The 72,089-nt window shown below is 39.2% G+C and overlaps 2 protein-coding genes across 4 annotated transcripts; one reads left to right on the forward strand and one right to left on the reverse strand.

The window, feature by feature from the left end:
- Positions 1-3,535: 3,535 nt before the first annotated feature.
- On the reverse strand, positions 3,536-5,579 carry LOC108148525. Its single transcript, XM_017275566.2, has 2 exons — positions 5,099-5,579; positions 3,536-5,020 (listed from the first exon to the last, which is right to left on the reverse strand). The coding sequence occupies exon 2, from the start codon at positions 5,002-5,004 to the stop codon at positions 4,477-4,479; it is 528 nt and encodes a 175-aa protein (XP_017131055.1). The 5' UTR covers positions 5,005-5,020; positions 5,099-5,579; the 3' UTR covers positions 3,536-4,476.
- A 6,257-nt stretch (positions 5,580-11,836) lies between these two features.
- LOC108137685 (protein gustavus) lies at positions 11,837-36,219 on the forward strand. 3 transcript variants are annotated; one of them, XM_041707192.1, is made up of 3 exons: positions 11,837-11,950; positions 29,889-30,778; positions 35,359-36,219. In XM_041707192.1, coding segments are annotated over exons 1-3 (1,032 nt in total). In that variant the 5' UTR covers positions 11,837-11,948; the 3' UTR covers positions 35,499-36,219. The 3 variants fall into 3 exon arrangements, with proteins under 3 accessions (XP_041563126.1, XP_041563127.1, XP_017115043.1); XM_041707193.1 differs by lacking the exon at positions 11,837-11,950 and adding an exon at positions 12,008-12,064; XM_017259554.2 differs by lacking the exon at positions 11,837-11,950 and adding an exon at positions 29,323-29,552.
- Positions 36,220-72,089: the final 35,870 nt, after the last annotated feature.

Here is a 72,089-nt window from a genome sequence, read left to right on the forward strand (position 1 = left end):
CTTGAGTTTACCGCTAGCATAATCTCCGGCCACTTCTCGTCCCAATTCCTCTGGTTCTGTCCCTGGCACCAATTCTGTCCACTTTGAGAACCTATCTATCAGCACTAGCAGCATCTGGTTGCCATGTTTCGACCTGGGCAATGGTCCGACAAAGTCTGCCCATGGTTCTTCGGGTATTTGCGTCAGCATTTTCCCAGCTGCCTGCATCTGGTTAGGCTTGTATATGAGGCATGTCTCGCATTTCCGTACTCGGGCGTCCCTATGCATTCCTGGCCCGTAATATCGAGCCGCCAGCCTTGCAATCGTTTTCCGACTTCCCACGTGTCCAGCGGCTGGTGAGTCGTGATTCTCCTTCAGGACTGTTTCCCTCAGCCCCCGTGGGACACAGAGCTTCCATGCTGCCACGTCTTCGCTGGCTGCTCTGTGCGGGATATGCCTGTATAACGCGCCTTCCTCCATGATGTAGTCCGGAAACTTCTGTGGCTGTGTGTTAATCTTCTCACACATATCCTTGATCCAGCTGCATGTTCCCTGCGTGTCCTCCGGAGTTTCCTTGGCTAGCCTAAAGGCTTCTGGTAGAGGCTGTCTTGACAGTGCATCAGCGACCACGTTGAGCAGCCCCTTCCTGTACGATATTTCAAAACCATACTGCTGCAGCTCCAGGGCCCATCTCGCTATTTTCCTGAGGGACTTTCGATGCTGTTCAACCATTTAAGCGCCATATGGTCAGTCACCACTTTGAAGTGGTATCCTTCCAAGTAGATTTGAGCTTCCGGATTGCCCACACGATTGCCAGGCGCCATTCAGGATCCGGCTTGAGTATGAAATGACCTTTTCGCCGTTTTCAGTTTCCTGCGTCAGGACTGCCCCTATACCATAATCGCTTGCGTCCGTCTGCAGTACGAATGGTTTATCGAAATCTGGGCATGCCAGCACAGGATCGGCCACTAGCCTTGTCTTCACCTCCTCGAATGCTTACTGGTGCTCTGCAGTCCATGACCATTATCACGATGCTACGCCCAAGTATTGGCGCAGTTCCCGGATGGTTGTGGGTGGTTCCAGCTGGGCTATGGCTGCTACTTTTTCGGGATCAGTGCCGATTCCTTGGTCCGTAACGCGGTGTCCCAGGTAAAGCAGTTCGCTTCTGAAGAAATTACATTTTTCGGGATTTATCCTGAGGTTTGCCTGTTTAAGGCGTCGGAAAACGTCTCTCAGGTTCCTTCTGTGTTCTTTCTGTGTGCGTCCGATCACTATGATGTCGTCTTGGTATGCAAACGCGTGCGGTGACATCTCCGGTCCAATAACCTGGTCCAGTGCTCTTTGGAAAGTCGCCGAGGCGGAGTGTAAGCCAAATGGCATTACTTTCCACTGGAAAAGCCCCTTTCCTGGCACTGTGAATGCCGTGAATGGCCTGCTATTTTCTTCCAGACTGCTTATGTATCTCGCCTCCCTCAACTGGTCCAATATGTAATTTATCCTTGTCATCGGATAAGCATCTTTGATGGATTTGACATTGATCTGTCTAAGTCGACACAAAGCCTCCACTTGAACCTTTGGATTTTTCGGATAGTATCTCTGTTTGATTGGTTTGTCGTGACATTATGAAGTCCCACTCATTGTTCGAAATTCCGCGAGCTCCTGCTCTAGGAATTTTTCAACGTCGCATTCCTCAGAGGTGGCTTGCACCACTGTCACGGACAATTTTTCCTCTAACCACCCGATATGCCTTCTTCTTTCTGGGATCACCACTGTATGTCCGGCACACCTTATTTCGGCGCCGACTCCTGTGAGGAAATTCCACTCCTGGTAGGATCAGCAGGCTCATGGGCAATCGCTTATTGCCGAATTCGATCTCCACCTCGAGCTGCGTGTTTATCCCGCTGCACCTGCCATCTGCCAACCTAACTTGCCTTCTCGTCCTTGTAATCTTTCCATAAGCAGCCAGTATATCCGCCAGCTCCTCGCTTATAAAGCTCGCTGTTGCTCCGGTGTCGATTGTGACTTTGTGTGAGGTTCTGCCAATCTGTACCGCTGCGGACAACTGCTGCTTTTCTTCGATTAATTTGCCAGTTAGTTTGGAGAGTGTAGTGAACGCATCTAGTTCTTCTGTATTAAAAGCAAACTTCTTGTCCTTTCTGGTTAAATCGTAAAGTGGCTTTGCAATTATAGAAAAATCTTTAATAAATCTTCTGAAATAAGAGCATAATCCTATAAAGCTTGAGACGTCGCTGACTTTTGAGGGCACTGGAAAAGACCTTATTGCTTCTAAACCCGTTTCGTTCGCTTTAGTCCCATCTCTTTTGCCTGTATATCGCAAGTAATCAATGAATGATTGCAAGAATTCACATTTATCAAAACTAAGTTTTAATTTGTTTTCAACTATACGTTTCAAAACTTCTTTTAAAATTTCGAAATGCTCATACAAACTCTCCGTCGCTATCATAATGTCATCAATATAGATCACAACTTATCCCGGTCGTACCATATCGGCAAATATCTTGTTAATAAATCTTAAGAATGTTGGTGGTGCATTCGTCAAGCCAAACGGCATTCTTAGAACTTTAAACTGCCCTAGTGGGGTGGTAAAAGACGTATTCTTAACAGAATTATCATCCATGAACACATGATGAAATCCGTTTTTCAAATCAAGTTTCGAAAAGAATTTTTTATTCGCTAACCTTTCCAACAAGTCGTCAATTAACGGAATCGGGTAATTATCTTTAAGAGTAACTTTATTAAGGCGACGATAATCGACACACGTTTTAAGTTCTCCTGTCTTTTCTTTACGAGAACAATTAGCGACACATATTCAGGTTCACTTGGCCGTATATACCCACTGGCTAAATTCTCGCCTAATATTTGTTGAACTTCGGACTTTTCTGCGTAAGACAATCTTCGAGGGTGACACCGAAATGGTTTATTACTTTCAATTCTGATCTTCATAGTACACTTTATTTTAGGTTCCATCGGACGATCAGCGTCTTCATAAAAAGTTTTAAACAAACATTTAAAATTATTTCTAGTTTCTTGACTCACCTCCTTTCCTATCGTATAAGTTGCTTTGCCAACGTAAATAACATTTATATTAAGCATGCCTCTATCGAATGAATCACATTGTAACTTTCTTCATTCGCAACGATATTGTCTGGTCTGGTATCAGCTTCGTCATCTATAGCTTCTCGGCCTCAACATTAATATTCGATATAATTTCTAAACATTTCGCTACCTCGGGCTTGTTCGATTTCTCTACTCCTTTCTCTACATCTACCTGTTTCTCTACATTGAAATCTACTTTGTAATTGTTTCCAAGATTGCTCTTTACTTTTGTCTCTACATCTACATGTTTCTCTACATTGAAATCTACTTTGTTTGATAAATCACTTTCGCATTTTTCCACTAAATGTATTCCCACTGGCTTAACAGATAATTGGTTAACATCGTTAACTATTTGTTCGAGCTTAAAATTACTTAGGTTTAAAAAATCGCGTCCTACTACCATAGAGTACCTTACAGATTCATCAGTTACAACCAGTAATTCAATCAATACGTTTTTGAACTTTTAATTAGACAAACTGTTTTTCCAATTACATTTAGTTTACTTTTGTTTATTCCGAAGAAGGTATTATTCAACTTATTCATATCAATGCTTACTTTACTGGGAACTACTGACTTCTTTAGAAATGAGACGGGGCTTCCCGAATCTATGAGGCACTCTATGGAATAAAATTTATTTGAATTATGTATCGTATTTTTAAATTGAACTCTAAAATGTCTTACATATTCGTTGCCAGTTTCTTTCTTCTTGTACAATAAACACTCTCTAGCCAAGTGTCCAATTTCTCCACAGGCATAGCAAGCTCCATCAACCCGTACTGACTTGCGGCATTCCTTCGCCAGATGGCCAAGACTGTGGCAGTTAAAGCATTTGATGACCCTCTGTTCCGGGTTCGCAGCATTTGATAAAGACTTTCCTTGCATCCTATTTTGATGTACCGGAGCTCTGGGTTTCTCTACATCTTGAAAGGCTTCCAATACATCAGCAGGCACTGCAAAACGTAGTAGTTTCGCTTAGTTTTTAAGTTGTACATTTTGTATGTACATCTATCAAGTACTGCACTAGTTCGTGAACACTCATAGCGATGTCTTCTGCCAGAGTAAGTTTGTCAAAGTAGTAGTTGGCAAACTTCTCACCGAATTTCCACTGGCGGTTTTCAAACTTGCGTCTCATTTGCAGGACGTTATCCTTGGTTCCAAAAATAATTTTTAGTTATGCCAGAATCAAGTCGATACTCCCAGACAACAGTGATGGGCAAGATAACAGCCAAAAATTAGCCTTGCCCATTCAGCGTGAGCAAATTAATAGACGCATGACGTCATCACTGAACACATCAAGAACTTTTTTTACCACCAGCAACCATTCGTTTATGTTGCCATCGCCGTTGAATTCTGGGAGTAGCTCTTTCACGGTGTTCCAGTTCATTTCGGGCTTGGAAAGACGGTCCACACTTTCGAAACGTAAATTTTGCATCGCCTGTTCCATTCCCGCAGCGTTGCCACCCGATTCGGCCCGTATATTGCTAGCTGGACTACGTTGACCGCCAAAGGCTGAAGTACTCGGTTGAACGCCGGTTCCTGGAAGTTGAACGCCACCACGATCAACTGTCTCGACAAGTTTAAGTTCGTTGCCGAAAACGTCTTCTTCTTCTTCCTCGCTTGTTCTTCGTTGTTGTTGTTGGCTGCATTGGCGAAATCCATCTCGCCGACTTGTTCTTCGTTGTTGTTGTTGGTTGCATTGGCGACATCCATCTCAACACCAATTTCGCCTCCACCTTTCGTAGACTCCACCTTTTCGTAGTACAACTCCGGAGCAATTTCAGACGGTAGTACAGCACTTAACTGCGCAATTAGTGCGGCTTTGTTTCCCTTTGCGGACAAGCCAAGTTTTTCACAGAAACTTTTGATTTCCATTAATTTGAGTTCGCGGAGATTTATGCGTGAAGCCATGTTAACAGATATTTTCCTATTCCAATATAACTTGGTTAGGTTCAGTTCCCATTTCTGAATTATAGTGTTCTTTGTTCTGCTTTAATTTAATTACCTTTTATTCAGCTTTTTCTTTTGATCGCACCGGTCAAGCTTTTTCGAATGCCTCGCTCTCTTCTTCGTGCGACTTCTTTTTTTAGGGATTCAAAACACATCGATACTTTTACAAACCAGGGATGACACACACAAAATATATCCAGGGCTTCACACACATTAAAATATAACTTAACTAAATAACTTAAAATTACTTTGACCATGTTTAGTAGTAGTTGCTTACTCAGTTCTTATTTCTACAAACTAAATATTGGATTTGGACAATGTGTTGAAATTCTTTGGCTTCGTCCAGTAGGTTGTCGAATGTCGAATGTTTTGTAAAATGTATACTTAAATGGTGGTATTAAAAATTCGTTGGGATTTACATTAATACGGTTTTGAATATCAGATATTTTTTCGCGTTTATCGGACTTATTTCGATACTTTGTGTTCCTCCAACGAAGTGGAAACAATTATTATATCGTTAAATAAACTAAACAATCTTTGTAGATTAAATCTTCCAAAAGGTGGTTCATACATCTTTGAACAGTTGCGGGGGCATTCTTAAGACCGAATGCCATTCGAGTGTACTCGTAATTGCCATGTTTCGTAGAAAATACGGTTTTTGCAATTGATCTGCTGTCCATTTGGATTTTATGAAATCCTTTAGCTAAATCTATGGTTGTGAAATATTGGAATTTTCCTAATTTGTAAAGGATCTCATCCATTCTAGGAATTGGAAGTTTATCATTGATAGAGATTTCGTTTAAATTCCTATAATCTACAACCAACCTAAACCTTTTTATGCTAGAATCGTCGGTCTTCTTTGGAACGACCCAAATAGGTGAACAGTAAGGAGATTTCGACTTACGTATTATTCCCTGTTCTATCATTTCTTTGATTTGCCTATTTACTTCTTCATCAACGCTTTGGGATTATTTATATGGCTTACGATAAACTGGGTCTTCATGCTGAGTACTTGTAAAAGTCAAATTCTCACCTTCTCTGTACTGAATGTCACCATATTCAAATAAAACCTTCTTTAAACTTTCAATCTCCTCGCTACTCGGGTGTTCAAGCCTAAATTCGTTATTTTCGCGTAAATCATTATTAATCGCGAAGTTTACCGATTGATCTTCTGTAGAAGGTCTCTTCCATATCTTCGTCGTTATATCGGAATTTGTATGTGCTTAATTGTTTTGTTTAAATTAGTCAATTTTAGCCTTAGCAGCTTCTAGGTAATTTCGACCTAACAGGGTATCATAATTATCGGAAAAGTTATGCAAATAAAATGTTTGTTCTGACGGACATGTTACACTTGGTTTTACTATGATACTTTTATGTATTTTTACTGAACCTCTAATAGTATACACTTTTAAAACTTCTTTTATCTCTTTTAGTTTAGCAAAATTTGTATACCATTCCTTTATAAAATTTATTATGAAAGGCAATTTTTACATAGGGATTGTGTCTTCGGTCTCCGAGGCAGTTTGATGAAAATGGAAAAGGATGGACGTAATCCTATTTTGGCCACTTTGACTTTCCCTTTGTCTTTTTACTGGGGCACCACTAAACCTATTTGCATTAGCCTGATCGTTCGAATTTTGATGATTTTTTTTAGTTTTGTAGTCTAGCTTGATTTAACCCGTTCCTAAATGTTTGGTTATTTCCTTGCAAGTGTGGGCGAATGGGACGTTGTTGATATTGGTTTTGATTATTCTGAGAAGTCGTTGCATTGGGAGTAGAATTTTAACTAAAATTATAATCATAGTACGAACTTAAATTTCTTTGATTATCATAATATCTTTGATTGTTACCGGATATCTTGCCTTATTCCTCTGATTTTTATGGTTATTTCTATTTTGTGCGTATTCTTCTTCGGGTTTGCATCATAGAATCCTAACTCCAAAGCTGCTTGTTTTAATTTTTGAATATTGGTTATGTCTTTTCTTGCTAGTGACATATACATGCGATCGGGAAGTTTTCGATCAATGGTAATATGAACTGTTCTATCCAACATTCTTGTATAATTTATTTTGTCTGGTGGATCAGATTCTAATTCTATTTTGTTGAACACATTCCTGTATTGTTTTTCTAATTCTTTTATAAACTTATTAAGACTTCCTCTGAATTGTATTTCAGCCAGCTTCTTGATGATTGTATCATACGGCCCGTGATCTTTGAAGGCGACGGCTAAAGCTGTCTTCATTGTTACCCAGTTATTAGTTTCAGATTGTGCGACGGTTTCTGCTTCTGTATCGACAACCAATTTTCTGATTGCTCCGATAATAACGTGTGCCTGTCTTAATCCTTGGGTTGGGTAAAGTTGTAGTAAATATGAGCTTAAAATGTACATGTCAGTGAATTCCAGAAATGACTATTTTTTGCTACAATAAATGTTATATTGTTCGCTAAAGTAAATGTATTTTAAATATTCTTTTAACATAAGTTAAATTTTTGTTTATTAATCATATTAACCATATTCTGCCGAAGGCATATGCAATGTTCGGATTTGTTAAAATAAACACTTGGAACCCTTTAGGCGTTGTTCATATTGATAGAATTGATAGGCTGCAGAAAAAATACTTAAAATTTGCACTTCAGCCGTTACAGTTTTCGAAACCTTTTCCAGTTTACTCTAGCCAATGTTGCCTACTGCATACCTGCAGTCTTGTAGATAGGCGTTCGATAGCGAGCCTGCTTTTTTCAATGATTTAATAATTGGTAACATTGATAGTCCCTTCCTATTAAACTCTAATAAATTTAATGTCCCAGCCAGGATTCTCTGTGCCGTCGTCCCATTTAAGGAAAGTGCTGCGAGGACCAATTATGCGCGAAATGAGCCAATTTTAAGAGCGTTGAGACTGTTTAACTCCTTTCCAGCGAGTATTCGATTGGGTTGGGGATCCTCGAGAGACGTCCTTATACATTTGCCAAAAAAAATATATTTTTTAATTAATATTTAGTTTTAGAGTTAAGTTAGCTGATAAGCCAGATAAGGATAAGGATTAATCCATTGGCGAATAAATAAATAAATAAATGTCTCTATACTATGTTATCTGTGTTTTCTTCGCAAACTTGATAACTGCCCACTGTGCTAATAGGGCCCGCGCGTAACAAGCTCGTGCTTGGTTTAGTTGGGCCACTTCTTTGTACTGTTTATAGTGCACCAACGCTTAACAATATTACAGGTATAATTTGTCCTGCCTTGACCTATGTTGCTACTGTGCAGGCGTTTAAGTACGAAAACCCAACATTTTAAAACCTTACCATTTTGGCGGTTCGGTAAGGCTTGCTGGTATCAAATGGTAAAAGACAGAATCTAAACACGGTTGAGCAGGAAACTTTAGGTTTCACAGAAGATGTAGATTTCAAAGAAGATGTTGGTTTAACAGAAGAAAATCCTGTGCCCGTAGGAATACATACAATATACCCTGTAGTTCCCTTCGTAAAACAAAAACAAATCGCATGGGCTTCATCTAGCGCAGTTCAAAACAAAGCCGGGCTAATAAAATTCTGTCGGCACTTCTGCCACTGCCAAAGCTCGAACTTCTTTGTTGTTGTTTATTTCGAAGTAATTCGGAGCAGCGGCCGAAAATGAGAGAGAGGGTTGGAGGGAGAGAAAACGCAGAAAAAAATCAGTGTCAAGAACAAAAAATACTGTATAGACTTATGAATACCCTTTTTAAAAAACGCTGGAATATTTATCAAATTTTAAGATTGTATTTAAATGATTTTTATTGAATTATAGCCTGAGTGGACTTTTTAAATGTGCCTGACTCCATTGGCGCATTAGCATTTAGTTTCTAAAAAGGGCAAGGATCCCCGTGTATGTGAGAGTTATTTTATGCCAGAGATCCATCAGTAATGCATTGTGGTACTGCGAGCAGAATTTGCAGCGTGTGCTCTAGGTTTTAGTCATTTTTATACAAAATAGATTTTATATTCAAAAGACATCAAAAATTGCGCCAACCTTGCTTATAGAAAACAGCTGTTGTAGTGGTGGCACGAACAAAATATCGTTAAACATCGGTATATTCCGGTATTTTTTCTAAAAACGTTCGGGGCGAATGGTTTTTAGTCGCATTTAAAAATCGCATTTATTTAAATGCGGCATTTAGCCTTATGTGATTCCCTGTGTAAATAAATGCGCATTTGGCTAAATGCGTTTTAATGCGGCAATGGAATCAGGCTATTAAAGTAATAACATTTTGTAAGTTATTGTAAACTTGCTAAAGGCAACGCCAAAACGTTCATGTATGAATATCTGCTGGTTTTAATTACAAGGAATTGTTATGATCGGATATAACCTGGCCTGTGCCAGGCAGAATTTTCGGTTTCGTCTCCCTTCTCCCCATTTCCTTTGCATTTGAATTCGGCTGCAGCTTAAGTAGGTAATTATTTTAAAAAGTGAAAACCAAAATGATGTGATTTTTAATAATTCAGGTAAGTGCAGTTAATTATTTCTAATTTAAAATAAATAAATTCATTTTCACGCTAGAACTGCAGTGTCTCAGCGCTGCAAAATCGCATTAGCTGCATAATGATGAAATCTTTGTTAAGCCGAGGAATTCCCCAGGAACTTGTGAGGTTTTTGACTAGGATTTCCGGTACGATTCGTCCCAATTTTTTTAAGGAGTTCCCCAGGAGTTTCTAGGGAATACTTAATGATTACCGAGAGAGTTCCAGGGGATTTACGGAGAGAATTCCTAGAGATTTCCGGAAGAATTCCTGGAGCATTCCTGCCGAATTCTTTGGGAATTGCCTTCAACTTGTGTACGAAATCCCCGAGGGATTTCGTGGGGAATACAAGGGGAAAATCTCACGGATTTCATTTCAAAGTTTCCTAGGAATTCCTTTTGGAATCCTTCCGGAGTTTGAATTTTGGGCCACAGTCGTATGATTCATACAAATTTCGTTTCGTTTTGTAAGGTGAACTCCGAGGGAATTGTTGTGGAATTCCCGTTGACTCCCGGAGGATTCCTTATCGGGTACTGGAAGTACTTCGGATTGGGATACCTGAGCGACGTGGCTGTGGCGCTTGAAGAACTAGTTGCTGGGATGCTACTGGTGCTTCGTTGAAACCAGGTGCAAGTTGAAAAACGCTCCGGGCGACCATAGAGCAATTCTGAGTAAGGGGAACTAATTATAAGAAATCTATGTGTATCCTTTCCCAGGCACTTGTCGCTTTTGGCCAGCTCTGGAATTCTTTTATTGGGGCTATGTTTTCAACCTTTCATACGCTCCAACTCTTGGCATTCTCTGTTGTCTGACTAGGGGGTCTATGGTTGCAGTTACAGCATTTTGAATTTACCACATGTTTATGCAATAAAATATTGGTTTTATTCCTGTTAAGGAAGGAACTTCTAATAGCTGACGCAAAAATTCTCCGCTGTCTTGCTGTTCCATGTTATTCAAAATTATTGACTTTAAATCAGCAATATTAAAATGTGCTCCATCATGAAAGGTTTTGTATAATTTAAAAAACGGTACTTTTAAAATAATAATAATAAACTTGTACTTACGCAACTTTTATTTCTTAGACATTGAAAGAGCAGAGTTCGCATAACATGCATTTATAGTAAGTAAAATTACTATATTTTTATTTTGCCAATTGCAAAATTTTTTTGTAATGCGGAAGGCTTAATGATATCAGTTTTCTGACATTGGAAAATATTTTAACAAACAATTTTTATACCCTCGCAGAGGTTATTTTTATTTCAGTCAAAGGTTTGCAATGGAGTGAAGGAGACCCTATAAAGTAAATCAGCATCGATCTAGCCATGTCCGTCTGTCAGCCTTTCCGTTAAACCGTCCGTCCGTCCGTTTCAATGCAAACTATTCTCTCAGTTTTAAAGCTATCTGCAAATATTTGCATGTAGTAAACAATTCATATATCATATATTCATAAATCATATAGCTCCCATAGGAACAATCGGAGAAAAAACGAAACAAAATTATAACTCTGCTGTTTTGTAATTTTGTTTTTAATTATTTCTTTAACTATTATTATTTCAGAATTACCTTTAACAGCTTCCTTTCACAAAGATCTATTCACCATCCGTTGAACGGATTTATAAGGTTTTGCCGTTCCAATAATTTCCCAGTTAGTCCCCTCTTAAAATTTGACGGACTTTAACGAACTAGTTTATGCGATTGCTAGCCGATATTTTTTAGGTGAAACCCTCTCCCAAAGCAGACCATTCCAGAAAAACCGTTTCCACAGAGCTGATCTGAACAGATGTGGCTCATCAAAACATAAGAAAAAATGGTTGGCCTGTTGACTTTGTTTATGTTTTTTTTCACGATGTTATCTGTGTTAATCGGAATTTCACATAATTAAAATCTTCCAACCGTTTTCAACGTATGGTCTGTGTGGAAAGAGAGCATTATAATTGAATAAAATTGGACTCCCATTTCATATAGCTCCCATGGTAAAAATGGGAATATAAAAACCAATTATTTAAAAAAAATTTCAACTTGTTTTTTGTAACTTTTTTTTTGATTAGGCGACAGTAATTGTTTAATACATTTAGATTGGTTTTCGGGCCCTAAATCATCGATTTGATACGCACAAAAAATTCAACAGAAGGACAAAAGTTTTCATTTTCTTTTAAACGGTGTATTGGATTGAGATGACCAAGATGTCGTTGGACGCGTATTTAATGCCAATTTACTATCCCTGACATAAATTGTAGATTTGTGGAGTTTTGGTATTATGGAGCAAATGAATGAGAACAGGTTATTAGACAAATATCGTTACATGTCGCGACATTGCCGATGTACGCTGCAATGTACCAAATTTCCACTGTGGTAATTTGCTTTATGTGTTGTTTTGTTTTTATTCTAGAAATATCAACAAGAAAGAAGTAATGTAAGTTAACTTATTTGAGTTTTAAAATGTGTCTTATAATAGTGTTTATAAAAACAGCTTTAATTATTTTCGTAAGGCTAAAGAAAATTCTTAAACTGACAAATACCTACATATGTACGTATAGCAAAATATCAAAGTATTAATATCGTATACATACACCCGTAGGGTGTCTATTTTTTGTATCGTTAGCATTATAGTTGTTCTTCTGTTTAAATTCTTTAAAGATAATTTAAATTGTTTTATGCGATAATTTTCGTACAAACGTAACCATGTATACATATGTATACTTATATATGTATAAGTACATACTTATGTACATATGTAAATATGTACATATGTTCAGCTTATTAAAAGAAGAGTTGTTCAAAATTAAATTCATAATGGAATAAATTAAACTATTTTAAGGTCATTAGCTATCTAATATTTAGTCCAATATAAAAGATAATTTTACACCCTTGCAGAGAATACAACAAAATGGTCAGATACATATGTACAGTGCCGCACTAAAGTGATGGCACAGTTGCAAACGTCAACTTCAAATGTTATTCCCAGGCGTGTTCAGCATTTTTATGATATATCTTTTTTTCATATATTTAAATTAAACATTTGTTTATTCAAAGGCACATTTGTTTAGGTATTTTTTTGTAACGTACTTAAAACTATTTAATCTTAAACAAAAAACGAACTTATTTCGTGAAACAAAAGTCTTGGCACACTTCACCAAAAATCCGGGCCGGATCGGACGACTATAGCACATAGCTCCCATAAGAACAATCGAAAAATAAATTAAAAACAATTATGACTTTGCTGTTTTTTGTTTTTTTTAGTTCTTCCACATATAGAATGGTTAAATTTTTCAGAATTACGGTTTAAATTTCATCAAACTCGGACGACTATATCATATAGCTCCCAAAGAAATAATAAAAATATATAAAAAAAACTATCAAATAATTGAGCTGCAAATCATCATAGGTTCAATGTTTTTAAACATATACGCAAGAAAATCATAATTTTATTGTTTTAAAAAATTTTATTCTTGCAATAGCTGCAAGGTTATATGAACTTCGGCTTGCCGAAGTTTGTTTTCTTTCTTGTTTGCTTTATAACATCTTCAAGACGCCTAGGCATGGAATGAGCAAACTTTTTTTGTAGTCTAATCTGAAATATTTCGCCATTCCTCCAATAAGGCCTTCTTAAGGTCATTTTTTGATGAAATGTCGTGTTTTCTCATCCGCCGATCCAGTTCATCCCAAAGGTGCTTGATCGGATTCAGGTCAGCTGACTGTGGTGGATATGGCAACATACGCACATTTTTGGCAGTATACTTCGAATCATTGTCTTGCATAAATGTGAAGCAATTCGGCATATTCAGCTTTAGGCCATTTTTTTAGGTTTTCCTTTAGAATGTTGAGGTAGTATGCCTTGTCCATGATTTCCTCGATGAAGACAAACTCTCCAACACCTGCCGATGACATGCATCCCCACACCATGACTCCTCCGCCGCCGTGTTTTACTGTACGTGCCACACTTGCTGACGGCCATCGGATCGAAATATATTAAATTTACTTTCATCAGAGAAGATGACCAGATCCCAATATACAATTGGCTTAGTCAAGTGCTCTTTGGCATAGGCTAAACGCTTTATTTGATTGACCTCAGAGATCAATGGCTTTCTTCTAGCAGTACGGAAATGGTAATTGGCCTTGCGAAGGGTCCTTCTAACTGTTATGGGATGAATTTCCTTCCCAGACTCAGTTTTAACCTCAGCGGCAATTTGAGAAAAAGATATTTTCGGGTCTAGCTTAACTTTTCGAACCACCTTGTTAGATTTACGGTCAGTTAAGAGCCTCGGGCGTCCTGATCTGGGAGCGTTCTCCAAACTTGCTGCTCCCTTAAAGCGGTGCACGATTTTTCTGGTTGTGAATCAGCTTAGTTCCATAATCTGGGCTATTTTGTCATAATATTTGCCTTCACTGTGCAGGTGAAGCATAATTTTCGCTGAGCTGCATTAGTTTCCTTGCGCTTTTGTGCCATTTTGTATAAATTTAGGCAAATGGCAAGAAAACTTGATAAAAACGTCACTTTGTCTCAAAATTTTTGTCGCCAAGTAGTTAAGGAGAAGTTCCGTTAAAACAAATGTGCCTTTGAATAAATAAATGTTTAATTTAAATATATAAAAAAAACTTGTTTCATAAAAATGCTGAATACGCCTGGGAATAACATTTGAGGTTGACATTTGCAACTGTGCATCACTTTAGTTCGGTACTGTAAATCGCAGAGGAGACCATTTCGACCCTACAATGTATACACTTGTACATTGATGTATGTAGAAACCCTTGCACAACTGTATGTGTATCATTTATCAGCATTACCAACCGAGTAAAATCCGCCTGCCTGTCTTATAGCCTGTTTCCATTGGCGCATTAAAACGCATTTAGCCTAATGCGCATTTATTTACTCAGGGAATCCCATAAGGCTAAATGCCGCATTTAAATAAATGCGATTTTTAAATGCGACTAAAAACCATTCGCCCCGAACGTTTTTAGAAAAAATACCGGAATATACCGATGTTTAACGATATTTTGTTCGTGCCACCACTACAACAGCTGTTTTCTATAAGCAAGGTTGGCGCAATTTTTGATGTCTTTTGAATATAAAATCTATTTTGTATAAAAATGACTAAAACCTAGAGCGCACGCTGCAAATTCTGCTCGCAGTACCACAATGCATATGCATATACGGGGACCCTTGCTCTTTTTAGAAACTGTGGTGGTCTCCATTGCAAACCCGTCATAGCAACGCAATCAGCTTCGCTTCCTTGTCGTCCAAGTTGGCAAATGCCTCGGTCGCATTATGGATGTCCTGCTGAGCATTACAGAGCTTAGTAAACTCACTCATGTTCATTAGTTTTAATTAATTTATTTTGGATTTGCCAAAATTCAAAAGTAAACAAACCCAGATCAGCTGTTTGTGCCACTCACATGTCGGAGCAGTATAAGCTAAATGCTAAAGCGCCAATAGAGTCAGGCACATTTACAAAGTCCACTAATGCGGCATCGGAATCAAGCTATTATTTACTTAGTCTAAAATAGTATTTTTAAAATACTTAATTTTGTTAAAAAAAATTAAAAACAATTTATTGATGCCTAAAATTTTTTTTTATTTAAATACATTAAATAAAAGAGTACATACACATGTGCAGTGGTGGAAATCTTATTTTGCACACAAACCATCTAAATCTTAAACATCTAAAACTAAATTAAACAGTGTAATTTTCAAATTTATTTATTTTTTAGTTAGTAAAGGTATTTGCAAGAATTTTAGAAATATTTTTTAGAAGAATTAAAAACGAAAAAATCACAAGAAATAAGATAAGTTCGGCAAGAAGAAGTTTACATACCCTCGAAGCTTTTACAAAAGCTAAATACATATTCTATAAATCCACTTTATTTCGATTTTTATGCCGATGCATTTTTTTATCGATCCTGCTGTAATACAGCTAAAGGGCTCACAACTTATTTAAACCTAACACCATCCAAAACTTAAACAATATATGAAATCTTAACTAAAAAACTGTTCAAACTGATTTTAATGCTGCATAGTTAATGTATGTTAAAAATAACTTTTATTTTATTCAAAGAATTTTAATATATTTTTTTAGTTAGAATACGAAAAGATCTCAGAATTGGACCACATATCACCACAGCTAAAGCCTTATTTATTTATATTTAACAGTTTATATTATTTTTTGAATTGGTTCCACCAATTTTGTTGTTGTTTCTGGGTATAAGGCACCCCTTTTGGGTTATTTATAAGAATTTTTTATGACGGCGATCCCTGGAGACTGTTCTGACGGTAGCACCATATATGGTCGGCCCGTCCCTATCTCAAGGGTGAGGATAGTGTTTTGACATGGACAGTATGAAACCGCAGTCGGCACACGCGCACTGTGTCGCGGTGCAAATTACTCACGCAAAAAAGTGTGAGCATGTTATAGTATATGTGCCGTCCACTACCAATCGGAAGTGAACACATTCTAAAATTAATTGTTTTACGCTTTTTTTGCATCTACAAAAATTTCAATTGTGCATTGTGCAAGCATTCTACAACGCACTACTAGAACGAACTTTAAAACTGTTTCTCGGAAAACTTTCAGGATTTGTTACAAAACAAGCAATTCGTTCCGCAAGAACATAGTTAGAGTGGTTCTAAAACATGTAAAATCCCTTATTTTTAATTTCAATTTTTTTTTGAATAATTTTTTTTTATATACACCTTTTTATTATCTCGTTATTTTGTTAATTCGGCTGGTTTGATTCTTAAGTCATCTTAAAAGTGAAAGCCATCTTAAGGTTCTTAATGTGGTCGGTAATCCGGTACCCGTCCCTATTTTGCTTTCAGTTAACACAATGACAATTTCATTTGTGCTCAAAAATTGTAAACAGTTAAAAAACTAAAAATTCTGAAATGCAAAACCCTGTTTGATAAAAATGTAAATATAAATTTAGAAACACTTACCAAATAAATCTTAATTTCTTATCTCTTGTTCACCATAAACAGGGACCACTTTTATTTTGAGTTCACCCTAAACTGAACTGAAAGAAAAAGAGAGCAAACAAATCAAAGAAATAAGTTTATAAAACTGAAATTTAATACAAATTTATATATGATAAAAACTTTAAGTACCTTATGTTTTGTTGTTCTGGAATTAAACAAAAAGAATATGTATAATAATACTTGTTGAACGCATTAATTAAATGCATTATAGAATTAAACTGATATCTTTCTGCAGTGTATGCTCAAAAATTCATTTCCTTTTATTTTTTCAATTTTGATATGTGTTTTGAGCGTATATTGTATATAAGATTGGGTATACATTTTTTATTTTTAAAAATGTACTTTAATAATTAATTTAATTTAATTTATTTTTTAAAATTTTAAAAATTTAACATTTTTATTTTATTTTTTTTAGAAATTCTTTTTTTTTATTATTATTAATTTTTAATTAATTTCTTAATTTTTATTATTATTATTATATAGCTGCCTATCAAATAATTGAGCTGCAAATCATCATAGCAAGTCAATCATAATTTTAATGTGTTCAAAAATATTTGATTTTTGCATTAGAGTGTTATTTGTGTTCAGACAAATAGTGAGGGAAAAATTAAACAACTTGCGAATCCAATATCAGATGAACCAAACATTTAAAACTAAAAATGTGGTAATGGAAATAATTGTTAGGGTATGTTAATTAATAGTTACTAATCGTTGTTCTATATTTATATGTGTTGGTGTTCTTATAACCAATTTGTTGCAAATGTGTAATTCTTGGTAATTTTAACAAAAGCACTCATGTTCTGTTAAACGCCTTTAAGGTATTAATCATATGTGTTAAACAAATTACTTAAGAATCAATTTATATCAATGCCCGTTCTTGCCTCTTTAACAAAAAATCAATACTTGTTGCACGGTTTTATAAGTTTAGTCATGGAGCGGTCTTAGAAGTTTGGAAAGAATACAAACGCAAAGAAGACGCCGTCTAACTGATGACTAAATAGGGAAAATATCAAAAAAATAATTTTAATTATTTCTAGTAATATGTGACTTTGATGGTTAAAGTCGATAAAAATCGAGTAAAACTATTAAGTGGTTATTTACGGAATTTATTTCAAAGGATTTACTGCATAGATTTGAAAAGATATTTTATTGTTTAAAGATACATGTGATTTGTAATTGTTGTTTATAAACTTGAAAAAAAAATTACCCGAACCTTGGAATGTGCTTTTCATAACACACGTAAAAACTGCAGTGGTCCCGCTTAAGTCACGTTTTGTCGAGCGGGTTGATCAGAAATCAGGAAAATTTTATTCCTTTGATTTGTTATGCAACAATAAGTGAAAAATTAAATTCTTACGACATTTTTTGACCTAATGAGCTATAAAAACGGAACGAAAAAAAAAACAAATTTAAAATCCTACTCGGCCAAACGCTATGTATTGTGAGTAATTGGAAAAATAAATTATTAAAATCGGACTGCACTAATTTCGGGAAACGTGTTTAAAGGTAAATAACGGTGTATAACTTGATAGAAATTGGTACCTTACGGTTATCAGGAATATACGAAAAAATATATTTTCGACAAAATCCTTTTTGCAGCGTATTCCCAGACACATATAGATTAAAATAATGAAAATTCATCAAAATATGAGATTTTTTTTTCGGTAAGCTAAATGACAGGGACATGTGGTTTTTATTGTCAACTTTGTTTTATATTTCTTTAATCATTGAAATTTATATCTTGCTGAATTTCAAAATGGAAAATCGCGTCGATCCTGCAAAATGCAAAGCATCGTCTCGGATTTCAACTATGCAGACTCATGTGGTGAACCGAAATGAGTTATGAATACCATTTCTGAAAATTTATGAGATTATCACGATAAATCGTTCGATAATGGGATCGGAACAGAGAAATGTATCGTAACAAAAAATCCTTTTTCACACACATTGTACGCATACGTACATACATACAACACACAGAAAACTGTAGAGAAACAAGAGAAACTAAAATTAATTTTTGGAGTATACGATTTTTAATAAGCCCTTTTACATTGGAGAAATTGTGTAAAATAAGAAATTTAAAATTTGTTGCCGTATTCCAATGGCATGGATAATGATTCAGCCGGGGTCCTTTTTTTCATAATGCGGTGGTGTATTTAAAGTGTTTGTCAGCAAAAAAAAATTTAATTTAGTTATTAATGGCTGTTTATGAATTGGATGGTGTTTGGTTCAAATAAGATGGGAGCCACTGTGAATGGCGTCTACTGCCTCGCGGGGCAATCCATCCGTGGTCGCGGGGGGTTGTACCTTTTTTAAGTATGTATTAAGTTCCCAAACCAAAATTCGCTTCAATTGTTTAACTGCATATAATGATTATTGGTTTCGTTTACTTAAAAACTTGTAAGGCTGCCGGTTTAACTTTCTGCTTCCACGCACTTTTAATCTGTTATTATTTTATCGTATGCTAATCGCCCGGCGTAACCATTCGCTGGCGAGGGCCAGCCATCAGCTGTTCTGTTATATGTATGTTCATGCCGTATAAAATTAGATCCGTAATTTTAAAATAGTATACTATCACTATATAACTAAAAATGTTTAATTTTTTTTCAAAGGAAGCTTTATGGTAAGATCGTCCTATCCGGCCAGCTCCGACCCGCTCCGACATATATATATATATACCAACAACAATAATAAGAAATTTTTTGTGAAAGTACGGTCTATTTGCGTATAAACGGACAGACAGAAGTGCCTAGATCGACTCTCCTAGTGATGCTGATCAAGTACATATATATTATATAAGTTCGAAAATGTCTTCAAATGTCTACCCTCTTCAAGAGTAGAACAAGGACAGAGCTTATTTCATCCAAGTAACAAATTCAACTCACAAATAAAGTTTATGGCCAATAAAAAAATTTAGAAACAAGGTATAACCATGTTTTATTGTTGATATGTATACGACCTAATGAAATGTTACAGATGAATTCTAAACATTAATGAGTAATTTTTTTAAAATAAATTTTGCGATTAAAGCTTAGCTCAAGGGCGACAAAATAAAAGCACCGCCTGAACAAAAAGTAATGTAATTTTTTATTTTGGTGTTTTTATATATATTAAATTTTTTGCCGATAATAAACTATATTATCAAAAGATAACTATAAAGAAGTAACGCTGTAGTTGATTGCCCCAACCTTAAGGTACCCATTACTCAGTTAACAGACATTTATGGAGTAATTTGCACGACGAATCTTGTCAATGTGTGCGTGCCTACTACGGATATGTACTGTTGATGTTTTGCTCTGACGGGCTTTGCTGCTGCTCAGGTTATAGCCGTCCACATGTGATAACTTCTCCGATTGTACAATACAAAGATTGCACATCTCATACTAAAAAATTTTCTGTTTTAGTAGAAGCTTGTAGATGAGGGGAGAGCGAAAGAACGGAGAGATATTATATTCTTAGTTCTTCGTTTATAGCCTAAAAATGGCTACGATGGGAACCCTTTTTTTTTTAGCTTGATTATATAAGTCCCAAATAATTATTTATTATTTTTTGTAGACTTTTGTAGATAAGTTTTCTTGGTTTTTCAAAAAAATCCCAAAAAATGCTTAAAAACTGAGCGTCACAAGGGGCGATCCCCTTTAAAAATAATTTTAAAATGAAGACAACGGGTTTTGAACCAGTGTAACATGGCTTAGTCGCAAATCTTAACCATTACACCACATGACAAGCTGAGCTTGGTCTAACAAGATGTAAACTACAAGCCAGCATTGCGTGTTCCACGGCAAAGAACGGGTTCCACTGCTGGAAAAGTAAAGTAAGTAGTTTTTGAAAGCCGGCTCGATGTCTTGTGATGGTGGTGAAAGTTAAAAACATTGTTTTAATATTTTATTTTTAAAATATTTCTGTTGCTATAATGGCAACTATTTCATTGCAACTATTTTTTAAAAATCCTAAAAACAATAATTAATTCTAGTTCAAACAATTTTTGAACATAAAACATACATTACTTACACGTCTGCACTGCTCGGCTTACCTGTTTCTTTACTGTTTTCAAATTGACAGTGAGTATCGGTCTTATACGATTATGTTATAGCCTGATTCCATTGGCGCATAAATGGACTTTTTAAATGTGCCTGATTCCATCAGCACGAACAACTGATCTGGGTTTGTTTACTTTTGAATTGTCGCAAATCCATACAAAATAAATTAACAATCATGTATATGAGTAAGTTTACGGAACTTTGTGATGCTCAGCAGGATGCCCATAATCGTATTGTGGCATTTGCCAACTTTGACGACAAGAAAGGGTTTTGTTTGACGGGTTTGCTGAGGAGCCCACCACAGTTTCTTTCTTAGAGCAAAATCACCGTACATATATGTTTTTATATAGTTTTTTCCTGCCAGATTGCTTTTATAGAGGTGGCACTAACGAAACTTCGTTAACCATTTGTGTTTTCCGGTCTGCATACAGCCGCTTTAAAAAGTTGTAGCGAAAAACTTTAAGCACCCGCTGATGCAAAAACATCTAATTGATCTACAAACCTTAAAAGAAAAGAACACAAAATTCAATTTTTCCGACAAAAAAAAATGGATATTAACGCAAAACTAAATATAATTTGGAAAGTTTTTCCTCTGTAAATGATTTATGCACTAATGTTGGCCTTTGATGAATGACATGGTGATATGGTGATCACCCGATCCATTAATTTCTGCTGGATTTCCCCCATAAATATCATCCAGCTTTTTACCCCGCAGGTCAAATGAAGTGAATATCTTCCTATTCTTTCATATCGAATTGGCATTTGTTCATATAATTGCATATATCTTAAAACCGCAGACTTGGCTAGTAGGCATCTCCATTTCCACTACCACCACTACCGAATTTACAGCCTACTCTCCGTCGTCTCTTTCTAGCACATGCACCTTTTATGGAAGAAAATGCCGCTGAAGCGGAATTTGGTCGTTGAAGCAGAAAACCCGCCTAGGCTATTAATCGCATTTATTTTAAATTCGACATTAAGCCTTATGGGAGTCCCTGTGGAAATATTGTGGGCAAAAAAAGTTTACGAACATGTTGTATTAAATTTCAGTACGCATTAGGCTAAATGCGTATTAATGCGTCAATGGAATCAGCCCATTGATCGTCTGCCTGACGAGGATTTGTCAGTAGGTGTCTGTATACAGTTTGTCTTTGTATCTTAATCGGAGAGTCTATTTTGGGTTTGTGCGCCATTTCTAACGCGAAGAGCTTTCTGCATTGTTGTTTTTTGTTGCACAACCACTTACATCAAAATTTTGTGGACAATAACTGCATTTTGGAAAATGTTTTGACGTCGTAATTTGTAGTTAGATTTATGTTCTCTTATCCTTGTTTTAAATTTTACTATATATATTTTTTGACACGTTTCTTTGTCCGTTCCTTTGCACCGAATTTTGGTTTTATAAAATATATATTCTAATGTGTTTGTTGGCTGGTGTGCGATTACTTTTATTTCAATTGTTTTGCAGCAGTCAGATTTCATTAGTAGTTCCGATAATTTTATTTTTTGGGTGCTTGTTTCTAATTTTTTTTTCAAAATTATTATTTGTCATTATTTATCTGTATCTTTGGGGTACATCTTGTCCGATATGCCTAACAACCGTCTGAAACAGCCATTTGCTGTATTTTTATACCCTTGCAGATGGAATTATAATTTCAGTCAGAAGTTTGCAACGCAGTGAAGGAGACATCTCCGAGCCTATAAAGTAATATATTCTTGATCAGCATCACTAGGAGTGTCGATCTAGCCATGTCCGTCTGTCCGTCCGTTTCTACGCAAACTAGTCTCTCAGTTTTAAAGCTATCTGCATGAAACTTTCCCAAAAGTTGTCTTTCTATTTCAGGTAGTATATAAGTCGGAACGAGCCGGAGCGGAAGACTATTGCATATAGCTCCCATGGGAACAATCGAAAATATAAATAAAAAAAATTATAACTTTGATGTTTTTTAATTTTAATTTTAATTTTTCTAAATCTTTACTTCTTCGAGATATAGTAATGGTTTAATACTTCAGAATTACGGTTTAAATTTCATTAAAATCGGACGACTATAGCATATAGCTCCCATAGGAACTATAGCTTCAATGTTTTTAAAAATACACGCAAGTAAATCATCATTTTAACGTTTTCAAGAGTATTTAGTTTTTGAAATAGCTGCAAGGGTATATGAACTTTGGCTTGCCGAAGTTTGATTCCTTTCTTGTTAATCATGGTTCTTTGATGTTAATATTTTCATGTCTAACAAAAAGAAAATCTAAGTATGTTTTCTTATAGTTGTCTTCTAATTCTATTGTAAATTTTAGATTGTAATGGAACGATTTGGACGTGCCCAGAGTAGTTTAGATGTTATCTTCCTTCATTGTCGAAAATAGTTTGTATACATATTTTGTTAGTGTCTTTGGCTTTTGAAATATCAATTTTATTGTATACAAAATCTAACCATGAAGACGACGCAAAGTAACAAAGTGTTACAGTATGTACCCTTTTAGCCATTATTTTTTTTTTGTTTGTAATATTAATAATTTTTTTTTTTTTATTATAGTTATTGTTTTTATATTATGTATAGCCACACGTGATAGATTTCTAAAGAACCAAATTGATTATGAAATAAAATTTTTTAATCTATCTATATGTACTATTTTTTTTTTATTTTTATTATTTGATATTGTTATGTTATAGCTCATAGCTGTTATACTTTATAGGGACCTGTGTATTTAAAATCAAATTCTTAACTCAAAATCTAAAGTTTTTTTGTCGTAATTAATTTTATGCTTTGCTTAAGTGATTCTAACATTATTTTGATTCTTTAGCATAGTCTTCTATGTTATATAGGGGTTTTATCTAATCTATAATATTACAATTTTTAGGTAAATTTGAAGTTTTACCAAAAACTAACTCATATGGACATTAGTCATGTACCATAGAGGGGATTGTGTTAAAACAATATACGAAGTATTGCATCCACACATCCCAATCTGTTTTGTCAACTGAGATGTATGATCTGATAAACTCATTAAACGTTCTGTGGCTTCGCTCCACAGTTCCCACAGTCTGATGATGATGTGCGGTAGAAGTTATGTTTTTGATATTCAAATTTTTGCATAACTCTTCTATTATTGAATTTTTATATTATGTTCCCATGTCCGTATTGAACGTCTTCATTGGACCGTACTTCAGAATTAATTCTTCAAATACAGCTTTTGCTACTGTGTTTGCATTTTTGTTTTTTATTGGTATTGCTACTTAATATTTTGTTGAATCGCAGATAAAGGTTACTGCGTATTAATTTCCTTGTTTAATTACTCTATCAAATGACATTTCTGGGGTTTTAGTTATGCCGAACCTTCTCTGGCAGTGTGATGGTTGTGTTGTTTGTAATGATTGAGCACAAAAAAAACTCATATCTACAACAATATGGAGAGGACCAACAGCATCTATCCATCATTAGTGACTTTAACCTGACCGCCCTTGTATGGGCGGACCCCTTGCCATACTCATTCCTTATTGCCAGCATCATCCACATGAGATAGTATAAGTCAATAATATACGCAACGACATACATAAGGTCTTGGATTTAGTATTTATTAGTTTCGGTTTTAAAATTTCCTTAATTTCATGTAATTTACCTATTATCAACTGCGATGTTCATCATGTTTTATAGTTTGGCGCCTTCAGCGGACCATTCTTGCAAATTCATTTTTATTGAAAACTGCCTTTTCTATCAGAAGTGAAATATCACTTCTGGGAAACAGTTCTTTCGCACGATAGTTATAAGCAGTGTTTAAAAAACTGAAGTAAGTTTCATTTCATATGATTTTGCTTCTTCTTCTGCTCCTAGAAAAGCAGAAGTTGCAGTCGAAGCAAATGCAAAAATCAAAAAGCGAATAAAAGTAAAAAGCAGCACGCTTGTTTTCGTTTCATTGCTTGCTGCTTTGCTGTTGCTCACAGTTATGAGCTGCGGCAGGCATCGACTTTCGGAAGTCGTCGGAAATATCTTTACCATCAGTACATAGCAGAAGTCGAAAGCGGGCTAAAACAAAAGCCGAAATCTTTTTGGAATGGTGTCAAATCTAAGAAAAATGCTTTTTTAGTCCCCTCTGCTATGCTCCTTGGAAATTTATCTGTTCCTGTATACCTTTGCAGAGGGTATTATAATTATGGGCATAAGTTTGTTACGCAATGAAGGAGAATTTTCCGACCACATAAAGTATATTAATTCTTGATCAGGATCAATACGGGAGTCGATATAGCAATGTCCGTCTGTCTGTCTGTTTCAATACCGTTTCACTGTCGTATTAATACATGTATACGCAGATCAATTTTGGAAAGCGCCCCGATCGGAAGTCTAAATTTTTTTAATTTGGTACATTTAGCACACCGTTTAATCAACAACTCATAATTTAAAACTCTTTTGTTTTAAAAAAGATACATTTTTAAACCAATTTTATTTTTAAGCATAAGCACACACCCCCGATTTCGTTCTTAGTATTAGTTTCAACGTTTTTTGGGGAAAAAATGGTCAAAATTCTCTGAACCATTCTCTTATTTTATTTAAATGAGATAAACTTGGGTTTCCATATAATCGATTAATTTGGGTCTCAAGTTATTTGAATGGAAGAACTCAGAGAGCTCTCTTTTTAAAACGCGGTTTCCAAAATTATCTATGTAATATTTTAAGTGGCCTAGGAAAGTCGTTTGGGTTCTTTGCTGTTTACTCAATTTATTATTAATTTTTCATGATGATGTTAAGCTTTCTTATAGCCTGATTCCATTGCCGCATTAGTGGACTTTTTAAATGTGCCTGATTCCATTGCCGCATTAGCATTTATTTAATGCTACTCCGACATGTGAGTGGCACGAACAGCTGATCTGGGCTTGTTTACTTTTGAATTTTGCCAAATCCAAAAGAAATTATTTAAAATTAATGAACTTAAGTGAATTTACTAAACTCTGTAATGCTCAGCAGGACATCCATATTGCGACCGAGCCATTTGCCAACTTGGACGACAATGAAGAGAAGCTGATTGCGTTGTTATGACGGGTTTGCAATGGAGACCACCACAGTTTCTAAAAAGGGCAAGGATCCCTGTATATGTGGGAGTTATTCTATGCCAGAGATTCAGCAGTAATTCATTGTGGTACTGCGAGCAGAATTTGCAGCGTGCGCTCTAGGTTTCAGTCATTTTTATACAAAATAGATTTTATATTCAAAAGACATCAAAAATTGCGCCAACCTTGCTTATAGAAAACAGCTGTTTTAGTGGTGGCACGAACAAAATATCGTTAAACATCGGTATTTTCCGGTATTTTTTCTAAAAACGTTCGGGGCGAATGGTTTTTAATCGCATTTAAAAATCGCATTTAATTTAAATGCGGCATTTAGCCTTATGGGATTCCCTGTGTAAATAAATGCGCATTTGGCTAAATGCGTTTTAATGCGGCAATGGAATCAGGCTATTAGTTCTATAATAATTTACTGTCCGTTTCGGCTTACAGTTGATATTGATTGTTTTCAGAGATGTTGCCAATCTACCTCTTAAATCTAAACTTACTTTAAAGTAACTTATGATGACTTATTATGTGTGCAAGGTTAAGTTTACAAGTTAATTTTTTCATAATATGCCAATGCCAAATTGAGTTAAGGACTTAGGATAACTTCTTGAGCCAAAACTGAAATTCGATTCAACACCTTCTGCTTACAAGGCTGTAAGGGTTCATGGGTTTAAAAGGTGGTGGTCGAAAGAATTTGATGATCCTTATACAACTAAATTAAATTAATTAGAAAATTGATATCCCTTTTGGTTTTTTATGTCAAGTACACACCATTCGTAATGAGTGGGTACAAAAAAAATGTGTTCTTGGGATCAAAATATTTACCCTAGTGGAGTTATAGCCTGATTCCATTGCCGCATTAGTGGATTTTTAAATGTGCCTGATTCCATTGGCGCATTAGCATTTAGCCAATGCTACTCCGACATATGAGTGACACGAACTGCTGATCTGGGTTTGTTTACTTTTGAATTGTTGCAAATCAAAACGAAATGATTTAAAAATCATGAATTAAAAAAATAAGTTTACGGATATCTTTAGTGCGCAGCAGGTCATCCCTAATGCCATCGAGGCATTTGTTAACTTGGACGACAAGAAAGGGAAGCTGATGGTGTTGTTTGACGGGTTTGCAAAGGAGAGCACCACAGTTTCTAATAAAAGAGCAAAGTTCCCCGTATATGTGTGAGTTTTTTCCTGCCAGACATGCAGAAGTAATGCATTGTGGACCTGCGAGCAGGATTTACTGCGCTTGATATTGTTTTCAGAATTTGTACGTAAAATAGATTTTATATTCCAAAGAAATCAAATATTACGCCATCCATGCATAAAAACCCAGCTGCTATTGTGGTGGCACAAACGAAATTTCGTTAAAAATCAGTATTTTTCGGTATTTTTTCTAAAAATGTTCTGGGCGAATGATTTTTAATCGCATTTATTTTAAATGCGGCATTTAGCCTTACGGGATTCCCTGTGTAAATAAATGCGCATTAGGCTAAATGCCTTTTAATGCGCCAATGGAATCCGGCTATTATATTGCTCCTCTTGTAAATCGAACAATTCTATTTTAATGCTTAATCTTATCAGAGGTGATATTGATTAAATTAATTGCTAAGCCGCTTTTTGTTGTGCCTTTTAGATCAATTATTGCCTAATTGCCAAGATCTAATTCAAATTTTAAAAATAAAATAATTTTTATATTTCTGAAAGGACTATTCAGCAGAAACTGCTATAATTTCAGCAAGTTGAATTTGTATGGAATAGCTGATCGAGTTTCAGTGTATTTCTGATGAATTTTCAAAAATTCAGTCGTTTCGGGAATACCCAAAACATAAATTCAAGAAATATGACTGAAAAAAATGAAATACATGTATTTTGTTGAAAATGGAGGTAGTCTTTTTAAAATATTGCAGTATCCCACCATAATAATGGCGTCAAACATTTTGCACTAATAAAAAAACTATCGTCTTTTTGCCTATTTTGCGGGTTATGTATATAATAACTATTCAATGCCTTCTTTCCACTCAGTCCATCAGTTGGAAACGGTTGTAATTTTTGACAAATGTGAAACTCCGATTTCCACAGAGCAAATCCGCCTTCCGATTTAAGCTCTACTGAACATACATATGTGGCTCGTCAAAACGTAAACAAAGTCAACAGGTCAACCATGAACGTAGATGGATCTCTGTGGAAAGGGGCTATAAATTAAGGAGCACCGCACTTAATAATAGGGTATTTCCACAGAGATCCCTTCACCATCCACCTTCCGATTTCAGCTGGTCTCTCTCTCTCTGTGCAAATTATAGTTTCACATTTGTTGAAAATTCCAACCGTTTCCAAGGATATAAATTTTTATTTGTAAACAAATTCTTTTTAATAATTTGTAGTTGACTGTAGTTAACTGAAATGGTGTGTACATTATTTTTGTTTTAATAACTACTCTTCTATAAAACGATAAGTTTCCGTGTGTTATTATGTGCATAGCGACGCAAATGTGTTTCAACGGTTTTTTATTTTGAAACGAATGATTAAAAGTTAGGTTACTTGGCGTTTTTCTCGGGAACGATTAAATTAACTGAAAACTTTTGCTTCTATTTCCAAGATTAAATATTCTTTAAAACATCTACATTTCGATATATATGCTTGTATGATTAAAGCCGTGACGACTTATAGCTCAATTATTCGATCGTTCCAATTGTCAGCTATCTGAAATCGTTTTCCGATTTAAATAACATTGAAAGCGTTATTCTGAAATTTAAAATCATTACTATGTTCAAAAGAATTCAAAATAAAAAAAAAAATTTTAAAGTTAAATATTTTTGTTTATCCATTTTTGGTTTATAATTTGATTGCTCCCATTTTGGAATATTAAACCAATACATCTCGAAGAACAAAAAAAATTAAAATACAGCAACGTTTTCATTTATTTTTCCGATTGTTCCTATGATAGCTATTTGGTATAGTCGTCCGATGCGGCTCGTGCAGATAGCCTTAAAACTGATAGACTAGTTTGCGTAGAAACGGACGGACAGACGGACATGGCTAAATTGACTCTTTTAGTGGTGCTGATTTGGAATTTTAATACTGTTAGGGTCACAAATGTCTCATCTTCTTTGCAAACTTCTTTCTGAAATTTTAATACCCTCTGCAGGGGGTATAAAACTGTATAAGATTACATATAACATGTGTTTTTACAAAATTTTTCATTTGAAGATATAGGCAAAACCGTTTTTTGCCAAAAAAAATGGTATTTGTAACATTTTCGATAATTTTTTAAAAAACCAGGATCCCAACGGAAGAGCCCGTGCCTTTTAACGGAAAAGCTCGGGCCTTTTTATTTGAAAAATAAAAAGTAAGACCGCGCGTACCAATTTAATTTTAACCTATTCTTGGCACAATTTTTTTAGTTAATTGGATTACATAATCTCAAACAAATTAATCGGTGTTAAAACCTGTCCTAGTAGACTTTAGTTTAAGCGTGACTGATGACTCTATTAGCATGAAATTAAATTAGTTTGAACAAGTTGTTTACTTATAGAACAAAAATTAATCAAATTACACAAATACTTTAATGGAACTTGGACACTTGAAATGTTTATTTTAAAACCATTGAACATTATTAATTCAAAATCGTAACGTGTACTTGGCCTTAAGAGTTGATTTATTTGATTGTAAACACCCTGTGTCCCTGTGTGTAGCTTGTATGAGTCTTGTGGTAGTGTTTGTAATTGTATTTTAAGATCGGAAGACGCCGTTTTTTTTTGGAAAAATCATTTTCTATAATCACATTAAAACAAATTGGTTATTGTTTTGAAATAAATTTGTGTGCTAGTTTTATTATAACGTGAATAATGAACATTATTTTACAACTAACTTAAGGAAATATTTGGCTATTCGTCGGAGACGCCATTTTGTACAATTTTTAATTTACTGCTCTATAAATGGAATTTGGAAAAAAAAGGTAAACTTTTAAAAATGAAGCTCAGTTTAAAAATTTCGTATTTACTATAATTTCTAATTGAAGTTAAGTAAAGTCTTCTATTTGTTTTTCTTAATATTAACATATCTGTATACATTATGTAGAACCTACTTGTACGTATGTACATACCTTCAAGATTAATGTCTTACATACATACATGCATGGTTAAATATAAACGTGCACACAAACCACTTTTTTATGTACATTGTAGATATGTATGTATATTTATATGTATGTACATATTTAAGCTTTCTATACCTGCCAACTTCAAAATATGAACTTCTTTTAAAAAAATCTTACATTATGGTTTCTTTTCAGGTATAAGGGTGGTCGGACACCTTCTATTAGGTCCAGTGAAAGGCGACGTCCTCAAAGTGTTTCATCTATATCCACACTTTCCCCAAGAGTTGTGTTGTCAAGATTGGAACCCAGGGAGTTCGAACGTCTTCGATTATCCTACAAAGTTGCAATCGACCAAAGACGATCTAGAAGCTGCCGTGGCATGAACATGGGTCAAAAAATTAGTGGTGGAGTCAAAACAGTTAGTCGTAATGATTCACAGTCTACCTTTAAACCAATAATACCAAGAGAGTTACAAGCTGATTTTGTTAAACCAGCGCGCATCGATATTTTGCTTGATATGCCGCCAGCGTCTCGAGAACTACAACTGAAGCATTCCTGGAACTCCGAAGATAGGTCGTTAAACATTTTTGTAAAAGAGGACGACAAGTTGACATTTCATAGACACCCAGTCGCTCAAAGTACTGATTGTATTCGCGGAAAGGTCGGACTCACAAAGGGATTGCATATTTGGGAAATTTATTGGCCAACAAGGCAAAGAGGTACACACGCTGTTGTCGGCGTATCCACTTCAGATGCGCCGTTACATTCAGTTGGGTATCAAAGTTTAGTCGGATCAACTGAACAAAGTTGGGGCTGGGATTTAGGAAGAAATAAATTGTATCATGACTCAAAAAACTGCGCTGGTGTCACATATCCAGCCATATTAAAAAACGACGAAGCTTTTTTAGTTCCAGACAAGTTCTTAGTAGCATTAGATATGGACGAAGGAACACTAAGCTTCATTGTTGATCAGCAGTATCTTGGTATTGCCTTCAAAGGGCTGAGAGGAAAAAAATTGTATCCAGTTGTTTCGGCGGTTTGGGGTCACTGTGAAATAACCATGCGTTACATTGGTGGATTAGATCGTGAGTATATTTTATTAATTATACAACAGCAACTTATTAAAAAAAATGTATGTGCATATTCTGTTTTTAACAAAATGAAGTTATATTTAGTTCCATGAGTTGTCTCAAATTTTAAAATTGAATATAAAATTGTAATATATTAAATGTATGCTTAAATTTGAACAGAGAACATAATTTTTAAGTTTTAAGTGTTCTGGGCTGTTCTTCGAAGCATGCTTAAAGCGCATGAAGAAGGATAGCGTTGGATGCCCATATTCTCTACCGAAATCTGATTCTTCTAATTTCAAAAAAAAGGGTGACACAAGATTAGACGTGTGTTATAATGTTCTTTAATTTCTGTTGCTTTTAGTGACCTTGTATTTTTGTATACATAAATCCCTAGGGAGTGATCCGCGGACTTACGGCTAGTGCTATTTTAGTCTGCACGTCACCGCAGACTCATCAACACTCTTAGGCTTGCAATTTTTGGCGTTCCCGTAACTTATTTAGCAAACAAATTTTGTTTTTCAACAATGTCGGTGAAATACAATTGAGTTTTATTTTGATCGAAATAATTCAAATAATTGAATTAATTTCAGTGATATACAAGGATATACAAAAATATTGGCAAAAAAGAATGATTTTATATACCATGCATTTCTAGGCCCAATACAAGTGTCTGATTGTTATACCCTTGCGGAGGGCATTACATCTCCTTATCTTTAAAGTATATATATTCTTGATCATCATCAATAGGAGAGTCGATCTAGCCATGTTTAAAGCTATCTGCATGAAACTTTCCCAAAAGTTGTCTTTCTATTGCAGGTACTATATAAATCGGAACGAGCCGGATCGGACGACTATAGCATATTGCTCCCATTAAAAAAATCCAATCAGAATAGCAAATTATAACGTTGCTTTTTCTTAATTAATATAAATATTAAAATAAGTAAATTTAAAAAAAATGTAACTTCTCTATTTATATATTTAAAAAAAAATTGTTTTGGAAATAGAAATAGTTTAAAAGTTCAGATTTACGATTTTAATTTAATATAAATCGGAAAACGGTATCATTAAAAAAAATTTGAAAAAAAAATCATTTACGATCCTTGCAATAAGGAACTAATTTTAAAGCATTTTTTTCAATTATAATTTTCAAAGTAATTACCTTGTCGAAGTGCTGAATATAAACAATAAGAAGCTGCTTAGAGCAACCTATGGAACCTATTTCAAATGTTCCGCCGATTAGATATCTTCTGTTCGGCGGTGGTATATACTCTTTTACTTCATTTATTATTTATAAGGATGAAAATAAACAAAAAGCTTTTTTTTCCTCAGTGGATTTGAGTTATCCACACAGATTCTAAGTTAAATGCCTCAATTACTTGAAGAGGACTTTGAGACGAATTTAAAAAAGTTTGGCTAGTGATATGTTGGTGGCCTCGTCATTTTTTTGCCAAGATTACTCTAGCAAGGCAGGTATTGTTCTAGTCTTATTATATTTTGTATGTCGACTTGTTTTTGTTTAGCATTTTCTGTCCCTTTACATAAAACTAATGGCCAGTTCGGCGTAATCCATAAATTTTTTCACACTCGAGAATTACGGACACATACACTTCACGGGATGCAAATCACAAAATATATAGATTTTTCTTTAAATAGGCAATAAACCCCAAATTCCATTCAAAATCATTGTCATTGTTTCTTGTATGAATTTTTGGGGCATTATTTCGTTTTTTTTTGGGACTTATTGCTTTGGGGACTTATTTTACAGAGTCATAATAAGTAACCGAAAAACAATTAACTTTCTTAACTGCATATGATCTTAAACAAGGTTTGAGGGCCGTATTTCATATTTAATATTGGGGTTTAATTCCATTATGAAATAAAACCCCAACTTTGGGGCCTTATTTCGTTTTACGTTTTGGGGGCAAACATCTTTGCGCAAGGAGACTACTTATAACTTATATAGCCGCAATATTCGGAGTCAGCTAAGAATAGTCCGATCTTAATAAATGATATAGCAATCAAAAGGTTTTTTCTCTTTTTTAAGAGTTTGTGCATACTACGTTTTAGAAAGTCATTTGGTTTCGGAAAAATGGGGGTGAAAGTGCGAAAAAAATGTTGTCTTCTGGCATTAAATACGTGTACAACGACACCACAATTATCTCAATCTCGATACTTCGGTAAAAAGATATTCAATAAACAACAAACACATTATTTTTTAAATGAGACCGTTTTTCCGTTTTTGGTTTGTATATGTGTAACAAAGCGATGTTTAAGGGTCCTGAAGACAACTTAACTGTATTAAGCAGCTCGAGGTGAAAAACTTTTGTTCTACCGCTTTTGAAAAATTCGCGTAAAGATTTCTTCATATTTTTGATTCCTTAAAGCTTTTGAGATTACGCAACTTTTTATATATCAAACAAAAACATCTCAACGAGGTAAAAAAGTAGTTACGATCGCACCTTCAATATATAAAATATTTGATATCAAATTTTGTGACGAAAAATGAATAAGCATTCCACTAAATAAATACACTTTTAAAATGTTTCCATTAACTAGTTTAGAAGTTATTGCCGTGCAAAGTATAGCGATTTCCCGATAAATTAGCTGGTTTTTCAAAAGTCAACAAAAAAAATTATTCTAAAATTCTAAAAAAAAAGTCCTTAAAATTTTTTGAAATTGAGAAACGATGTAGAAAACTTTTGTATTTTTTAAATATACCAAAAAAGTATGAATATCTTTTGAACGGAGCATGGGATCAAATTTGATGTCATTCGACGCGTGTTTGAAAAAAAATTAAACTGTGCTAAAAAAAGTGTCATAAAGTGTAATATTTTACCAACCCAAGCTCAAAACCTCCTCTTAAATAAAAAAAATGTATTATGTCCCTTTCACCGCCCTTTTCACTACATGAACTGTCATTCATTTTCTCTAAAAATTCGCTTTTGGGAGCTATTCAGCGTTTAACAATGCAACCCATTTCAAATCTTTTTAATTAGCACTTTTTGCTTATTTAAAGGAGCAGAAATCTATGCAAGTCCAATTCGATTATGAAAAATTCGTATTTGAATTAATATTGATATCATATTATTAATATAAGCAAGGTTATTATAGACATAATTATTTTTGATCGGAGGACAGAACTGTGTTCTTAGGTTTTTTAATATACAAGTCATTTGGGAACAACTCCTGGTCATGGTGATGACGTTCTTGGGGTCTAGTCCATTACCAAACAAGAAAGGAAGCATACTTCAACTTGCCGAAATTTTATATACCCTTGCAGCTTTTGCAAAAAAAAATCGGTAATTATTCCTACACGTAAAAAAACATCGAAGCTATAATGATTTTAAGCTCAATTTTTCGATTGTTTTGTTTTGATTCAAAACCTTTGAACCCCGATGGCTCCCATGGGAGCTATATGACATATTCGTCCGATTTAAATCAAATTTAAAAAAGAAAGAAAGCAAAGAATAGAATAGAATAGAATAGAATAGAATAGAATAGAATAGAATAGAATAGAATAGAATAGAATAGAATAGAATAGAATAGAATAGAATAGAATAGAATAGAATAGAATAGAATAGAATAGAATAGAATAGAATAGAATAGAATAGAATAGAATAGAATAGAATAGAATAGAATAGAATAGAATAGAATAGAATAGAATAGAATAGAATAGAATAGAATAGAATAGAATAGAATAGAATAGAATAGAATAGAATAGAATAGAATAGAATAGAATAGAATAGAATAGAATAGAATAGAATAGAATAGAATAGAATAGAATAGAATAGAATAGAATAGAATAGAATAGAATAGAATAGAATAGAATAGAATAGAATAGAATAGAATAGAATAGAATAGAATAGAATAGAATAGAATAGAATAGAATAGAATAGAATAGAATAGAATAGAATAGAATAGAATAGAATAGAATAGAATAGAATAGAATAGAATAGAATAGAATAGAATAGAATAGAATAGAATAGAATAGAATAGAATAGAATAGAATAGAATAGAATAGAATAGAATAGAATAGAATAGAATAGAATAGAATAGAATAGAATAGAATAGAATAGAATAGAATAGAATAGAATAGAATAGAATAGAATAGAATAGAATAGAATAGAATAGAATAGAATAGAATAGAATAGAATAGAATAGAATAGAATAGAATAGAATAGAATAGAATAGAATAGAATAGAATAGAATAGAATAGAATAGAATAGAATAGAATAGAATAGAATAGAATAGAATAGAATAGAATAGAATAGAATAGAATAGAATAGAATAGAATAGAATAGAATAGAATAGAATAGAATAGAATAGAATAGAATAGAATAGAATAGAATAGAATAGAATAGAATAGAATAGAATAGAATAGAATAGAATAGAATAGAATAGAATAGAATAGAATAGAATAGAATAGAATAGAATAGCAACAGGTATCTTTTAGTCGGTTAACTCAACTAGAGTGTACTTGTATGGTTTTCAATATTTTTAAATCCTTCGTGTTGTAGCTGTCGTCTTCCAAATGATCTTCGTTTTTTGAAATTAAAAACGTAATATTAACAAGTTATTTTGTATCTTTTAAGCCGAACCCTTGCCCCTAATGGATCTTTGCCGAAGAACTATTCGACAGAAAATTGGCCGCGAGAACTTGGAGGACCGTATACAACAACTTCAACTTCCTCTTTCGATGAAAACATATTTATTGTATAAAAACCGTAGATAATATTTTTATTAAGTAAAAAGTATACCAATTTTGGTTTTTGCTGCATGTGATGAAAGCAGTAAAAACTAATTGCGTTAGCTTATAATAGTCTTAGATCAATGTTAGTTTGTCTGACCTCTAACTGGAAAAGCATAGGTATACAATTCTTAATAATACTTTAATTTAGCTATAAAGATTTATTGTATATTAAGAAGCATGAATAATAATAGTATGTATACAGTATGACATCTCATTTTGCAATAAATTGGAGAATGTTTCTTCATGTAATATTATTTTAAAAATTATATAAGAAAAAATATATTTGTAACAGATAAAATCAAACAGTAAAAATTGCAGTTTTTGTTAAAAATGTCTAATCGCGAGTCATCATGTAAACTCTCGGAAATTTTTAGAATTAAATTTTTGTTTTTAAAATAGTTTTGGAAAAATGCCTTGATAAGTTGAATATAATTGACTAAAACGCTTATATTCATTTGCATTCCGAAATATGCGACCAGAAAACCTGAAAATGATAACTGCTTAGTTGCAATATAATGTGGCTCGCTTCATGCTAGGAAGCCTCCAATTTAATTTCCTTAATACACTATTAATAAACGCTTTAATAATCCAAATTCGAATGTATGTTTTATATTAAGAGAATTTGTATAAAAGGCAAGGTAATATTTAATGCATTTAGATTGTTTTGTAAGGTAAATAAAAAAATCTCATTTAATAAAAATAACTAAAGTAATTGAAACAATTTGAGGGCCTAATTTTCTATACGACGGGTGTTTTTAGTTGAAAAGAGTCATTCCTGTGCAATGTTAAAAAAAAATAATACTTTCATGATAGAGAACGGAACATTCGTACGAACATTCGTTCAAACAAACAAGATTACAAAAAGTATAATTAAAAAATTTTTTTTTACTCAAATAGCACATTTTTATACGCACTATTTTATTTAAAAAAATCAAGGAACCGTAATCATTAATTTTATAACAAAAATTATTTGGTAATGATTACATATCAATTTTTGAGTAAGTATATAAAACATAGGGCATAATTATTATTTTTGATAAAAAATTAATAAAACTCAAAAATAATGATTATTAAAGATCAAACAAACACACCGTTTGACGAGGTATGAACAATGTGACTATCGCACCTAAGACTCCAAAAACTTTTGATGTCAAATTTTGTGACGATAGTTATTTACTTTCACAAAAATGTAAGTTATATTTATTTAATTAGTTTCTAATTTGATACGCTGCTTTACAATTTTTTGGTTACAAGAATTTTATTGTGCAGCTTTGTGGCAATAACGAAACTAATTAAATCAGTTAAAGTTAATTTTTTGTTAAAGTTAATGATAATCGTCACAAAATGTTATATCCTAAGCTTTGGCAGAACTCAAACAATAACAATAAAAGAGTACCTTATTACTACGATCATGAATCATCCCTGGATATCTTGAAAAACTCAGAGCACCAGTTCCGACTCTTGATCTTAGCTGAAACCCATTTAACATCGCACAGGCACTGTAGCTTTATTTCCAGTCGGAACGCTAGAGGATTTTTGCCCACCATGTATTTTTCTCTTCCTTTATTATTATTATTATTATTATTATTATTATTATTATTATTTTTATTATTATTATTATTATTATTATTATTATTATTATTATTATTATTATTATTATTATTATTATTAATATCGGGGTGTTTAGTGTACCGCGACCTGTAAGATCTATTGTACCCCCATTCAGAGCCTACAGCTCAGATATCAACCCACTTCCTCGAATAAATTCGAGGAGTTTTAGTGGGTTGATTCTTCCAGGAGCTTAGGTGTAAGAGTTCTAATTTAATTTTCCTAAGATTTTACTTCTTATACTTGCTAATGCCGGACAGTCTGCGATGATGTGTTTAGAGGTTTCGTCCTCTATGTGGCAGAATCTGCAAGTTCTACTGCTGGTTATTCCCATCATACCTAGGTGACTTTTCTGTTTACAGTGCCCGGTTAGAAATCCGGTAACGATCCTAAGTGAATTTTTTCTTAGTTGAAAAAGTTTCTTGAACCTCTTCTTGTTGTAGTTATTTATTTAAGTTTTGGCTTGCTTTAGGCCTGGGGTATTCCTCCAGTGTTCTTGCCCCATGGCGCCGTCCTCTTTCCTAAAGTATTCTTTTATAGTGTGCCTCCCTATGCCACAGTAGGGCTCTAGTCCTATCAGGGGCTGTTCAGCTCCTAGTTTTGCCATTTTATCGGCAAGTTCATTTCCGGATATATCCTTATTTCCCGGAATCCACCTGAGGGCCAGCCTGTTTCGGCTGCCGAATATATTTAGCTTACTCTTCACCTCTAGGACTAGCTTCGAGGTGATTTTGTTACTATGTAAAGCAGTAATAGCTGCTCGGCTGACCGCAAGGATCCATATGTCCTTTTCCTTGTATCCACGCTGTATGTTGAGCTCTGCACAACGTCCAATGGCACATACCTCATATGCTATACCTCATATCTGGAATATGCTGGTATATTGGCCAAGGGATTCGTGGTATTTTATGCGAGGCCCTACCACTCGAAGGCCCGTGCCTTGTTGTGTCAGGAATCCATCTGTGTACCATGCTATGGTGTGTTTATCCACAGGGTGCACTTCAGACAATGTGGTGCAATCTTTCTTATTGCCTAGCTGTGCTGTGAAGTTCTGCTCGAAGATTAATTCGGCTCGAAGATTAATTCGCATCCCTGTTATTTAGAATGCAACTACCTGTGCCCTCAGTGCTTATTCTGAGGAGTGTAGCTTTGCGTTGAATTTCAATTACACAGTGGAGTGGTGTTAGCTCCATCAGAATTTCTAAGGCAGTTGTTGGACAGGTCCTCATTGCCCCTGTCATGCATACGCAGGCACCATTTGCATGCTGGTGAGCTTAGCTCGTTTACCCCATGCAAGTGCTCCGTAAGTGAGGATTGGTCTCACGATCATTAAGTATAGCCATCGTATTATCTGGGGCCTGGTTCCCCAGGATTTCCCAGCAATTTTCCGACAGGTATAGAGTGCTCTGTAACACTTTTCCAATGTCTTTTGGACATGGGAAGCGAAGTTCAGCTTACTATCCAAAGTGATTCCTAGATATTTACCCTCTCGGCTAATTTCTATAGGAGTTTCTAGCAGTGAGATTTGTCTCATTCTCTATAGTTTGTACTTCCTTGTGAAAGGAACGATGACTGTATTAGCAGGATTTAAGTTGAGTCCAACCTCCCTGCACCAGTCTAGCGTTGTCTTTAGTCCGAGTTGGACGATGTCGCAGAGTGTCGCTTCAAATTTGCCTCTGGCGATTATCACCATGTCACGGCGTATCCCTGACTTTGGATTCCTTTTCCAGCAAGTTTGCTGAGAAGCTCATCTACAAGCAGACTCCATAGCAAAGGGAAATTGTCACTATCCGAACCCAGTGTACATTTTGCTTGCCTGGATTCAAGTAGGTTGCCAATCCATTTGCTCGTAGTAATATCTATGTCCCTTCTGGACAGGGCAGCTCGAACTGCATCATGTGATGTGTTGTCGAAGGCTCCCTCTATGTCTAGAAAGGCACAGATAGCTATTTCTTTGCTGTCAATTGCCCCTTCTAGGGTGCGACATAGTTGATAAAGTGCAGTGCCTGTTGAACGACCTGCTCTGTATGCATGCTGTGCAGCGGACAGTCTCTGAGAGCTGTTCTTCTGATATTGTAGTCTACCAGTTTTTCCAACGTTTTAAGACAAAACGAACTTAAGCTGATTGGTCTGAAGGACTTTGGGCTGGTGATGTCTTTCTTCCCGAACTTGGGGATGAAGACCACCCTAGCGCTGCCCCATGCACTTGGGATGTACCCAAGGGCTAGGCTGCTCACCATTAGTCTTCTTAGGCGGGTTAGGAGTAGTTCCTGCCCCTGCTGTAAGAATGCTGGAGAGATCATGTCTATTCCCGCTGATTTAAATGGTTAGAAGGTTACAATAGCCCATTTGAGTTTCTCGGGCGTAACTATAGAAATTGAAATTTTCACTCAGCCGAGGCGTGTAGACGTGTTTTCTTAACGCTCCGGAAAAACAATAAGCCACTAAGTCGAAAACGTTCGAAAAAATTTATAAACGCGAGGTTTTGCGATTCGCGATGCTAATTCGCATATTGTAAACTAAAGTTTTAATTAATTCATTAATTAATATTACGCTCTATCAATAAATGAGTAAGAACGTGGATCAGGGCACTCAACGCCAAAAACAACAAGACGAAGCCCGTGAAAAAATTCAGAGAAACAATGCTTATTTCTCGTTCACGAGTAATACTCTAGAACCGAAAGTGCAAGAAAGTGCAAGTTTACTGACCGCCGAAAACCAGAGAGCTAGTTCTTGCTCTCCCGCCCTGCTTTTCACCGCACAAACACCATGGAGTGAGCAATGCAAAACTCCAACTGAGCTTCTGCCACCTAGTGCAACAACAACAGCAACTACTACGTCAACTACAACGGTCTCTGTCGCCAACAATGCAATAACGACTCCACTCTCTTCTTCTGCAGCGGGTAAAGCAACAACACAACCAAGTGCAAAAATCGGGTCAAACGGCAAAAACAAAGCTACGGTAGAAAAAATTACAATTCCGCAAGCGGGTTCGGCCATGCAGACAGGCATGTATCGCTATATTAATATTTCCAAGCGAAAGCAATATGCCCAAAATAAACCGTACCAACAAAGGCCCTGAAAATCTCGGACCATTAAATGAAAATAGATTTTCCATTCTGGCGGAGCCTGAAACAGAGTACGAAGAATTAGCCCCAAAGAAACTTAAGCCCCCACCTATCTTTATTCGGGAGAAGATATCCAACGTCCTAGTCAATAAAATAGTTGAGCTTGTCGGGAAGGATAACTTTCATGTTATTCCGCTTATGAAAGAGAATATAAGCGAAACAAAACTTCAAACCAAAACCGAAGATGATTTCCGAGCAGTGTCGAAGTACCTAAACAATGCCAAAAAGAATTACTACACGTACCAGCTGAAAAGTTGCAAAGGCTTACAAGTTGTCCTCAAGGGAATTGAACCCGATGTGACCCCCTCTGAAATTATAGAGTTTTTAAAAGAAAACGGTTTTTGCGCCAAAAATGTTATAAACATTATGAACAAAAACAAAAAGCCGCAACCACTTTTCAAGGTCGAGCTGGAGCCAGACAGCAGAACTTTGAAAAAAAACGCAGTGCACCCGATCTACAAGTTGCAGTACCTTCTGCACCGTAGGATCACAGTTGAAGAGCCGCACAAACGGAACGGGCCAGTGCAATGTACAAACTGCCAGGAATACGGACACACCAGGTCTTACTGCACCCTCAGGTCAGTTTGTGTAGCTTGTGGAAACTGCCACGGCTCCGAACCCTGCCCTGCCAACAAGAGAGACTCTCTCACTAAAAAGTGTGTAAACTGCCAAGGAAACCACACAGCAAACTACAGAGGCTATTCAGTCTACAAGGAGATGAAAAGTCGGATGCAAAGAGCGACAACGGCACACCAGAACATTTACATGAAATCACAAACGTCACCCGAAGTTTTCTTCGCAAAAGCAGCCAGGTCATCATTTGGCCCTTCAATTACCACCAACAGCATTTCCTACGCCAGTGCTCTAAGATCAGGCACAGCTCACATAGAGCCGAAAACTGATAACATACAGCAGGCCATGGGACAGCCACAAAGTAACATGGAAACTATGATGATAACTTTGCAACAAAATATGATGGAATTTATGTCCTTCATGAAAACCATCATGCAAACTCTAATGCAAAACCAAAATATCTTGTTACAAATGCTTGCAGCTCAGCAGTCCAAATAAATTATGCCTAGCCTCCGAATAACTCTGTGGAACGCCAACGGTGTTTCACGGCATATACCTGAAATAACTGAATTTCTGAACGAAAATCACATCGACGTTATGTTGCTGGCAGAAACGCATCTCATCTTTGCTAACTTTCAAATACGAGGATACACGTTCTACGGCACCGATCATCCAGATGGTAAAGCACATGGCGGAGCCGGCATCTTAATAAGAGACCGTATCAAACACCACTTTCACCAACGGCTTGCAAAAAATTATCTGCAAGCTACATCAATAAAATTACAGTTGGGCACCAGCAACCTTGCCATTGCCGCTGTCTACTGCCCACCCCGCTTTACAGTCTCAGAAGACCAATTCATGAACTTCTACAATTCACTTGGAGAGCGATTCATAGCAGCAGGTGACTACAACGCCAAGCACACACACTGGGGATCCCGCCTTGTTACCCCCAAAGGAAGGCAACTATATAATGCACTCATCAAAACATGCAACAAACTGGACTACGTTTCACCAGGCAGTCCTACATACTGGCCAACAGATCCTAGAAAACTACCTGATTTAATTGATTTTGCTGTGACAAAAAATATTTCTCGCAATCTAATATCTGCAAAATCGCGTATGGATCTATCATCGGACCACTCGCCAGTGCTCATAACTCTTCTTCAAAGCCCGGAATTAATCGAGCTCCCTTGCAGGCTGACGTCGCATCGAACCAACTGGCTGAAGTTCAAAAAGTACGTAAGTTCCCACATCGAACTACCTCCACAGCTCAACTCCAAAGAGGACATCGACTGCTATGCCAATGCACTGGAGTCTGTACTCGTCGCAGCAGCCAAAGTCTCTACACCGCAAGGGAGGGATGGGCACACACACCAACACAAAACTAACCTTGATATCGAACAGCTTCTTTTGGAGAAAAGACGTTTGAGGCGTGCTTGACAAACCAGCAGATCGCCATCCTCAAAACATAGTCTTAAGGAAGCTGGTCGCAGACTTACCAGGGCTCTAAGGCACGAAGAAGAAAAAGCACAACGCCAGTACATTGAGAAACTTTGACCCACCAGCACCAAGCATCCCCTGTGGAGGGCCCACCCAAATCTAAGTGCGCCGGCCGAAACAGTAATTCCCGTAAGAGACTCTTCAGGCAGCTGGGCCAGAAGCGACAAAGACAGAGCCTGTACATTTGCTTTACACCTTCGAAATGTTTTTCAGCCAAACCCTGCAAAAAATTCATTCACACTACCGTCGCCGTCAATTCGAGGTGGAACTGAGACGGCGCCAATTCTGTTCCAAACAAACGAAGTTGCAAAAGTCATCAGCGAGCAACTTTAAACAAAAAAGGCCCCAGGCGGTGATCTAATAACTCCTAAGATGCTTATTGAACTCCCAAACTGCGCAGTTGAGGCAATTTGTAAACTATTTAACGGGATTGCACGACTTGGCTACTTCCCAAAAAAATGGAAAAAGTCGGTAATCATAATGATCCCAAAGCAAGGAAAAGATCACACAATACCAGCCTCATATAGACCGGTAAGTTTACTTTCGTGTCTGTCAAAACTGCTCGAAAAATGCCTTTTGACACGCATAATCCCATATCTGAAAGAGCACAACATTATTCCGGCGCATCAATTTGGCTTTCGAGAAAGCCATGGAACAATAGAGCAAGTTAACAGATGAACAACAGAAATACGAACTGCATTCGAGTCTCGGGAATACTGCAGTGCGGTATTCCTTGACGTTGCGCAGGCTTTCGACCGAGTCTGGCTCGATGGCCTTATGCATAAAATCAGAACGTTACTACCGGAAAACACTCACAGAATACTTGAATCGTACCTTTACAACAGAGCCTTCGCCGTGAGATGCAACACTACAATATCCGACGATTACACGATAGAGGCTGGAGTTCCTCAAGGTAGCGCCCTTGGTCCAACTCTATTTCTCCTTTACACCGCAGATATTCCCACGAACGAGCGGCTAACTACTTCTACATTCGCAGACGATACCGCGATCTTAAGTCGTTCCAAATGCCCAATTCAGGCAACAGCACAACTAGCTGATCATCTCGTGGTAGTGGAGTTCAGACTGGCGTATAAAAATAAATGCGCAAAAGTGTAAACACATAACGTTTACTCTTAACAGACAAACGTGTCCCCCGCTAACTCTGAATAACACGCCACTTCCACAAGCTAACGATGTAACGTACCTTGGCGTGCACCTTGACAGAAGACTTACATGGCGGAGACATATCGAAGCTAAGAAAATTCATCTAAAACTAAAATCCAATAACCTCCATTGGCTCATAAACGCTCGCTCCCCCTCTGCCTGGACTTCAAGGTTCTGCTCTACAATTCAACGCTTAAGCCAGTCTGGACTTACGGCTCCCAATTGTGGGGAAACGCGAGCAGCAGTAACATCGACATTATCCAGCGAGCACAATCAAAAATCCTGAGAACTATCACTGGGGCACCTTAGTATGTTCGGAACGACAACATCCACAGAGATCTTGGCATTCTACCCGTAAAAGATGAAATTTCAAAACAAAAGGCGTCCTACCACAGCAAGCTAAATTCTCATCCAAACCAGCTCGCCAGGGGCCTAGCCAGGGTTTCCAACCGGACCCAATTGCAACGAAATGACCTTCCAGCTCAGCAATAGTTATTAGAGCCCTTACATCCCGCGTCAGTCAACTTGACTGTCAGATATAGCTTTTTAATTTAATTTTATATATGTCGTAGAATGATTAATTTGCCCACTGTATATGTGTGGCATAGAATGGTTAGTTTGACCATTGTGCATGCATGTACATTTTGAGTGGCGACACGATGTCGTTAACGGTGGTTTTCAGAACGCACAACAGCTAAGGAAAAGAGACATACTCTGCTGTTGAGTAAGGTCTGTTCGTAGGGGCGTAGAAAAGAGATAGCATTATGATTTGCAAAACTTGTGAAATAACTTGGAATGTGCGTAGCGAGTTCAGTTACGATCGCGCCACTGAAACGAACAGAACTTGCTGCGTCCGAAAAATGGAAATAAATGAGACATCTCCGACATCAGAAGTGGGATCTGCTTTGCCTACTGATCCACATTTGTTAGCATTGGAACTGCAAAATCGCAACCTGATGGAAATAATTAAAAACATGCAGACTCCAAAGGCGCCGCAATCCGATGGTAAAGCTTCACACATTACCTTACCAAAATTTAACCCTGACGTGGCTGGAGTGGAGCCCTCATCTTGGTGTAGCACGGTGGACCTTATATTTGCTGATAACGTTCTCCAAGGTAGCAATCTGGTGATAGCACTAAGTAAAGCACTAGAAGGCACCGCATCACAGTGGCTTTCACAAATATGCTTTGCCGGCATCACTTGGGAGCAGTTCAGGGAACTGTTTCTTCAGCGTTTTGTTGGAATTGAAACCTCTGCTGGCATGGTTCTCAATGTATTGAAGGGTCGACCGAAACCAGAAGAAGGCTTTGCTGAATACGGCAGCCGGATTGTCACGATGCTTATGTCTAAATGGAAAGCCAAGGATTTAGAAGAAATAGCTGTGTCTGTAACTTTGGCTCACATGGCTCAAGTTGACAGCAAGTTGGCGCGCTGGATTTTTACCACCAAAGTAAAAACTCGCAATGAGCTACAACAACAGTTGCAGGCACACTCCTTCATGAAGCGTAGCATAGAAGACGATGCAAATGGCTCGGATCGCAAAAAGTTCAAATCTCCGTCCCTGGTGAAATGCAACTACTGCGGAAAGGTTGGGCATAAATATGCCGAATGTCGGGCACGTTTGCAGCAGGGCAAGAGTAAAGGCAAAACCTACAGCGGCACAAATACGACGGGTGTGAAAGATCGATCTGGTGTCAAATGCTTCAAATGGGGCGATATTGGGCACTTTGCATCCACATGTCCTAAAGTCCGATCAGGTGGATGCGAAAGAATTTTTGAGAAGCGAGTGGATATCTGCGCAGTAGCTCCACCCTCTGGAACAATAAAGGCATCCGGTGAGTCTGTTCCATTTTGTTTCGATTCCGGTGCAGAATGCTCACTGGTCAAGGAAAGTGTCGCCCATAAATTTAAAGGGAAAAGAGTTAATAATGTTGTAAAACTCAATGGCATAAGTAACGATGCAATTTATAGCACTCAACAAGTTTTATGCAAAATAAATATTGAACAATACTGTTTTGAGATTTTGTTACACGTAATTTTAGACAAGTATTTGAAATACGATGTGTTAGTTGGTCGAGAGATTCTTAGTCAAGGCTTTGGCGTGATGATAGACGCTGATAAATTTCAAATTTATAAAACGAAAATGATAGATAAGGTGACTTTAACTGATTACGAGGATATTATAAGTTCTGATACAGATTTAGTTGATTCCGATAAAATTGTCTTAACAAATATCCTAAAATGCTACTCTGACTGGTTTATTAGTGGAATACCAAAAACTCGAGTCTCGACAGGGCTGTTGGAAATTAAGTTAATAGATCCACAAAAGACAGTGCAACGACGTCCCTATAGGCTTGGCGAGGAAGAGAAAAACCTGGTGCGTTGTAAAATCGATGAGTTGTTAAAAGCAAATATTATCCGTCCAAGTTGCTCACCTTTCGCCAGCCCAATGATGTTAGTGAAAAAGAAAAATGGCACTGATCGTTTTTGTGTGGACTACAGGATGTTAAATGATAATACCATTGCTGATAGGTATCCATTGCCTCTTATCGCAGACCAGATTGCCCGGCTTCGCGGTGCAAAATATTTCTCGTGCTTAGATATGGCTAGTGGTTTTTACCAAATTCCAGTACACGAAAATTCAATTGAACGAACCGCGTTTGTGACTCCAGAGGGCCAGTACGAGTTTTTGACCATGCCTTATGGCTTGAAAAATGCTCCTTCTGTTTTTCAGAGGGCCATAACAAGAGCATTGGGATCACTAGCACACTCATGCGCTGTCGTTTACATTGATGACGTGTTGGTTATAGCCGAAACTAAAGAAGAAGGTTTAGAACGGTTGCGTATTGTATTAGAAACATTGAGCAAAGCGGGATTTTCATTTAACATAACCAAGTGCTTGTTTCTTAAAACTCGCATAGAATACCTAGGTTTTGAGATAAGTAACGGAGAAATTAGTCCAAACGGACGTAACGTAAAAGCATTGTTAGATTTACCGCCTCCACAATCTGTGTCGCAATTACGACAATTCATAGGATTGGCTTCGTATTTTAGACAGTTCGTTCCAAAATTCTCGGAAACGCTTAAGTCTTTGTATCAACTCACATCAAAGAAAAATTTTGATTTTTCTTGGCAACAGCAACATGAGCAAATAAGGACTAAAATTATAACAGTTTTGACGCAGGCACCTGTGTTGAATATATTCGACCCGAAACATGCAATAGAATTGCACACCGATGCAAGTTCGATTGGCTTTGGTGCTATATTGTTGCATAAAATTAACGACAAACCCCATGTGGTAGAATATTATAGTAAATGCACATCCCCTGCTGAGTCAAAATATCATTCGTACGAGTTAGAAACGCTAGCAGTAGTCAATGGTATCAAACACTTTCGTCACTACTTGCAGGGACGTAAATTTGTCGTATATACGGACTGTAATTCAGGAAGGGTGATCGTATGGCGCATGTAGATTGTTTATCTCGGAATCCAGTGCCCGATAAAAATAATGGTCAAAATAAAATTCCAGAAAAACGCATTAATTTAACCGAGGTAACTGACAACTGGTTGATTTCTGAACAACAACGTGACCCTGAGGTAGCAGATATATTAGCTAAGTTGAAAAATAACGAATTGCCAGAGCATTTATTAAAAACCTATGAATTAAGGAAAGGAGTTTTATATAGAAAGATACAACGAAATGGCAGGACTAAATGTTTGCCTGTAATCCCTAGGGCATTTAGATGGGCAGTGATTAATCATGTTCATGAATCCATCATGCATCTAGGTTGGGAGAAAACATTGGATAAAGTCTATGGATTTTACTGGTTTGAAAATATGTCAAAGTACGTTCGTAGATTTGTTGAAAATTGCATTACTTGCAAATTAGCTAAGCCACCAGTTGGAAAAATTCAATCTGAATTACATTCGATTCCTAAGGTAGACATCCCGTGGCACACAGTGCATATTGATATAACAGGAAAGATGAGTGGAAAGAATGACCTAAAGGAGTACGTAATTGTCTTAGTAGATGCGTTCACGAAATTTGTTTACTTACATCACACCTTAAATATTGATACTGAATGTTCAATCAAAGCTGTTAAGGCCGTCGTGTGTTTGTTTGGTGCGCCTACACGCATTATAGCGGATCAGGGCCGTAATATTGCAAGCTCAGGATTCCGTGAATTTTGTTCCTCCCAAAAGATTGAGCTACACTTAATTGCTACAGGCGCGAGTAGGGCAAACGGCCAGGTAGAGCGTATAATGAGCACGCTTAAGAGTATGTTGACAGCAGTCGAAACCAGTCAGAGGTCGTGGCAAGATGCTCTAACCGAAGTACAATTGGCAATTAATTGTACCACCAATCGAGTCACAAAGTTAAGTCCATTAGAAATGCTAATTGGTAGAGAATCTAGACCTCTTTGTTTGTTACCAATAGGTGAAGAAGAAGATAATTTAATTGATAGAGTCTATAAGAAAACAAGCCAAGAAAAATATGGAGGCTAATGCTCGTTATGATAAACATAGATATGATAAGAATAAAGCAAGGATAATAAAATATAATGTGGGAGACCATGTTTTACTAAAAAACGAAGAGCGTCACCAAACTAAGCTTGATCCGAAATTTAAAGGTCCGTTCGAAATAATCGAACAACTAGATGGCGATAGATATGTTTTAAAGTCTTTAACAAGCAAAATAACTTATAAGTTTGCACATGAGTTTTTGAGGGCATTGCCCAATAGAGAATTAAGTAAAGAAATTGATGAAGAACTAGATGACTCAAGAGGAGATGCATCTGACTCTCAAATGAGAAATAGAGATAAAGATGGCACAGCAGTTGCCTTGGAATCCCAAGAGGGGATATAGAGACCGCACCATAACAGATGGAATTGTTATGGCGGGGGCTAATCGACCGCACCATAACAGATGGAATTGTTATGGCGGGGGGTCAATCGACCGCACCATAACAGATGGAATTGTTATGGCGGGGGTCAATCGACCGCACCATAACAGATGGAATTGTTATGGCGGGGGTCAATCGATCTCACCATAGTAGAACGACTTGCTGTGGCGGGAGTCAGTGTTGATAGCACCATGACAGAAGGACTTGTTATGGCTAAAATCAGTTAGAATAACTACACAACATAATGGAATTACAGAAAAGAAGAATTGTTAAGTTTGACTTAAGACAAAATGTTATGAAAACGTCTAAGTGATGTCATTGTAAAACCAATTTGATTGTTTAGTATAAAAGTTGAAACTTTATATAAATAAAAGTTAATGAATTAAATGGTAAATAAAATTTGACGATAATTGAGAAAATCCTAGATCAAACACACGAGGACGTGTGATTTGTCAGGAAGGCCGTGTCGTAGAATGATTAATTTGCCCACTGTATATGTGCGGCATAGAATGGTTAGTTTGACCATTGTGCATGCATGTACATTTTGAGTGGCGACTCGATGTCGCTAACGGTGGTTTTCAGAACGCACAACAGCTAAGGAAAAGAGACATACTCTGCTGTTGAGTAAGTAAGTAAAAAAACTATAGACTTGGCTGCTGCCCAGTCACTAGCTACTGTCCTAGCGGTTCTATGTTGATCATTCATTATGTTCCCCGTAGTGGGAGTACTCCCCGGGAAAAGCGTGTCAAATAGCAATTCTAATTTCTACCGATTCGTGGAGGTGAAGGTGTTATTCCCTTTCCTCAGGGCTATATTACTATCCGTTGCACTTTTAGGCGTTGCTTTGTGCAGTCTCGCGCCCTCGTTGACGTTACTTATTGCCTCACAAAAGTTCCTATAGTTTTTCCGTTTGGCTTTCCTGATCTTTTTGTTGTAGAGCGTCAGGCTTTGCCTGTATAGTTCTCAGTTCCTATCAGTTTCTGGTTTGTTGAAGAGTTTCCGAGTGGTTACTCGTAGTCGTTCAAGACTAGCATTCCACCATGGTGCGTCTGTTACCCGCTTCTGTCTGCCTAGAGGACATCTGTCTTCAAAGGCATTCACTATTTCGTGACCTAGGTTGCATACCGCTCTATCTAATTCCAAGGTATGTCTAGGGTATCCTGGTTCGTTGGAAAGATTGAGCTCTAGAGTTGACGTGAATTTGTCCCAGTTTTTTTTCTGGGGTTTATTTTAGGGTTACATCTTTTTGTATTGCAGGCTATCTCAAACAAAATTGTCCTGTGTTCGGACATGGATTCTACTGGTGACACGTGCCAGTTCCTAATGTAGGGTTTAAATGAATTGGTTGCCAGAGTTATGTCTAGCACCTCTTCCCGTACCCTAGTAACAAATGTCGGCCTGGCGCCGACATTACAGATCTCTAGGTTATTGTTTAAAATAAATTCTAGTAATTGCTCACCTCTGTTGTTGACATCCGTGCTGCCCCAGATCCCATGATGTGCGTTGGCATCACATCCTATGATGAGGGGGATCTTGTTCGTCCGGCAGTGGTCCACGAGCCCGGGTATTCCTGGCGGTGGACAGGCCTCCTCCCCGGCAAAGTAGGCGGAGGCCACTGCTAGCTTCGGTGCAGCTTCTGTGCCGTTGATGGTTACGGCAACGCAGTCTCTGCTCATGAACTCTGAAAAGATACTATAATTGATATCTTTCCTTATAACGATGCATGATCTGGGAGATGATCCTCCTGGATCGCATATTACCTTAGTGTCTTTCGTGTACAGGCCTTTTATGCCATGGTGCCACCATGGCTCCTGTACAAGGGCTAGCCCGAGGTGTTGGGAGGTGAACATCCTCGCCAAGACAGCAGATGCTGCTTTGGCTCGATGGATGTTTACCTGGGCTAGCCGAGTGCTGCTTGTTGCAGCCATCACTCCGAGGTTTGGTGCTCCGTGATGTCTGGTGAAGAGAGAGAGAGCAAGTCTCTCCACCACCGTCTATCACGGAAACCTCGGCTTCGCAGCTGTCGTCCAGGAGGAGCTCCTGGGCCAGCTCTTGGGATGACATAGGGTGTCCATCCCCTTGGTCGTCCCCAATGTCCATGCTGGGGATGGATTGTCCATCCTGCTCCCCACTCTGCAACTTCGGCTCCACATTCATTGGTTCGAGGGTATCCTCGACAGCCTTACAGATGCCGTTATTGGGCGTCTCTTCCGGAGCTTTCTTAGTCTTTTTCAGACCGCTCCCGGTGACGTGGCCAAACCGGAAGGTGAGCTTGTGGTCACGCTTCACTATCTCATCCCTTCCGGTCTGGTACATCCCTACGACCAGGAGTGACCAGCTCCGTCGTTCTTCCTGGAGATGACTTTCCAGGCGTCCGTCTCGACTCGGTTTTGGAAACCAATGAAGGCTTGTATCTCCTCATTGGTCCGGTCTGAGCTCCTCGGGCAGAACAACGTGGCATTGTAAGCTGCCGGGATGTCTGCTCCCGTCCGGGTTTCTAGGGGTACTCCCTTCCACGTCCGCAGCTGAGGTACGGCAATCTTAAGACACTCAGCTGAGCCCTCATCCAGGCAGTCGATAATCAGGTAACCCACCCTGAAGTGGATTCCCCTGAACACGACCGGACCGCTCCACGCTGACGTGAGCATCTCGTGCATGACCGACTCCTGGAGCCCGGATAGTTCCTCTGCGGTCAGGCTGGCCGCCGGGAAACCCTCCGGGAGTATGGCCACCCTGATGAGCGTGGCTTTCTTGGCAGCCTCCGCGTATGTCGGACGGGGTCCGATGACCGGTGGTGCCGAGCTAGAGGGTCGTCCTCCAGCGGTTGTCGGCTTCTGGTTTTGGTGGGGCTGGGAAGGTATCTTCCTGGCCTGCACCTTTGCCTTTTCTGCCGCTGCTGCTGCTGTGCTAGGCCCCTCTTGCCCAGGGACCCGTGAGGACGTCTCACTATACCCTGTGCCGTGCCTAGACCTCTTGGGGGTGTCCGTTGGTGGTGTGCGACTGGTGTTCAGCCGTTTGCCAGCCGGTGCTGCCCCCAATGCCGGCTGGTCCCTCGGCTCCTTTGCCTTCTTCAAGGCCTCCTCCGGTGTCATGCCCTGCATGAGATACCTCAGGTTCCACTTTACCTTCGACCCTGGCAGGCCACGCCTGTTGGGGTCCTCCAGTCCTCCGGGCTGTCCTAGGGCTGGAAAAGCGTCCTGCTTCTTCAGCTGTCTGATAGAGGTTGGCCTACCAGACGCGAGAGGTGGGCGTGCTGGCAGGGTAGCTCCTGCTGGCACACCACGCTCCCTGGCTGTGAATGACTGCGGTGCAGGTCTTCTCGCCTGGGCTGCTGGTGAAGTCCTAGGCGGGTGCGCTGCCGCCTGGGGTCTTTCGCCGTCGAGGGATCTTTCCTTGAAGTGTCTTGCGACACCGGTTGCAGGGATATCTTCTTATTCATGGGGTCCCACGAGTTGCGGAGAAGTATATAGTCCGCCCGGGCAGAGATCCGCCGTACCCGGGTAAGGCGTAGTTAGGACAGACGGTCGCCAGTTGCCTGAACCCTCCGTTTGCGACTGGGCTATTTGTTAACTCGGGCCCCCAGCCAGGCTGACTATCGGCACGGGTCGAATGACACCTTTTTCCGGCACCGAGATGAGATGTGGGGGATAGGATGGAGGTAGGTAGTTGTGAGGGAGGGGGTGTGTAAGACTACGGTGTTAAGACGGCCAAATAAGCGTCTTGTCGGTAAACCTCCATCGGTATACCCGCTGTTTGTCCGGGGTTGCTTATTTGCTTGCGCTTATTCGCAACTAACCTTCCCAGAAGGTCGTTCGCTATCCGCAACCTGCGACCCGCCTGGTGGCCTCAGCTAAGCCTCCCTTCAAACCATCCCACTAGTTCTTGAGGACCAAGAACAATAGAAAACAAGAAAGGAAGCAAACTTCGGCAAGCCGAAGTTCATATACCCTTGCAGCTGTTACAAAAACTAAATATTTTTAAAAACATTAAAATTATGATTTACTTGCGTATATGTTTAAAAACATTGAAGCTATGAGGATTTGCAGCTTTATTATTCGATAGTTCCTATGGCAGCTATATGATATCGTTTTCAGATTTTAATAAAATTAAAAGACAAATTTTAAACTGGCAAATTATTAATAAATCTAAAAGAATTAAAAAAAAAATTAAATTTAAACCGTAATTTTGAAATATTTAACCATTCCTATATAATTTTGTATTTATTTTTCCGATTGTTCCTATGGGAGCTTTATGATTCAGTCGTCCTCTTTTGATGAAATTTAAATCTTAACTCTGAAATATTTTACCATTATTTCATGTCGAAGAACTTTTGGGAAAGTTTCATACAGATAGCCTTAAAACTGAGGGACTAGTTTGCGTAGAAACGGACGGACAGACGGACATGGCTAGATCGATTCTCCCAGTGATGCTGATCAAAAATATATATACTTTATAGGGTCGGAAATGTCTCCTTCACTGTGTTGCAAAATTCTGACTGAAATTATAATACCCTCTGCAAGGGTATAAATATAATATGTACAGATTTATGCCATTACAAGGCCAAGAAGATTTAGTAATTGTTGCATCATCAGCTTTAAAAAAGATTCTATCTTTTCGTAAAATGGATGGAAAATGTCCTTCATTTTATGCTTGTCCGTGATGAAATATCGCACAATATTGCAAATGTATCATATTGTGAAGTGCTTTTTAAATGAAAGTTGGGTATTTTCATATAGAAATGATCGACTAAACGAAGTGCAAAATAAGAGCACGGATTGAGCTTCAGTGTTAATTAGTATATGACTTTGTCAGCAATGCGGACATTTGCCATTTTCAAAGTCTCGCAAACACCGTAGTTAAAATTAACTAGTTAATTTGGTTTGGACTTTCTACATTCCCGAATATATAAATTGGCCATGACATTCTCTTTTTTCTGAATAGGAGGTCTACATTCTATCAAATTTGAAATAAAACACAAACAACTTATCAATCATCTAAATTTATTATATCCCCTTCAAAATAGGTCCATTCTGAGGTTTTACAATCCAATCATCGAAGCTATATTACGGGATGACCTTCAGTTCTCGTTGCGAATTAGTTTTAATGTCTTCAAAGCTTTAAAAACGGTTTCCAAAAAGTGGTAATTTGAGTTTTGGAAAAAGGAAAAAGTTACACGGGGCCATTCTGGAGAATACGGTGGTTGTTCGATGATATTTGTTGATTTTCCGTTCAAAAACTGCAACTACTGCGATTCACTTTTTGGAGAAAATCCATATCTTTTGGCACCAATCGCGCTGCGACTTTCCGCATACCCAAAATATCAACCAAAATATGACGAGCGGTCATGAGACATGTTCATTTCTTGGTTGAAGAGGTCGAAGGCCGTCCTTCTTCTTGCCCCTCTGTGAACGATTTATACAAATCATGGTTGAATCACCAAATGTTTTTTTCAACTTTTCCAACGTTTTGGCACAAGAAATTTCGTTTGAGACACAACATTTCACCCAAACTCTTTGTTCGATATTTTTATCCGTAGTAAAAATTGCAACGCACACAAAAGGTTTACTTGTTCCTAATGACGCCGTAAACAAACTAAATGACACATAGCAATAAAAATTGACAGAATAGTGGCTGACAGTTGTGCCAACCTGGGAACAACATTTTTTTTAAATATTCTCAGCGGGAAATTTTAAAATGATAATTTCCAGGTACTCATTTGACAGAATGTATGTTTCTAACTGCTCAAATTTACCACATGTTTCCCAGAGTTCCCAGAGGCGTAAATTCACATTTGAGAATCGATTGCTTCTGCAATACTTCGAATCTGGTATGCATTCGGTTTCATACTAAAACATTTATTACTTTTAAATAAGCTTGGACGTTTTTATACCCTTGCAGAGGGTATTAACATTTTAGTCAGAAGTTTGCAACGCAGTGAAGGAGACATTTCCGACCCTATAAAGTATATATATTCTTGATCAGCATCACTAGGCGAGTTGATCTAGCCATGTCCGTCAGTCCGTCCGTCTGTGCTAGGCTTAGAGTATTAAAAGTTGAAAGTTAATCTGTGGAGTTTTCTTAATTGTGTTTTGGCCCATCTTTCAACTAGATAGTGAACATTCTAACCAAGAAATAAAATGTACTAACAACCAAAATTCTGCAATAAACATAGTATCTTTCGAATTATGTATATGTGAATCGCTTTCGTCCAAAAACAAGCAAAAAATATACTCGTCGCCGACCCAATTAGTGCAAAATTAATTCCCCCATTTTTCGTCGTAGTGAGCACCAATTAAGGGTATAAATAAAATAGATAGAAAAAAGTGCAAATTATGAAAAGTGTAGTTCTCAAAAATTAGCGGCAAAAACTTTCGCCCAGTTTGTCTGAACATTTTCCCGCGTTTTTTAGAATTTTTCCGTGCTTTTTATAATTTTTGCGCGCCTTTCGGCATCATATATATTATATATATTTGTTGCCCTTAGTTATCGGTCAGTGTATCATTCTCCGTTAGCATTTACCTAGGAAGAGCCGCTAGCCGCGACACAAACGCACGCACACCGACACCGCTGCCGCTATTTCGAATTATCTTTGGTCGTTTTCGTCCTCGATCGCTGCAGCAGTGCAATTTTCGGTCTGCTTAAACGTTTGTTCGTTTTTCCGGTATGCTTGAGCTTGAGCGTTAGCTCCCCTACACGGCGTGTGTGCGGCATATTCCTGTCGCAGGGTTTATATAAAAAATATAAAAACCCTATTCAGATATTTTTAGCTGTACTTCTCTGGGCACTTAGCTCCCCTACACTGCGTGCGATCGGTATATTACTCGTTGGTTTTTTATTAGATTATTTAAACAAATAAATAATATTAATAAAAATAAATATTTAACACCTCTTCGATACCAACAAAAATAAATACAAATAAACGCAATGGCAACTAAGGATATCGAAGAGCTTAAACACCAACTAGTTGTTTGCATGAAAAGTATTAAACGAACGTATCGCCATTTAAAAGAAGCTAAATTATCTGTGAATCCGGTTGAGCTTAAGTGTCGATTAGAGATTCTAAATACGCACATTGAAAATGCTTTACTTTTGCAAAGAGAGGGCCGTAATGACAAAGTCATTGCTGATTTCGATTTTATATAAGTGCAAACAAAATAATATCAAGAAATCCGCTCCGCCAGCAAATCGCCCGCCTCAGTGCCGCCTGCCGAGCGTTGCTCTCCAACTTTTAGCGAAAAACACTCTGAATTTAAAAATTTTATAAGCCTTCTCGAAACTTTCGTTGACAAAGACGACACTTTACACGATATTTAAAAAATTCAATCATTTAATTTCGTGTTTAGCTGGAGACGCTTTAGGAACAGTTAGTGTCTTTCAAGTCACTGCGGAAAATTATCTCAAAGCCCTTTCTAACCTGAAGCGGGTGTACGATAATGATGTCTTATTTTTTTTTTGACAACATATCGACACTGTTTAATTTACAAAAAATATCCCAGCCTTCAGCTACAGCCTTGAGAACCCTTATCGACACGGTCACAGCCTTGTATGACTCCTTGCTGTCTATTGGGGATGATAGACGCATTGCTAATGCTATTTAAATACATCTGGTAATGAGCAAGGTTGATGCAGGAACTGAAAGAAAATGGGAAGAACAGTTAGATTATACTTCGCTTCCACTTTGGAGTGAATGAGAGGCGGGCCTCAACAGGCGATACCAACATGCCAACACTTGTTGCATGCGAATGTATCGGATCGAGTCGTTCTTGCAACTGCTATTTTGAGCGTTCAAACCAAAAGTGGCGAGTTTGTATTACCTCGAGCGTTGCTCGACTCTGGTTTACAAATAAATTTTTTGACCGAAGAGCTCGCTCAGAGGCTCAAAATTACAAGAGAGGATGTGTGCATGAGCTTGTGAGGCATTGGTGGATCTAATGGGCAAGCCACAAAAAATACACACGATTGTGGTTATCATCCGGATCAAGCGGTGAACACCAGCGGGTGGAGGCTGGCAGATTCATTCTTCTTCAAGTCCCAAAACGAAAGATATGCTTATCGGCAATGAAACGGTCTTTGAACTTTTATCAATTAGCCAAATAAAGCAGGGGCCTGAACTCCCCATCTTACAAACGACAGTTCTCGGCTGGATAGTGTCAAGGAGATGTACCTCTAAAAATAAAGTAAAGGCTTCAAAAATGGTATATCCCAGTTGCCAGGAGGAAGCGTTGGAGTCAATTGACACAACCCTGCAGAAATTTTGGTCTGTGGAGGACTTGCCGCAAAAGGTTAAAGTCCATACTCCTTAGCAACCACTGTGTCAACAACACTTTGAGAAAAATACCCAAAGATTGTCGTCCAGTAGATTTTCGCTTCGTTTGCCGTTCAAATCTGACCCAAATACCCATGGTTCATCATACGAAGTTGCGAAACGTAGATTTTTGTCGCTAGAAAGGAAATTGGCAAAGGACCCTTCGCTGAAAAAGATGTATCTTGAATTAATGGAGGAATATGTTTCACTGGGCCACATGTCCTCCACCAATGACAAAATTCCGAAACTCCGCACTATTTCATTCCGCATTAATGCGTTTTACGGCCACAAAGTACTTCAACTAAGTTGAGAGTAGTTTTCGATGCATCGAGCCGTACTTCTACGCAGGTAGCGTTGAATGACATCTTGTTGATAGGCCCAACTATTCAAGAGGAGCTGTACTCGACTCTGCTTCGGTTTAGATTGCATAAGTTTGCCCTTGCGGCCGACGTCAAAAATATGTATCGCCAAGTGATGGTGGACGAAGCTGATCGTAACTTCCAGCTCGTAGTATGGAGACGAGATCCTTCTGAGTCCCTGAAAATCTTTAAGTTGAACACCGCTCCAATGTAGCTTCGCCAGCACCCTTTTTGGCGATTCGGTTGATTCGGCTAGGAGAGATGGCGCAAGCAACTCATCCAAAAGCCGCAAAGGTTATTCAGAATGATTTTTATGTTGACGATTTGTTGACTGGCACCGGATGCGTTGAGGACCTGCAAAGCCTTCGGGACGAAGTTTCTCAGGTCTTGCAAGAGGCAGGCTTTGAATTGGCAAAGTGGTTTTCAAACTGCCAAGAGTTATCCGCATCTGATAGCGCCTTGTGATGCCACTTATGGCAGACTCAGACGTAACCAAGACCCTTGGCGTGGTTTGGTTACCGGTTAAAGATTACTTTAAATTTCGGTTGGATGACTCTTTCCTGGATCTTCGCACGAAATATTTTATCGGTGACTGCTCGACTTTTCGACCCACTTGGCCTCTTGTGTCCTTTGGTCACAAAGGCAAAGATGTTGTTGCAGGAACTGTGGCTTCGAAAATTAGATTGGGAAGAGTCGCTACCGATGCAGTTGCTCACGTCGTGGGAGACGTTTAAAGCGACGCTTCTGCAGCTGCCTAAAATTAAGGTATCGCGATTCGTCAACACAGATCCACAAGTCCCGATTCAAATACATGGTTTCGCTGACGCTTCCATGCGAGCGTATGGAGCGTGCATCTACGTTCGGACTCAAACTGCTGAAGGTTTGAAAGTGTCTTTATTGACCGCCAAATCGAAAGTAGCTCCCCTCAAGACGAAAACTTTGCCTCACCTTGAGCTGTGTGCAGCTCACCTTTTAGCAGATCTCTATAATCGTGTCAGGCCATTGCTAAATTCACCCATTGTGAATGTTTTCCTGTGGACAGACTCCGCGATTACTTTACACTGGATTAAAACCCATCCCTCGTCGTTGTCGGTTTTTGTTTCGAACCGGGTTGCAGAAATTCAGGAGTGGTCGGAGAAAGCAATTTGGAGACACGTTCCCACGAAAGTCAACCCAGCAGACATAGTGTCCCGAGGATGTGACGTAGAGGAGCTTACAACGTCCATTTGGTTCGGTGGGCCTTCGTTTTTGCTAGACTCAGAAAATAATTGGCCTGTAAATAAACATTTCGAACTGCCGGCTGATGTAATGTCGATGGAGCTACGCAAATCCGTAATAGCTCTCGTAGTCAGCCCAGAGCCAAATTATGTGCTTCAGAAAATAGAGTCCTTTTCGTCGCACCTGAAGCTTCTGAGAGTGTTCGTGGGGGTTTTTCGTTTTATTCAAAGGTGCAGAGAGGTGTCGAAGCCCTTTGAAAAAAGTATTTCGCCAAGAGAACTGGATTTCGCATTTGATAAAATTGTTGAAGTTATCCAATTTCACGAATTCAGGGACGACATTAGTAAAATTCGGAAAATAAACCGGTAGCAACGAATATTCAAAAGTTAAACCCTTTTCTTCAGGAAAATAAATTACATTGGTGCTTCTCGACATTGCTACGAGTTGGGGGTCGGTTATTGAATGCTCCTTCCCGTACGAAGCCAAATTCCCGTTGTTGCTGTCTAAAAGCTCACAGTTCGTCAGATCCTATGTGTCATACCTGCACGTTACGAAATGTCACGCTGGCCCACGAGCTCTCGTAAGTCGTCTGCGCATGAAAATCTCGCTAGTTAATGCTCAAGAAGTCTGCCGACGAACAGTTCGGTCGTGCATGCGCTGCTTTCGCTGTAAGCCGCAACTCTTGACGCAAATTATGGGAAACTTGCCAGCAAATAGACTTCGAGCTCTCCGCCCGTTCAATATTTGTGGCGTTGATTTTTGTGGTCCCTTCAGCACAACGTATCGTATCCGTGGTAAGCCACCGTATAAGTCGTATGTGGCCTTGTTCGTCTGTTTTGCGTCCAAAGCGGTCCACTTAGAGTTAGCGTCTGACTGATGCGATCTTGTTGGCATTTCAAAGGTTCGTGAGTCGTCGCGGGATTCCGAAGAAGGTGTTGTGCGACAACGCCACCAACTTCGGCAGCGCAGATCGGCACATGAGGGAGTTCCGAGCCCGTCTGGAGGAGCGGGGGGCGGTATCGAAACATTCGCATCAAAAAAAGGATGCAAGTTTGCGTTCATACCGCCCAGAGCACCGCACTTCGACGGACTATTGGAGGCAGGTGTGAAGTCTGCAAAGCACCTGTTCCTTCGGACGGTAGACCTAGACCTCTGGACCGCAGAGGAGCTTGGAACTCTCCTCACCAGCGTGGAGGCCGTGCTCAACTCCAGACCCCTCGAAGCTCTAAGTAGCGACCCGAACGGCGGCGAAGCTCTGACCCCCGTTCATCTGCTCATAGGCGGCCCTCGCGAGGGGTCTCGTCTCTCAGGAACAGGTTTTGGCATCAATGGTCCCGAGAGTACAGTCTCCAGCAGTGGTCCAAGTGGCACCAGGGGGAGCCCAAAATCGTCGTGGGAGCGCTCGTCGTCATCGCCGAAGACAACCTTCTGCCCCAGCAGTGGGGGATAGGCCGAGTGGTAGCGGTGCACGCCGGCGCCGATAACAAGGTTCGCGTTGCGGACGTCAGGACGCAGGAGGGGGAGTATCGGCGACCGTTGTTTCAGAGGAGGCGGTGTTTGAGCACTTGGCGCTTTTATTTAAATTGAAGTCACTAGCTGTAGAGCGAGAGCTTTCGTGCGTTTGCTCTTGCGAATTCGCCCCGTCTCTCGCCACCTTAGCATAAGTTAGGTTCTAAGAAAAATTATTGGAACATTAAATTTAGTGATCGTTTGAACTTCATCATCGCATTTTTGTTAGCTTTACACAAGTTATTATCGCAAATAAATAATTGCGAATCCTACTGCAGTCACACAAGTTTCGCGTTCGTTAATACAAACTAGTATTAAATTTTCAATTTTCTTAAAAAATCTAAAACAAAAATCTATTTGTTTTAATATGTTACTTTTTGGGCTTAGGCTAAGAATGTGTAATGTTTGTTCATTTGCAAAAACACTGTCATTAATATCAAGAGGTGATCGATAGCCCTTGGCTTTTATAAATGGTTATGTCATATCCCAAAGCTATTGGAATTTGTTTTACAATAGATTTCACAGTGAGCGTTAACGAAATGTATTTTTTCCGTTTCAGCAGTTTTTCAATTGAGCAATTAGTAGACTTGATGGAACATTTTGAAGTATAATTCTAGGCCCTTTATTTTATTTTTTTTTAAGATTTTAGATTAACTTTCGATTAAATTTTCTTCTGTCTTTTTTCCACCGCTTAACTGTGATCATTGTTATTTTGTTTGAAAAAAGCATATTGTTGGCAGATTTTAAATGTATTTATTAAGTTCCGTTCCTTAGACCAATCCCTAAGGATTCCGGGAAAATTGGGAGGAATCCCACCGGAAATCCTAATCAAAATCCACACAAATTTCGGGAGAATTCTTTTGAAAGTCCCCAAGAATCCCCACAGTAATCCTCCTAGTAAAAATTACATTTAGTACATTTTAATGGCATTTATTTATTTATTTTTTGTGTTTTTTCTTGTTTGCCGTATATTTGACGCATGTGCGAAAAACTTTTTAGCTGGCTGCTGGCCTTCCAACGCACTTATGCTTTCTGTAAACAAAATACATTGTAGCGCATTGCATGGTAATGTTGGAAGACAACTGTTTGGTAGTTTAGGAACAATCAGCGGCGCCGGGGCCTATTAAACGGCAGCTCATTCCGGGTGGGGTATGTTCTTGCTGAATCCTAAACACAACACAACGCACTTTATATCATAGAGTCCTTCAAAACCAAAATAATTTACTTTATTGGTGAGATCTTCAAAAATAATGAAAGAGGGTGGCGATGATGTTAATGGACACTAGTTTTCTTAACCCACCCAACCATGTTTTTTCTTAAAATAACCCATATGGTAATGACCCTTTGTTGCTTTAATTTACGCTCCCATATCTGTAAAACTCTTTGCAACTCATATAAAAGTTTATTGTTATTTATTCATTATAGCTCGACAAATTAACAGTATCTTCATTTACTTTCATAATTAAATTTGTTTTCAAAACCATTATACATTGTAGGTACTGTAACGACACTGTTGCGGGAGGCGGTATAGCTTGCCGTGGCCAGGGTTCGAGACAGAAATTTATTTTCTCTATAGATTAATTAACCTCTCTTTCCCCAATAATGACACAGAGAAAGAATACTTATATTTTGCCACGGTTGGATAAAACTAAAGTATAATCGATAACTTCGGGCGGCGGCGCTGAGGAAGTGCAGAGCTACGTACTGTCTGTCGCGTCGGTGCTGCGGACAGACCGAGTTGGGTTACTGTTTGATTCGTAGCGTCGGCGCTGGGGAAGGACCGAGTTGTGCACATCTTGCTTCGTTGCGTCGCGGGGTAACCGGCATCCCACTGCTTGCTCTGCCGTGTTTGAGATGTAGTATGGCCGGGACCTCGCATAGTTTCCGCGGTTGCGTGTCTTCGTCTGCGGCCCATGACGGTAGATGTCTATATTGCTTTCCTTCCATTACTGCGTAATCTGTCCGTGCTTCTGGACAGACATTGTCTTTCCTTTTCGGTAGCGTACCTCAAAAGGGTATGTCTGCATTGCCAATGCCCATCTGGCTTGGTGGTCAGTGATGACGACGAAGTGATATCCCTCCAGTACATCCTCATTTTCTGGATGCCGTGTTCGTATGAGATGACGTGTTCGCCTCTTGTGTCAGAATTGCTCGCGATCCGCAGTTACTGGTGTCCGTCTGGAGTACATTGGTCTTGCCAAAGTCAGGGCACCTTAGGACTTGTGCTTCTTATAGAGTTTTTTTCAAGTTTTTGGTTGCCTCCTTTGTATCCTTGTTCCATTTAAGCTTCGTACCCTGCTTGACCAGGTTGTATATCGGTTGCGCCAGTTCTGTGAAGTTGGGAACGCACCTTATGTTCCATGAGGCTACCCCCAGGAAGCTACGTACTTGCTTCGTCGTCTGTGGGCTTGGCATGTTGAGGATTGCGGCTATTTTTTCCGGATGGTTGTGTGTGCTTCTTGCGTTGACTAAGTGACCAAGCTATTTTAGCATTCATTAAAGAAGTAGCATTTTTCCGTGTTGATCCTTAGGTTGGCCCTGCGAAATCGTCTCATCACTTCTTGCAGTTTCTCCAGGTGTTCACGTTTCCTTCGTCCGATGACCACTATGTCATCCAGGTATGCGAATGCGAATGGTTCCATCTCTGGTCCGATGACTAAGTAGAGGGCTCTTTGGAAAGGGGCGGGGGCTGTATTCTATCTAAACGGCAATACTTTCCATTGAAACAGCCCGTATCCTGGTACGGTAAAAGCGGTGTACTGTTTACTATTTTCGTCCATCGGTATCTGCCAGTAGCCACTTTTCAGATCTAGTGCGATTATATATTTTGCCTCCCGTAGCTGGTTGAGTATGTGATCCATTCGAGGAGCTGGGTATGCATCTCGTTCGAAGTGCTCGTTCAGCTACATATAGTCTATGCATAGTCTCCATTCCTTGTTTTTCTATTCCACGAGCGGAATGCGGGGGTGCTATGAGGGTTTGTGCCAAGAGTTGTGGAGTTACAATGTTCAAAGATATCTACTCCCGTCGTTTCACTCCGGCGACAGCAGTAAATCGTACGTGTTCCATGGTGTCCGCGTGTCTCCAGTAAATTCCAGGTGGTTGCTGGTGACCCCAGTGTGTTTCCGCTTGTTGTGTGTTCCTGTGATTGGAGGGCCTCGAATTCCTCGGCTACTCGTTTTTTTCGGTAGACCCACTCTAGTTTTTTATTTTCTGTAAGCATAGTGAATCTCATGCTTTTGCGGAGTTCGCGCGTATATTGCTTCGCTGGCTCGTCCTCACCCCGGTGCCTACGTGTGATGCTTTCCATTGCTTTTTCCACGTGTTCCGCTGGTCTGTAGTACTTCAGGATTTCTTTTCTGAAAGTACTCCATGATGGCATTGGGGTTGGGTGGGTGTTCCACCAGTCCAGGGCATAGTCTCTGAGTAATAATACCATGACTCCCGCTGCGTAATCGAGTTCCATCCCATAAGCCTCGGCTAATTCCTCCGTTCTGCTTATGAACTCTGCCAAGTCGCCAGTGCCTTCGTATTCTTCTCCCCAACTTCGTATTACTCCCATTGTGGTCACTTTATTCCCGTCGATCCTTGTGGGTTTGGGTACTGGTTTTTTTTCGGTAGGGTAGAAGAAGAATGGAAGGCGGTTGAACTCCGACATATGCCCCCGCTAATCCTCGCACAGTACGTCTGGCTTGATTTTGAATTCTATCAGATAGGCTTCCAGTTGGGCTTTATTGGTGTTGCTTATCCAGCTTCGAGTTAAATTGTCTGCCATTGTGTTTATTGTGTGTTGTGTTGAGGAAGAGGTAAACGATCTCGTTCGAAGTGCTCGTTCAGCTACATATAGCCTATGCATAGTCTCCATTCCTTGTTTTTCTATTCCACGAGCGGAATGCGGGGGTGCTATGAGGGTTTGTGCCAAGAGTTCGTCCACTTATTTATTTATGATTGATTGTACTGTCGGGTTTCGAGGGTATCTCGAATCAGTTTGAGTGGGCGGTCATGCTTCATAAAGATTTTGTGGCTGGCAATGTGATCTCATGATTTTGCGGAGTTCGCGCGTATATTGCTTCGCTGGCTCATCCTCACCCTGGTGCCTTTCCATTGCTTTTTCCTCGTGGTCCGCTGGTCTGTAGCACTCCAGGATTTATTTTCTGAAAGTACTCCATGAATGCATTGGGGTTGGGTGGGTGTTCCAAGAGTCCAAGCCACAGCCTCTGAGTAATAATACCATGGCTCCCGCTGCGTGATCGAATTCTATCCCGTAAGCCTCGGCTAATGCCTCCGTTCTGCTTATGAACTGATCGAGTTCTATCCCGTAAGCCTCGGCTAATTCCTCCGTTCTGCTTATGAAGTCTGCCAAGTCGCCAGTGCCGTCGTATTCTTCTCCCCAACTTCGTATTACTCCCATTGTGATCACTGTATTCCCATCGGTCCTTGTGGGTTTGGGTACTGGTTTTTTTTTTTTCGGTAGGGTAGAAGAAGAATGGAAGGCGTTTGATAGTTCCCTCGCTGTTGTTGCCGTTTTTTATGAGACAGAAATCTATTTCTCCTATAGATCGGTTTACCTTCCTTTCCCCAATAATGACCCAGAGAAGGAACGCAATATACTTATATTTTCTACGGTTGGATAAAACAAAAGCATAATGTCGATTTTTAGGTGCCTCTAAAGCGTCGGCGCTGCGGAAGTGCATAGCTAAGTACTGTTTGTCGCGTCGGTATTACGGAAAGACCAAGATGTGTAACTGCTTGCTTAGTTACGTAAGCGCTGCGGAATGGTCGGTTGCTCACTGCTTGCTCGTGTTGGTAGTGTGGGATGGTCGGTTGCGCATTGCTTGCGCCGCGTGTTGGTGCTGTGGAATGGCTGGTTCGGCACTATATCGTCGTTCGAGTACGTCGGGGACGTAGTGTTCTGGGTCGTTGGGAGAAACGATCTACTTGGTTTTCTAGTGGGATGTGGGAGTGAAGGGCATCGTAAGCTTCGACCTGCTGGGCATCTTTAGTTCCGACTTGCCGTTTATTCCCTTTAATTTCCGGGTCGGGAGCCGAAAAAGTGACTTCTGGGAGGAACTTACTGAGAGACCGGTTGCTTCGGTTTCACGCAATTATACTCTAGTATGGAGAGGCGTCTTGGGATCACCCAATTTGTCTTCGGGCGCTGGAAATCAAGTTGGTGGCGCTTTGTCCCGGTTTTTGTCATTGGTTTGGGGGATATTGATCGGTGGTTTGGGCTATTTTTTCCTTGTACTCGTCGTTCTTTGTTCTGTTGTCCTTTTTCGTTGCCATGTGTCTGCTGTGTCGTCGTCGGGGTGTTTGATGATATGCCTTCTCGGGCTGGTGCCTGTCTCGCGCCTGGTGCTGCCCTGGTCGGTCCTTACTCCTGCTGGGCCTGCCAAGTCCACAGCCTCGAGTGTAATTACCTCACGCCGCTGCTGGTTCAAGCGCTGGAGGCGCTCCCTGTACTTTGCGAGTCAGTTTTTTAATTTATTGTCCATCCTGTAACGGATGACCTGGGGCTTCATATTTTGGTGCAAGTTTGACTGCGAGTCCAATAGCCACTTTGGAAAATGGGTCTTGTTGTTCCCATACGAGATCTCCTATCTTGAGCCTCCAGTCCATCTTCCGTAGGTTATATGCACTGGCTTGGTCTTGTGCTGCCTTTTCCTTGTTTCGATGTGCCAACTTGCTTGTTTCTACTATTTTTTGAAGTCGATATTCCATAGTCTCCTCCACTATTCCGGACCCGGGTGTGGTTTCGTTGGACAGGCTTCCTGGTTGGCGTTGTCCGAGATAAGTTTTTTCCATACCGTGTTTATCACAATTTCCGTCGTTTCTTTCTGACGGCTGCTAGTTCTACCCATTTCGAGAACTTGTCGAAGACCACCAGTAGCATGTTGTTTCCGCGGCTAGATATCGGTAGTGGGCCCACGAAGTCTATGCAGAGGGTTTCCCAAGGTGCCTTTGCTATTTGTATAAGCATTTTCTCGCCGCCTGTTGTCATGCAGTCTTTTAGCGTTGGCGACGAAGTAATATCCCTCTAGTAAATCCTCATTTTTTGGACCGCAGTTACTGACGTCCGTCTGGAGTACAAAGGTCTTGCCAAAGTAAGGGCACTTGAGGACTGGTGCTTCTGATAGAGCTTTCTTCAAGTTTTTGGTTGCCTCCTCTGTTTCCTTGTTCCATTTAAACTTCGTACCCTTCTTGACCCCGTTGTATATCGGTTGCGACAGTTCTGTGAAGTTAGGAATGCACCTCATGTTCCATGAGGCTACCCCCAGGAAGCTGCGTACTTGCTTCGTTGTCTGTGGGCTACGCATGTTGAGGATTGCGGCTATTTTTTCCGGATTGATGTGTGTGCTTCTTGCGTTGACTAAGTGACCAAGCCATTTTAGCATACTTCGAAGAAGTAGCAATTCTCCGTATTGATCCTTAGGTTTGCCTTGTGAAATCGTCTCATCACTTCTTGCAGTTTCTCCAGGTATGCGAATGCGAATGGTTCCATCTCTGGTCCGATGAGTAAGTAAAGGGATCTTTGGAAAGGGACGGGGCTGTATTCTATCTAAACGGCAATACTTTCCATTGAAACAGCCCGCATCCTGGTACGGTAAAAGCGGTGTACTGTTTAATATTTTCGTCCATCGGTATCTGCCAGTAGCCACTTTATAGATCTAGTGTGCTTATATATTTTGCCTCCCGTAGCTGGTTGAGTGATCCATTCGAGGTACTCAATTCCTTGGTTTTCTTTTCTACATGCTGCAAGCGGAATGCGGGGGTGCTATGAGGTCTTGTGCCAAGAGTTCGTCCACTTATTTATCTATGATTGATTGCGTCTTCGGGTTTCGAGGGTATCTCGAATCTGTTTGATTGGGCGGTCATGCTTCATAAAGATTTTAAGGTTGGCAATGTGACGTACTTCCTGGATTTGGCCCATCATCTCCAATTCCCTTTTGAGGGTTTCTTGGACCTATGCGTCTGTTAAATCGCCTGTTGCTAGTGATCCGTGCGTAGGTTTCTCTTGTTCTGTTTGATTATTGCTGTGATGCCTCCGAATTCAAATGTGGAGTTACAATGTTCAAAGGTATCTACTCCCGTCGTTTCATTCCGGCGACAGCAGTAAATCGTACGTGTTCCATGGTGTCCGCGTGTCTCCAGTAAATTCCAGGTGGTTGCTGGTGACCCCAGTGTGTTTCCGCTTGTTGTGTGTTCCTGTGATTGGAGGGCCTCGAATTCCTCGGCTACTCGTTTTTTTCGGTAGACCCACTCTAGTTTTTTATTTTCTGTAAGCATAGTGAATCTCATGCTTTTGCGGAGTTCGCGCGTATATTGCTTCGCTGGCTCGTCCTCACCCCGGTGCCTACGTGTGATGCTTTCCATTGCTTTTTCCACGTGTTCCGCTGGTCTGTAGTACTTCAGGATTTCTTTTCTGGAAGTACTCCATGATGGCATTGGGGTTGGGTGGGTGTTCCACCAGTCCAGGGCACAGTCTCTGAGTAATAATACCATGACTCCCGCTGCGTGATCGAGTTCCATCCCATAAGCCTCGGCTAATTCCTCCGTTCTGCTTATGAACTCTGCCAAGTCGCCAGTGCCTTCGTATTCTTCTCCCCAACTTCGTATTACTCCCATTGTGGTCACTTTATTCCCGTCGATCCTTGTGGGTTTGGGTACTGGTTTTTTTTTCGGTAGGGTAGAAGAAGAATGGAAGGCGGTTGAACTCCGACATATGCCCCCGCTAATCCTCGCACAGTACGTCTGGCTTGATTTTGAATTCTATCAGATAGGCTTCCAGTTGGGCTTTATTGGTGTTGCTTATCCAGCTTCGAGTTAAATTGTCTGCCATTGTGTTTATTGTGTGTTGTGTTGAGGAAGAGGTAAACGATCTTTGGTGTTCTTATTCGAGGTTACTGTCAATTGTCTTTCATTTGCTCGGGCGTCATTGTAACGACCCTGTTTCGGTAGGCGGTATAGCTCGCCGTGGCCAGGGTTCGAGACCGAAATTTATTTTCCCTATAGATCGGGTTACCTTCCTTTCCCCAATAATGACACAGAGAAAGAGCGCAGTATACTTATATTTTCTACGGTTGGATAAAACAAAAGTATAATGTCGATTTTTAGGTGCCTCTGAGACGTCGGCGCTGCGGAAGTGCATAGCTAAGTACTGTTTGTCGTGTCGGTGCTACGGAAAGGCCGAGATGTGTAACTGCATGCTTAGTTACGTAAGCGCTGCAGAATGGTCGGTTGCCCACTGCTTGTTCCGTATATTTTCCGGGTCTGGAGCCGGAAAGGTGAATTCTGGGAGGAACTTACTGAGATGCCGGTTGCTTCGGCTCTATCGGTTTCACGCAAGGATACTCTATTGTGGAGAGGCGTCTTGGGGTCACCCAATTTGTCTTCGGGCGCTGGAAATCGAGTTGGTAGCGCGTTGTACCGGTTGTTGTCATTCGTCTGGGGGATATTGATCGGCGGTTTGGGCTAATTTTTCCTTGTACTCGTCGTTCTTTGTTCAGTTGTCTTTCTTCGTTGCCATGTGTCTGTCGTGTCGTCGTCGGGGTGTTTGATGATATGCCTTCTCGGGCTGGTGCCTGTCTCCCGACTGGTGCTGCCCTGGTCGGTCCTTACTCCTGCTGGGCCTGCAAAGTCCACAGTCAGTTTTTTAATTTGTTGTCCATCCTGTAACGGATGACCTGGTGTTTAGTGTGAAGTCTGATTGAATACTGGTGGTTAGTTCTGGGTTACTTCGGTATCTACAATGGGTTTCAGTTCGTTAATTTACGCTCTGTGTGTCTTCTTTGTCACCATGTGTTTATTGTTACTATCACTGCCTCTTTAAATGGGACTTCGTATTTTGGTGCTAGTTTCGCTGCGAACCCAATAGTCGCTTTGGAAAATGGGTCTTGTTGTTTCTATACGAGATCTCCTATCTTGAGCCTCCAGTCCATCTTTCGTAGGTCATATGCACTGGCATGGTCTTGTGCTGCCTGCCCCATGTTCCGATGTGCCAACGTGCTTGTTTCTACTATTTTTGGAAGTCGTGATTCCACCTGGTAGGTCTAGGTTGTCCGAGATAAGTTAATAGTAGTACCTTTACCACGATTTCCGTCGTTTCTTTCTGACGGCTGCTAGTTCCACCCATTTCGAGAAATTGTCGAAGACCACCAGTAGCATGTTGTTGCCGTTGCTAGATATTGGTAGTGGGCCAACGAAGTCTATGCAGAGGGTTTCCCAAGGTGCCATAAATTTGTGTCAGCATTTTCCCCGCCGCCTGTTATTGTGAAGTCTTTTAACGTAAGCATATTTTGCAGCGTCGTACGTACCGCTGTATATCCCTGTGCATTTCTTGACTGTAGTTTGACACCATTATCTGGTGCTTAGTTATTATCCATAGATGACATGCCGTTGCATCGCTGTGGTTTTCTCTCACAACCTGTTCCCATTGGTTCTTTGCCTCGCATAGTTTCCACGGTTGCTTTCCTTCCATTACTGCGTAATCTGTCCATGCTTCTGGACAGACATTGAGCTTTCCTTTTCGGTAGCGTATTTCTAAAGAGTATGTCTGTATTGCCAATGCCCATCTGGCAATCCGTCCTGATGGGCTCTCGATCGAGTTGAGTCACAGCTATTACTCCCTGTATTTTGCGAGTCAGTTTTTTAATTTGATGTCCATTCTGTAACGGATAACCTGGTGTTTAGTGTGAAGTCTGATTGAATGCTGGTGGTTAGTTCTGGGTTACTTCGGTATCTACAATGGGTTTCAGTTCGTTAATTTACGCTCTGTGTGTCTTCTTTGTCACTATGTGTTTGATTGTTGCTATCACTGTTTCTACTATTTTTTGAAGTCGATATTCCATAGTCTCCTCCACTATTCCGGACCCGGGTGTGGTTTCGTTGGACAGGCTTCCTGGTAGGCGTTGTCCGAGATAAGTTTTTTCGGTAATCCATACCGTGTTTATCACAATTTCCGTCGTTTCTTTCTGACGGCTGCTAGTTCTACCCATTTCGAGAACTTGTCCAAGACCACCAGTAGCATGTTGTTTCCTTGGCTAGATATCGGTAGTGGGCCCACGAAGTCTATGCAGAGGGTTTCCCAAGGTGCCTTTGCTATTTGTATAAGCATTTTCTCGCCGCCTGTTGTCATGCAGTCTTTTAGCGTTGGCGACGACGTAATATCCCTCTAGTAAATCCTCATTTTTTGGATGCCGTGTTCGTATGAGATGACCGCAGTTACTGATGTCCGTCTGGAGTACAAAGGTCTTGCCAAAGTAAGGGCACTTGAGGACTGGTGCTTCTGATAGAGCTTTCTTCAAGTCTTTGGTTGCCTCCTCTGTCTCCTTGTTCCATTTAAACTTCGTACCCTTCTTGACCAGGTTGTATATCGGTTGCGCCAGTTCTGTGAAGTTAGGAATGCACCTCATGTTCCATGAGGCTACCCCCAGGAAGCTGCGTACTTGCTTCGTTGTCTGTGGGCTTGGCATGTTGAGGATTTCGGCTATTTTTTCCGGATCGGCGTTGACTAAGTGACCAAGCTATTTAAGCATACTTTGAAGAAGTAGAATTTCTCCGTGTTGATCCTTAGGTTTGCCTTGTGAAATCGTCTCATCACTTCTTGCAGTTTCTCCAGGTGTCCACGTTTCGTTCGTCCGATGACCACCATGCCATCCAGGTATGCGAATGGTTCCATCTCTGGTCCGATGAGTAAGTAGAGGGCTCTTTGGAAAGGGACGGGCCTGTATTCTATCTAATCGGCTAAACTTTCCATTGAAACAGCCAGCATCCTGGTACGGTAAAAGCGGTGTACTGTTTAATATTTTCGTCCATCGGTATCTGCCAGTAGCCACTTTATAGATCTAGTGTGCTTATATATTTTGCCTCCCGTAGCTGTTTGAGTATGTGATCCATTCGAGGTCCTGTGTTTGCATCTCGTTAAGCTGCATGTAGTCTACGCATAGTCTCAATTCCTTGGTTTTCTTTTCTACGAGCTGCAAGCGGAATGCGGGGGTGCTATGAGGTCTTGTGCCAAGAGTTCGTCCACTTATTTATCTATGATTGATTGCGTTGTCGGGTTTCGAGGGTATCTCGAATCAGTTTGAGTGGGCGGTCATGCTTCATAAAGATTTTTAGGTTGGCAATGTGACGTACTTCCTGGATTTGGCCCATCATCTCCAATTCCCTTTTGAGGGTTTCTTGGACCTATACGTCTGTTAAATCGCCTGTTGCTAGTGATCCGATGCCATGTCTCTTGTGCTTTTTATTCGTGCGTAGGTTTCTCTTGTTCTTTTAGATTATTGCTGTGATGCTTCCGCATTCTAATGTGGAGTTACACTATTCTAATACTACTCCCACTAGCAGGTCTCCGATTACCTCGTCAAGGACTAGCAGTGTCGTTGTGCTTGCTTGTTTCCCAAGCTGTATTGGTAATTCCAGTGCCTCTGTGACTGTCCGGTTTGTTCCGTCTGCTAATCTATTGGCTTCGGTTACTCGCTTTCTTTTCCCGTGTCTGGATATTCTGTTTGCTAGTTCTCTGCAGACGAAACTTCGTGTGGCTCCAGTGTCAAAGGCACCGCGAGCTCCTTTGTTGCCTATATTGTTGTGCGAGCAAGCGTCGGCTATTGAATGATATTTGCGTTGCGGGAGTGGTGTGTGCCCTGGGTGCCCGTTCTGATCCCATGGGCCTCTACCGTTTCCCGTCGTTTCATTCCGGCGACAGCAGTAAATCGTACGTGTTCCATCGTGTCCTCGTGTCTCCAGTAAATTCCAGGTGGTTGCTGGTGACCCCAGTGTGTTTCCGCTTGTTGTGTTTTTTGCTGTGTTGTGTGTTCCTGTGATTGGAGGGCCTCGAATTCCTCGGCTACTCGTTTTTTTCGGTAGACCCACTCCAGTTTTTTGTCTTCTGTAAGCATAGTGAATCTCATGCTTTTGCGGAGTTCGCGCGTATATTGCTTCGCTGGCTCGTCCTCACCCCGGTGCCTACGTATGATGCTTTCCATTGCTTTTTCCACGTGTTCCGCTGGTCTGTAGTACTTCAGGATTTCTTTTCTGAAAGTACTCCATGATGGCATTGGGGTTGGGTGGGTGTTCCACCAGTCCAGGGCACAGTCTCTGAGTAATAATACCATGACTCCCGCTGCGTGATCGAGTTCCATCCCATAAGCCTCGGCTAATTCCTCCGTTCTGCTTATGAACTCTGCCAAGTCGCCAGTGCCTTCGTATTCTTCTCCCCAACTTCGTATTACTCCCATTGTGGTCACTTTATTCCCGTCGATCCTTGTGGGTTTGGGTACTGGTTTTTTTTTTTCGGTAGGGTAGA

This window comes from Drosophila elegans, unplaced genomic scaffold, assembly GCF_018152505.1.
Source record: "Drosophila elegans isolate 14027-0461.03 unplaced genomic scaffold, ASM1815250v1 contig_153, whole genome shotgun sequence".
Classification (NCBI taxonomy): Eukaryota; Metazoa; Arthropoda; class Insecta; order Diptera; family Drosophilidae; genus Drosophila; species Drosophila elegans.

Coding starts and splice junctions, on each gene's coding strand:
- LOC108148525 (XM_017275566.2), bottom strand. CDS start 5,004: ATGGCTTCACGCATAAATCTCCGCGAACTCAAATTAATGGAAATCAAA.
- LOC108137685 (XM_017259554.2), top strand. CDS start 29,533: ATGGAATTTGGAAAAAAAAG. Junction 29,553..29,888: donor ATGGAATTTGGAAAAAAAAG/GTAAACTTTTAA, acceptor GTTTCTTTTCAG/GTATAAGGGTGGTCGGACAC. Junction 30,779..35,358: donor TTACATTGGTGGATTAGATC/GTGAGTATATTT, acceptor GTATCTTTTAAG/CCGAACCCTTGCCCCTAATG.